The sequence below is a fragment of the Amblyraja radiata genome, chromosome 11 (genome assembly GCF_010909765.2).
Source record: "Amblyraja radiata isolate CabotCenter1 chromosome 11, sAmbRad1.1.pri, whole genome shotgun sequence".
Lineage (NCBI taxonomy): Eukaryota > Metazoa > Chordata > Chondrichthyes > Rajiformes > Rajidae > Amblyraja > Amblyraja radiata.
This window is the reverse complement of record NC_045966.1, coordinates 48,327,013-48,399,101: the sequence shown is the minus strand read 5'-3', so window position 1 is coordinate 48,399,101 and position 72,089 is coordinate 48,327,013. Positions and strand designations below refer to the sequence as shown.

The 72,089-nt window shown below is 42.5% G+C and overlaps 1 protein-coding gene across 1 annotated transcript; it reads right to left on the bottom strand.

The window, feature by feature from the left end:
* Window positions 1–39,935: 39,935 nt before the first annotated feature.
* On the bottom strand, window positions 39,936–70,533 carry LOC116978797 (exocyst complex component 1-like). The gene is made up of 3 exons (XM_033030086.1): window positions 70,212–70,533; window positions 69,960–70,090; window positions 39,936–40,576 (listed from the first exon to the last, which is right to left on the bottom strand). Exons 1-3 carry the CDS (start codon window positions 70,333–70,335, stop codon window positions 40,322–40,324), a joined length of 510 nt encoding a protein of 169 aa, XP_032885977.1. The 5' UTR covers window positions 70,336–70,533; the 3' UTR covers window positions 39,936–40,321.
* Window positions 70,534–72,089: the final 1,556 nt, after the last annotated feature.

The following is a 72,089-nucleotide window of genomic DNA, read 5'->3' as shown; positions in this document are numbered from 1 at the left end:
GGCTGGTTAGCCTATGGTTAGAATTTAGAATCCATTATTAAGAAGGGGGCTTCTGTATAATTAGAAGCACATGAAAATATGCCAAAGTCAGCATGGTTTTGCGTAGTGGATATGTTGCTTGACAAATTTGTTGGAATTCTTTCAGGAGGTAAATAACAGGAATTAGTGTATGGTGTTTAGTTGGATTTTCAGAAGCCCTTTGATAAAGTGCCACAGAATGGACAGAAGGCGTATAAAGTCACGAGGAGCATAGATATGGTTAATGCACACTTTCTTTTTCCCAGGTGTATGGGAATCATGAACTAGAGGGCGTAGGTTTATGGTGAGAACGGAAAGATTTAAAAGGATGCTGACATGCAACTTTTTCCACACAGAGGGAGGGAGGTGTGTATATGGAACAAGGTGCCAGAGGAAGGGGTTGAGGCAGACACCGGCAGGTATAGAAACATAGAAACATAGAAAATAGGTGCAGGAGTAGGCCATTCGGCCCTTCGAGCCTGCACCGCCATTCAATATGATCATGGCTGATCATCCAACTCAGTATCCCATACCTGCCTTCTCTCCATACCCCCTGATCCCTTTAGCCACAAGGGCCACATCTAACTCCCTCTTAAATATAGCCAATGAACTGGCCTCAACTACCTTCTGTGGCAGAGAGTTCCAGAGATTCACCATATGGATAGGAAAGGTTTAGAGTGAATTGGGTCAAACGTGGAAAAATGGGACTAATGTAGATGGGCATCTTGGTCGCCATGGATGAGATGAGAGGGCCTGGTTCCGTGCTAAAAATAAGCTTCTTCAGGCCTAAGAACATTCCCGCTGATGCAATAAAGCCCATGCAACCAAGTTCCTAGGCAGGTTTTAAGGTGTAAAACCTTAAGGTGTAAAGTAAGTAAAAAAACATCCACATTTCAGTGCAGGAAAAGCATATCTCCCAGAATTAAATCAACATTTCATCAGAAAAGAAAGCGAGCAATTTGACCAACATAAACCTATGCTTCCAGAATCAAATATTAGAAGAAAGAAAGCATTAAAATCCCATCCTTCCAGGTTTAAAAACCTACACTTAAAATCTTGGAATCAAGAGTTCACGCATTCTTTGTGAAACATCCCACGGCTGTAGGCTGGTTCACTATCTCTGTGGCATCATAAACACTACTTCCCAGATTTAAAAAAAAGGCATTATGAAACCATGCTTCCATGTTCTACAACTTTATAAATCATCCTTTCCAGGAGGATTTGCACTTACAGATTTTTAAAATGCACTTTATCAAATTCAGCGCCTCGATCCCTCAACAAACATGCACGACAAGGATGCCCAAGCACCAAAGATCTGCTCTTTCACAGTTTTACAACTTTCAGATGCTCTGGGCCTGTCTAACTTCCAAAGTACCATGCTCCTGGTTTTACAAAATCTCACCGTTCAGGTTTAATAGAATATATACCCTATCGTATTAAAAACTTCACTATCCATGTTTGAAAATCCACAAGGAACTGCAGATGCTGCAAACTTGCAAAACACCAAGTGCTGAAGGAGCTCAGCATGTCAGGCAGAAACTGTGGAAGGACGAGATATTGGATGTTTCGGGTCGGGATCCTTCAGGCTGAAGCAGGAAACTAACAATGTCCATTCCCTCCACATATGAAGAAGGTCTGAAGAAGGGTTGCCTATTTCGACCCGAAACGTTGCCTATTTCCTTCGCTCCATAGATGCTGCCTCACCCGCTGAGTTTCTCCAGCATTTCTGTCTACCCTCCACATATGCCGTCTGACCCACTAAAGATCCTGCAGCATGTTGTGTTTTGCCTAAAGAAAACCCATATCTTCGAAAATTAACACAATGTTCACAAACACATATTTTCCGTGCACAAAGACTGCGCTTTTCGTTCAGACAAGTTCGGCATGAGGTTATAAATCCACCATCCCAGGTTTAAAAACTAAATTATGTAAATAAATGAAGATGCTTTTTTTTTTTAAAAGCCGCACTTCCAGGTTTAAATACCTCATTGTTAACCATGAAAAAAATGTAAATTACTGATTTAAAAACTCAATAAATGATTTTATTCCTGAAAAATAAATCTGTAATGAAACTTTAAAAGTTTCCCCTTCCATGTTTTAAAACACACACTTTCCAACATTAAATGCATTTGTCTAGATTTTCAAACACCTTTTTCCTCATATATAAAAACAACTTTTAGGTATAAAATTATCTGGACTCGAGGGCATGTCTGAAGGCATTAAAACTCGTTTCCAGGTTTAAAACACTCACTTTCATGCAATGACGTGTTTTCGGGTTTAAAAATCAGCCTTTTTAAGGTATAAAAACCTACGCCTCCAACTTTTCAAATCCACGCCTTTAAGCATTAAAAGCTAGAGTATCGGGATTTAAAATCAGGGGAAACTCGGGAGAATTCTTGAATTAGCTCGTACAAGTGGGGCAGCCCCATTACGTTTTCAAACATTAAAACCCGATATGGCAACGTTTTTTTTAAACTGCACTTCCAGGCGTTAAAACGCCACTCTTCTAACGAAATGCACCAAAGCCCAAGCTTCTTGATTGGAGACATTAAAAGCACACTTTGGAGATTTAAATTCCCGCACGTTGAAATCGAAAACAACTACAGATGCAAGTTTAGAGACCTGAACATTCAGAAATTAAACCTCCACACCTGTTGATTTAAAAACACAATAAAAAACTGTGCAAAGATAGACAAAATGCTAGAGTAACTCAGCTGGGTCAGGCAGTATCTCTGGAGGAAAGGAATAGATGTATTTTCAGGCCCAGACCCTTCTTCAGACTGAGAGTCAGGGGTGAAGGAAAGTAGAGACATAAAAAGGTACAAAGACCAAATGAATGAAAGGTATGCAAAGGGACAAATCAAATCCAGCAACTATGATCAAGGAAAAGTGGAGTCCACAATGATTTATTGTTGGCTGTGGAGAATGTGATATCGAGTGGATGCAAGCAATGAAACTAAGCAGAACGACTATGAAACTAGTCAGATGGGGGACTAGAGTGGGGAGGTAAGGAGATAGAGAGAATCCGAAGGTTACAAAGTTAGAGTTGGGGGTGAGCTGCCAAGTGAAATATGAGGTGCTGTTACTCCAATTTACATTAAGCCTCACTCTGACAATGGAGCGATCTGTGTGGGAATGTGAAGAGCCGGGAGATGGCAAAGGCCAAGGCGGACTGAGCGAAGGTGTTCAACAAAATGATTGCCCAGTCTGTGCTTGGTCTCGCCAATCCTTCCCATTCCCATATTGACAAAGCATCTGCAGTTCCTTCCTGCACAAAAAAAACGTTCAGCCTTGTTTAAAAACACACAGCCTTAGATATTTAAAACCTATGCTTCCAGCTGTAACCCATATTGTCAAAGAGTAAATATCTGTATTTCCAGATTTTAAATCCCATGCCTTGAAGTTTTGAACCTAACATCAGTGGCGAGGAAGATACTGGGGAAAAGAAAACCTGTGAAAGAGAAGATTAATGATCACTTGGAAAGATAGTGACTGAGCAGAGACAGTCAACATGATTTTGTAATGAACAGAGGAATGGAGACACAAGGAACTGCACAAGCTGCAATTTTGGGCGAAATACCAAATGCTAGATTAACTCAGTGGGTCAGGCAGCATCTGTGAAGGGAACGGAAAGCTGGAGGGGTTTGAAGAGAATTGCTGGAGTGAGTTTGTTAGAAACGGTTGACTCCTTAAAAAGAGCAATCTGTGCACTTGAGCCCAGAGACAAAGAACAGCTTGTGAACACAAGGTTATAATCGATAAACACCCAGACAGAACTGTGTACAACAACCCCTTCTCCGGACAATGGTAAGGAGGTATTGCCAACCGTTCCCCTCGGATCAGGACCAATAAAGAAGGGACACAACATGGCTGATTGGGTTTGAACCAGCAAGTAGCATTGTAGAGATTGATAACCTGTAGAGTTTTAGCTGTATCCTGCAGGTTTTTTAGTTTAGTTTGTTGGCACACTCCAAGATATGAAACAACTGCAAGTTGAGAATAATGAAACCGGACTCTGAGCATTATTAAAAACTAATTTTAAGAGAATGCGGCAGTCCCTTCCATGATAAAACATAATAAAATCTCTGCACTTAAATATAAGTTAAATCAAATATATTCAGATCAACTCATAAAACTTTATTAACACACTAAACAACTACAATTTGATTTTGGTGATAAACCACAAAAATTATTAGCCCGTCAACTTCGTAAATTGGATGGGGAAAAAACAATTCATAAAATTAGATCAGATATGGGAGAAATACTCACATAGCCCAAGGATATCAATGACAGATTTTTACAATATAATCAAACACTTGATTCTGCCAAAACGACAGATTGTCCTGCGAGAATGGAAACATTCTTACAGAAATGTAATCTTACAGGCTTAGACCTGAAAGAGAGAGAATTATTGGGTGCTGAAATATCAGTAAAAGATATTGAAGAGTCCATTAGATCTTTGGAAAACGGAAAGGCAGCAGGCCCTGATGGTTTAAACTCTGAATTTTATAAAAAATGTAATGATCTGATTTCTCCACGTCTACAGACATTATATAATTATCCTTTCATTCAACAGAAACTGCCAGAAACTCTAAACTAATCAACAATAACACAAGGATCTTGAGGATCCAGGTTCATATAGAGCAATAGCTCTTTTAAACACTGATCAGAAGATATTAACTAAAATTTTAGTCCATAGATTAAGTTTAGTGATTCATAAATTAATACATCCTGATCAAACAGGTTTTATCCCAAAACTTTATTCATTTTATAATCTGAGACGATTATTTAATATTATATATTCAAATAGAATAGCTAATGTAGATTTAGCAGTCATCTGGTTAGATGCTGAAAAAGCATTTGATCAGGTGGAATGGCCCTATGTATTTTCGGTGATGGAAAAATTTCAACTGTGTGAGAAGTTTTGTACACTTCCCATCTCAATGCTTGGTAGAATTAATGCCATAAAAATGATTTCCCTTCAACAATTACTGTACTTAATTCAATCAGTTCCGATATTTCTCCCAAAATTTCTTTTTTAAACTTGATTCTATTGTTACAAGTTTTATTTGGGACTAGAAGAACTATCGAATATGTTAAAAAAATATTTATGTAAGTCCAAGGATTAGTCTTACCAACATTTTATTTTATTTTTGGGCAGTAAATATTAAAAATATGAACTTCTGGTTGGAAGATATGGATCAACAATAGTGTTGTAGACCAGAGGGATCTAGGAGTACAGGTGCATGGTTCCTTGAAGGTTGAGTAACAGGTATATCAGGTGGTCAAAAAGGCTTTTGGCACATTGGCCTTCATCAGTCAGTGTATTGAGTATAGAAGTTGGGAGGTCATGTTGGAGTTGTATAGGACGTTGGTGAGACTGCATTTGGAATATTGTGTTCAGTTCTGGGCACCATGTTATAGGAAAGATATTGTCAAGCTTGGAAAGGTTCAGAAAAGATTTACGAATGTTGTCAAGACTAGAGGGTGTGAGCTATAGGAAGAGGTTGAGTAGGCTGGGTCTCTATTCCTTGGAGCGCAGGAAGATGAGAGGTGATCTTATGGAGATGTACAATATCATGAGAGGAATAGATCAGGTAGATGCACACAGTCTCTTGCTCAGAGTAGGGGAATCGAGGATCAGAGGACATAGGTTCAAGGTGAAGGGGAAAGATTTAATAGGAATCCGAGGGGTAATTTTTTCACACAAAGGGTGGCGGGTGTATGGAATAAGCTGCCAGAGGAGGTAGTTGAGGCTGGGACTATCCCAACATTTAAGAAACAGTTGGACAGGTACATGGATAGGAAAAGTTTGTAGGGATATGGTCCAAGCGCAGTCAAGTGGGACTAGTGTAGCTGGGACATTGTTGGGCGGTGTGGGCAAGTTGGGCTGAAGGGCCTGTTTCCACACTGTATCACTCAATGCCTCTATGACTCTAATTAGTGAAAAAGAGAAAGAGAGGGAGAGCAAGAGACAGACAGAAGAATAAACCGAGAAAGAGCCATACATTAGTAGTAAGAAAGTTACTGGAAGGAATTCTGAGGGACAGCATTTACTAACATTTGGAAATGATTGGTAAGAAATGATTAGCAACAGACAGCATAGTTTTGTACATGTTTATGAATTGGATTGAGATTTTGAAAAGGTGTCTAAAAGGATTGATGAAGGCAGGGTGGTAGGAAGGTGGTAGGTGGCTTGATGCAGGTAATTGTTATCTTAATGGACCTCAGCAAGGCCTTTGACAAGGCCATGCATGGTATCCTAGTTTGAAAAGTTAGAGACATTGAATCCAGTGCGAGCTCGCTAATTGGATACAAAATTGGCTTGGTGGTGAACACCTTTCAGATTGGAGGCATGAGAACTTTGGTGTGCATTGGGATCGATGCTGGTTCCTCTGTTGCTTGACATATATTAATGATTTGCATAAGGCTGTAGGCGGCATGATAAGTAATTTTATGTGACGCAAAATTGTAGGTATAATGAAAAGTGCTGAAGGTTGTCTAAGGTTACAGCAGGCTACAGACCAACTGGGGAATTAGGCAAGGGAATGGTGGATGGCATTTAACTCAGGGAAGTGCAAACGGATACATTTTGGGAAAGACATGCACAGCAAATGGCAGTGCCTGTGAGTTGTTATGGAGCCATAAAGAGTCATATAGCATGGAAAGAGGCTCTTCGGCCCTAATTGCCCCTGCTGACCAAGATGCCCCATCTACACTAGTCCCAACCACCTGCATTTGGTCCATAACCCTCTAAACATTTCCTATCCGTGTACCTGTTCATGTGCCTTCTAAACGTTATAGTACCTCCCTCAACTATATCCTTTAGCAGCTCATTCATGTACCCACCTCCCTCTGTGTGAAAAACTTGCCTCTCTCACTATTGTTTTCCTATTAAATATTTTACCTCTTACCTTAAACCTGGTTCTTTATTCCCCTTATTTTCCCTATCTATTCCCCTCATGGTGTTATGCACCTGTATAAGATCACTCCTCATCCTCTTTTGCTCCAGTTTGTTTTTGAACAAAATGATCTTGGTGTGCAAGTACATCGTTCTCTGAAGGTGGCAACACAAATAGACAGATTGAAGATAAGTGGCATGCTTGCCTTCATTGACTGAGACAATGTGTACAAGAGTTGGGACGTCATGTTACAGTTGTATAAAATACTAGTTAGGCTGTACTTGAGTATTGTATACAGTTCTGGTTGCCAGACCACAGCAAGGATACATGCACATAAGCAGGGGAGGGTGCAAAAAATATTCACAAGGATGTTGCCTGGAATGGAGGGCTAGTTATCAGGAGAGATTGAACCGGCTGAGTCCATTATGCTTGGAATAAAGGTGGTTTAGAGGAGATGGTTTAAATGTGATCTGAAGGGTACATTTTTCACACATAGAGTAATTGGATCTGGAATGAGCTGTAGAGGCAGGAATAGTAACAACATGTAAGAGGCATCTAGACAAATATGTGAATGATCAAGGCATAGAGGAATATGATATTAACACATGCAAGTGGGATTAGTATAAAAAGACACGATTGTTAGCATAGATGTGTTTGGCCGAAGGGCCTGTTTCTATGCTGCACAACTCTTTGACTCCATAATGATTGATTGGTAGAGAATGGTTAAATCCCAGGTTTCTTTCTGCTGATTTAGCTGATCTCAGTCCTGATAACATTTTACTTCGAATCTCTGTTTGATGGGAAGGGAACGCAAGCCAGCTTTGTTATTCTCTCTCCGTGGTCATTATTTTTAAACTAAATATTCACAACAGTTTGAGTCACATGTATTGTGCAAAAAACAATAATTTTGATTATATTTTGAGTGGATGTTTCTGAATTAATTTATGGGAATTCAACATTAAATTCCTTCCATTTCGCCTATAAGTTCATGTCAGTGAGATTTAAAAATCATGTTATATTGTGAATTCTTGTGTGAATGTTATTTGGACACTTAGGCTATTTAAAAATGTTAACCTTTTCTTAAGAAATGGATAGATGTTTAGATCTAGTAATTGAATTTAGATGAAATTGATGATTACATTTATGATTAAAATGATTTGATGAAACTGATGTATATGAATTTCTTGTTGGGTATTTACTATTTTTTTTAGTGTTTAACTTTATCATTTCTACCTTTTATTCCTAAAACTGCAAATAATAACTTGTTTCTGTTAATGCTGTTCAGTGGTTTTTTTAAATTTACATTATAAACAGATGTCTCCGAAGAAGAAATGCAAAATTGTCAAACCTAAAGCCCAGCCAGGCACAGCTAGAGTTCAACTTGGTGAATTTCTCTGTCATGCCCGAGTCCAAGAGGGATCTTAAAAATGGGCACATCTTGTACTTGTATACCTCATTTGGAAAAAGTCTGTCCGAAACAGAGAAATCGCTGAGTTCACATTTGTCTTTGTCGGATGCAGAAGGCTATTCATTTGGTGCTGTTAAGTCAAGAGTGAAGGCTCTCGTTAACCGGACTTTGCTTAAGTTTAAAAACCCCAAGGAACTCAAGATTCAAGATTCAAGATTCAAGAGAGTTTATTGTCATGTGTCCCTGATAGGACAATGAAATTCTTGTTTTGCTTCAGCACAACAGAACACAGTAGGCATGACTACAGAACAGTTCAGTGTGTCCATATACCATTATATAAATATATACACACATGAATAAATAAACTGATAAAGTGCAAATAAACAGATAATGGGCTATTAACGTTCAGAGTTTTGTCCGAGCCAAGTTTAATAGCCTGATGGCTGTGGGGAAGTAGCTATTCCTGAAGCTGGTCATTGCAGTCTTCAGGCTCCTGTACCGTCTAGTGAAGGTAGAGGGGAGATGAGTGTGTGGCCAGAATGATCTGGGTCCTTGATGATACTGCCAGCCTTTTTGAGGCAGCGATTGCGATAAATCCCCTCGATGGAAGAGAGGTCAGAGACAATGAATACTTTTTGTAGTCTTTTCCGCTGCAAGTTGCCAAACCAAGCCACGATGCAACCGGTCAGCATGCTATCTACTGTGCACCTGTAGAAGTTAGAGAGAGTCCCCCTTGACAAACCGACTCTCCGTAATCTTCTCAGGAAGTAGAGGCGCTGATGAGCTTTCTTAATAATTGCATCAGTGTTCTCGGACCAGGAAAGATCTTCAGAGATATGCACGCCCAGGAGTTTGAAGCTCATGACCCTTTCAACCATCGACCCATTGACATAAACGGGACTGTGGGTCCCTATCCTACTCCTTCCAATGTCCCCAATCAGTTCCTTGGTTTTGCTGGTGTTGAGGGCCAGGTTATTGTGCTGGCACCATATGGACAGTCGCTCGATCTCTCTTCTATGCTCTGACTCATCCCCATCAGTGATACGTCCCATAACAGTGGTGTCGTCAGCGAACTTGATGATGGAGTTCGCACTATGACCGGCTACGCAGTCATGAGTATAGAGTGAGTACAGCAGGGGGCTGAGCACGCAGCCTTGATTTGCTCCCGTGCTGATTGTTATCGAGGCTGACACATTTCCACCAATACGAACAGACTGTGGTCTGTGAATGAGGAAGTCGAGGATCCAATTGCAGAGGGATGCGCCGAGACCCAGTTCTGCGAGTTTGGTAACCAGCTTGAAGGGGATGATTGTATTAAATGCAGAGCTGTAATCAATGAATAACAGCCTGACATATGAGTTTTTGTTGTCCAAGTGGTCCAGAGCGGAATGGAGAGCCAGTGAGATCACATCCACTGTTGATCTGTTGTGGCGGCAAGCGAACTGCAGTGGGTCCAGGTATTTGTCGAGGTAGGAGTTGATTTGGGCCATGATCAACCTCTCAAAGCACTTCATCACCACAGATGTTAGTGCCACTGGTCGATAGTCATTGAGGCACGTCACCTTGCTCTTCTTGGGCACCGGTATAATTGATGCCCTTTTAAAGCAGGTGGGAACCTCAGACCTCAGAAGTGAGAGGTTGAAAATGTCCGCAAAAACTCCAGCAGTTGGATCGCACAGGTTTTTAGAACATGATCGGCTATACCATCAGGTCCAGGCACTTTTCGAGGGTTCACCCCTCTGAAGGATTTCCTGACGTCGGCACTGTGACTGTGACTGAAATAGCGAATGGGGGCTTGGGAAGGCACATCAGTATTCTTCCTATCAAAGCATGCGTAAACCACATTGAGCTCGTCAGAGAGTGATGTTTCGCGGACATTCGAGCTGCCTCCTGATTTCGCCTTGTAGGAGGTGATTGCATTCAGGCCCCGCCATAGCTGCTGAACATCTGTCTCATCATCCAGTTTGGAGCAGAAGTCCCTTTTGGCCTTTTTGATGGCCTTACCAAGGTCGTATCAGGACTTCTTGTAGACCATTGTATCATCAGATGAATGCCCGGTGTCTGGTCTTCAGAAGAGTGCAGATCTCAAAATTCATCCAAGGTTTCTGATTGGGAAACACTCAGAAGATTTTTGTGGGGATGCAATCCTCCACACATTTCTTTATGAAGTCTGTAACAACTGTGGCGTATTTGTTCAAGTCCATTGCTGAGTCCTTGAACATTGCCCAGTTTTCAGACTCCAAACAGTCCTGGAGTTGTTCCTCTGCCCCCCCTCCCTGACCAGCTCTGTACTGTCCACACCTCTGGGGGTGCGCTCTTTAATTGCTGCCTGTAGGCAGGAAGAAGCAGCACCACGGTATGGTCGGATTTACCGAAGTGAGGGCAAGGGATAGAGCGGTAGGCATTCTTGATGGTGGTGTAGCAGTGGTCGAGGGTGTTTGGTCCTCTGGTGCAGCAGGAGACATGTTGGTGGAAGTTAGGGAGCGATTTCTTGAGGTTTGTCTTTATGAAGTCCCCGGCTATGGTGGTAAATGCCTTGGGGTAAGAAGTCTGGTGTTTGTTGACCACAGCGTGCAACTCCTCCAGTGCCAGACGGATGACTGCCTGGGGTGGGATGTAGACCGCGGTCAGGATGATGGACGTGAATTCCCTTGGGAGGTAGGGTAGCACTTCACTGCCAGATGTTCGAGGTGTGGAGAGCATGAGTTGGAGCATTTATGAAAATTTGTGTTGAATCTTTTAATCTTCCAGAGGGCAGTCCACACATTTCTTTAGATGACATTCCACCGCCTGGTGCTCAAGATCCTGAATCCTTGACATCAGCCAAAAGCCAAGTGCCCATATTTCAAGACACTGAGGACCTGGGCGATTACAGACACAGTCTGCATCCTCCACTAAATCTAGCAACGCCAACGACAGCTGCTGCCTCACCTGAACCAATACCATCGACATCTAGTGTTTCAACAAGATGTAGCAGAGAATTTCCAAGTCTTTCAACAAGGAAACAGAAATTGAAGAAAAGACTAAACTTTCTGTCCGAATTCAAGGCTGCTCTTACACAAAAGTATCACACAAAGATCAGTGAACTTAGGGTACAGTTAAAAATTCCCAAACGTGTAGTTAATCAAGCCTTAAAGAGAAAGCAAAACCAAATAGATTTAAAGGACAGAAAGATTCAGATTACGTGGGCGGAAACTTTTGCACGAGAGCTTGCTGAAACCAAGGCAGAATTTTTGAGACTTAAAAAAGCACACAGACGATTGCTGAAGTTTCATGGCAGTAAGAAAAAGTCGAAAACTGTTTCAATTCACCAGTACAGAAAAGTTCATGAAAAATTAAAGGATCGGGAATAGGATGTGAGACGCCTTGATTTTGGCAATCTTGTCCTCAAATAAACAATCGAAACTCTGCAGGCTGCCAGTATTGTCGTCAAAGGTGTTACTCCTCAACAACAAGGATGCATGTGTTTGACTGTGTTGTAAACAAAACTCCCACAGCAAACATTCCAATCCTGATAAACCAGTTCTACAAGCGGAGTGAACTTAATCTGGATCATGTTCCTCGACGCAGTGCAGTTGAAGTTATGGCCCGAGAATTGGGAGTTATGCTGAGTTGTAAACAGCAGAGATGATCCTAGCAAAAAAGGGTTTGACTGTGGGTTTTGATGCAACCACCCAGGAAGAGACCCACATTAACAGTGTACACTTCACCACCACAGACAAATGTCTTTCTGCAGCAGTCGATGAATTGGCTGGTGGGACTGTTGATGACTATGCACAACATATTTGCGAAACAGTTGACAATTTGTATAAAACTTACACTTATTTCAATGAGCAAACAGATTTTCAAGATACCAGGCAAAAGATAATCGACACCGTTTCAAACACAATGAGTGACTGGTGTGCAGCTAATCATGCTGCTATTAGGATTGTGAGTAGTGAGTGGGGTAAATCTTTGAATGAGCCCAACTGCCACTTGCATCCTCTTGACTCCATCGCTACATCAGTTCGCTCAGCCCTCAAAATGCAGAAACAATCCAGAGCAAAATTCTTGTTTAGGAAAGACAGTCCAGCAGTAAATGCCATACTGCAGATGAGCAAACTTCGGTACAAGAACGGAAAAGGGGACCCAAAAGGATTGTCGCATTTTTGGATGACATGAACATCCCCCGAGGTGTCCTCCCATGGTACCATGGCAACCGATTGCATATACTGTTTCATATTAGTAGCAAGTTCATACAACATTATGATGACTTTGTTGCCCTGCTGAATAGCGGAACATCCCATGGGGGTTGAAAAGCACCATCCTCCATGACTTCACCCAGGCTGAAGCAAAAGTAGAACTTCAGATATTGGGCTTACTTGGCAAATATCTGACTGGGCCTTGGATGAAATGCTTCTACACTTCTAGCCAGAATCAGATCAACCATGTTGATGGCATCAAAGTGGTTAAAGGGGTGATTGCTGCTTTAAAGGAAGCCACAGAAAATACAGACAACTTGATATTGGCAAAGGAAGATTTATTCGGTGAGGAGGTACATCTTGATGCCACTTCGGGAGCTACCAGTACATCCACAGTTCAGTTCAAAGATGAGGAGCCGTCTTCAAGCTGTCGTCACTGTGTTGGAGAGGCAGTATAGTAAATACTTTTAACTTGATGTAACTGAGAAACTGAAGGAGGAGACTGCATCAGCAAGATCACACAACATTGAAGCGGAGGAGATAATGGGGATGTTTAGCTCATCGTAACAGAAATCTCCCAATGCCACCATGTGTTATTTGTCATGTAGGATGCGGACCTGTAAGAATAGAACAGTCAATTACCTTAATAATCTCGAGGAGCAACGTAGGGAGGAGGTGCTCTGTAAGGCAGTGACATGGGGGAGAGTGCAGAGGAACAGATGGAAGAAAAAACAGAAGGAATTGAGGGCAGAAATCATCAAGGAGCTTGCTCGGGACACGAAAGAGAGGAAAAAACGAGGGAAAAATTGAAAGAGACTGATTTAAACAGCATTCACAGAGATTCTACAGGACATTCTTAATGGAAAAATAGTGGGTAGAAAGGCATGTCATGCGTGGTTTGAAGAGCAAAAACTTGTAGTTTACAATGCCAAAATTGAAAAGTTGAGGAAAAACAAGGTGTACAGAGTTGCTTATTGGTTGCAATCTGAGGAGTATGATGATGCTACTGATTATGATATGCCAATGTACTAGCTAGCAGCTGATCTTCTCCATAAAGACTTGGTCTTTTGCTAGAAATTGTAATTTCTTTACCTATCTGTTATGGACGCAGCATATAATACAGTAATATTAAAGTTCTGATCTGGAGAATATCACATTTTTGAATTTTCAAGGCAGTCTGGGTGTTTATTACTATTTCCGTCACAAAGGTCAATTTTGTAATTAGCTACAATTAGGTAATTAACTAATTATATGCTTTAATTTCCGGTCATCCAAGTATGATGTTTCGTATTTGTTTCAGAATGCTTCAATCTATAATAACTGAAATTTCATTCAGTTCTCTTAATTTTTAAGAAATTTATGAGCTTTTGAATGTCCTCGATCACAGCTTTTGAGTTAAGTCAATGAAAAAGCAATAGGGAACATGATGCTAATTTCCGAGTATGAAAATGGCCATACCTTTTTAAATACTGAAGATATGAGAGTGAGTTAGGTATCAAATTAAACTTCTTTTTATGCTTTATCTGATGGGATAAATTGCAGACTTTATTTTTAAAATCTCAAACTTTTGTCACATTGCTACCTGTACTTCACAGTACTTGTGCCTGTGATAATAAACTCAAAGTGACTGCTTCCTTCAGATATTCAAATGTCTGTAACCAGTGCTGCTTTCTTGAACATACAAAAACCACCAGCATCTTGCTATTTCCTGTGGTTTCAAATGTTAGCTGTGGCTTATTAACAGTCTCACTAAGTTGAGGGTGTAAGTCCAAAGCTTGAGATTTATGTGCAAAACTCTCAATACACCCCAGTGTGACACCCCAATACAGTGTGCAGAAATTAGTGTATTATCTGACTCCACCCTGGGCTGCACAGTGGCACAGCGGTAGTGTTGCTTCATTACAGAGCCAGAGATACGGTTCGTTGCTAACCATGGGTGCTGTTGGCGTGGACTTATAGTTTTATTAGTTTCTGTAAATTGTCTCTAGTTTATAGGATAAAACTAGTGTATGGGTGATTGTTGGTTGGCGTGGACTTGGTTGGCTGAATGGCCTGTTTCCATGCTATATCTCCAAACTAAACTAAACTAAACTAAACTAAACTAAACAGCTGGGCATTAGCTCAAGATCTGGGGAGTTATATCCAATATCGTGGTTAATATTTATTTTCAATCAATGTAACAGAAATAACATTTTTAACTGTTAACACATTGTTGACTGTGTGAGAGTCCTGTTCTGTCTTTCTTGCATCAAGATCGGCAACACACTTCAAAATGCACTTTATTTATTGTAAGACATTTTAAGATAAGTGTGCCTGGTGCTAATTAATATATAACTCCTTGTCAATATTTGGTTACAGCTGAAAAGAAAATCCTTTAAACATTATGATGGATTGTTCATGCAGGTTATGATCCAGTCTCAACTCTTCACAAGAAGAAGTTTCCGCAATCTGAATCATAGAATGGTTGGAGTCATAGAGTCATACTGCACGGAAACAGGCCCTTCAGACTGACTCGTTGCAGCAGAGGATGAAGTGAATTTGGCTAAGGTATTGTTCCACCCACATCACTTATCTGGGATTTATTTCACCATATAAAACATAGAATGGTACCGTACAAACACAGATCCTTCAGCCCTTCAGTCTGAGCCAAACTAATCTCCACTGTCTACACATGATCCATATCCCACTTTGCCCATCTCACTGCAATGCTCTGTTCTCTAGTATTTGATCAATGCTACTTTGTTGTCACCTGTCTCAGGGCGACACGGTGGTGCAGCAGTCGAGTTGCTGTCTTACAGAGACCCAAGTTCGATCCCGATTACGGGTGCTGTCTGTGTGGAGTTTGTATATTCTCCCCGTGACCATGTGGGTTTTCTCCGAGATCCGGTTTCCTCCCACACTCCAAAGACGTACAGGTTTGTAGGTTTGTAGGTTAATTGGCTTGGTATAAGTGTAAATTGTCCCTAGTGTGTGTAGGATAGTGTTAATGTGAAGGATTCACTGGTCAGTGCAGACTCAGTGGGCCAATGGGCCTGTTTCTGCATTTTATCTCTAAACTAAACTAAACTAAAATGTACCAGGTACAATGAAACATAGAAACATAGAAAATAGGTGCAGGAGTAGGCCATTCGGCCCTTCGAGCCTGCACCGCCATTCAATATGATCATGGCTGATCATCCAACTCAGTATCCTGTACCTGCCTTCTCTCCATACCCCCTGATCCCTTTAGCCACAAGGGCCACATTTAACTCCCTCTTAAATATAGCCAATGAACTGGCTTCAACTACCTTCTGTGGCAGAGAATTCCAGAGATTCACCACTCTCTGTGTAAAAAATGTTTTCCTCATCTCGGTCCTAAAAGATTTCCCCCTTATCCTTAAACTGTGACCCCTTGTTCTGGACTTCCCCAACATCGGGAACAATCTTCCTGCATCTAGCCTGTCCAACCCCTTAAGAATTTTGTAAGTTTCTATAAGATGAAATTCCTTGTTTGGTTACAGTTCAGTAAAAATCTTATTATATATAGTTATAATCATAGGTATTTTACTTCGGAGTCACGTGAGGGACTTCGTGAAGAACCCCGCCAGGACGCATGCGTGTCATTATCGCCTCACTCTATGCAACGAGTCAGGACGGGAGAGGACGTCTCCCTCAAGCGGCAGTATTTAAAAGCCGACAACAGCAGGTAAGGTACTCTGCGTTTTTCGACTTATTTTTAGGTGAAAGATGGACAGAGTAACGAGGAGAAAGGCTGCGAAGAAGCTGGAGGGGGAGAACCGCGGAGTTGCGGACAGCCAGAAGGAACAGCAGCAGCCGACGGCACGGGAATCTTCTGAATTGGAGTCAGCTGTGCCCGACTTCGCTCCCGCTACGGCAAAATCCACTTCTCGGCCGGGCGGGAAAGCGAATAGAAAGCCCCCACGAATGCCGGACTCAGATGAGTCGGACTTTGAGGAGCCGCGAGCGGCCAGTGCCCGTGAGCACCGGGGCCGGTTCAAGCGGTTGCTCCAGGAGATCCTCCAAAGTAGCAGACTCCGGGAGAGGGAGGCTAGCCACAGTGGGCACCCAATAAGCTCCACAGTGGTACCCCTTGCGGGGCTGCATAGTGCCTCCTCCTCGTCAGAGGAGAACACGGAGGATCTGTTCTGGGTAGACTCTGAACAGGTCACAGAACCACATACCCCCAGTAGCCCTGGGGTGAAAGAAGGCATGCTGGATATGGTGAACCAATTCTTCCAGCCAGACCTAACTGGGGAAGACCTGGAGCCCAAAATTGCAGCCAGTGTGGACTATTTGTCTAGTAACAAACTACAGACACAGGCTTTGTCTGCCGCCATTGCACGGCATTTAACCCAGGTAACTGCAAGGCATTGCAAGTGCCTAGTGTTAACCAGTGTATCTGGAGACATATGGGGACAGGTATCCGCAATACTGATCTCAAAATCCAAAACGTGCTCAAGGTATTGACGGCGGGAATCACAGCATTTGCCCAAACTTTAAAAGAATCAGACATGAACCAAGACCACAAGGATGCACTGGCTCTACTGTGCAATTCACAGTACAAATTCAATTATATTCGGAAAAGTGCTATACAACCTACATTGGACCCCAAATTTGCCGGCCTTTGCAAACCAGGCACCTCAAAACAGCCAATTCTATTGTTTGGAGGGGACTTGCCGAAACAAGTCAAACAACTCGATGAAGAGTCTAAAGCACTAGGGCTTATAAAAGCAGCCACCAAGACATACTTTGGGAAGAGATACCAACCCTACGGACATCCCAGAAGGGCAACATATAGCGCAGGGAGCTCTAAAACCAGGAGCACCCAACAGCGGTCTTTTTTAGGGCATGGCCCAGGACGACCGCCCGGGAAAAAACGCCAGTCTCCAACTCAACAGACCCAAACAACAACGCCTCAACATCCTCCGAGAACAACAAGGAAGTAACTCAACCACCACTGGTAACCATGGAGGTAGGTGGGTCTGGTTCCTCGAAAATAAATAGGAGCACTAAAGTTGGGGGAAGGTTACGGTATTATTTGCATGCATGGAATGAAATAACTCTAGACACTCACATTCTAAGCAGTATCCAGGGTTATACAATAGAGTTCATACTAAAACATAACCCTCCGGTACAACATGCACCGAACCGAACGTTCGTGCTTACAGGCATAGAAACATCTAAAGCACATACTGAACTACAACGACTACATAAAAAAGGAGTAATTGAACACACCAAACACGAACTACAGGAATTTGTGTCCAATATTTTCATAAAAAACAAGAAGGATGGTGGTTGCCGCATCATCATCGATTTGACTACATTAAACACATTTGTACAATATATTCATTTCAAAATGGAAACCTTTGTTACTGCCAAGGAATTAGTTTCAGCAGGCTACTATATGGCAAGCATAGATTTAAAAGATGCTTACTATACAGTACCCATCAGAGGTGACCACAGATGTTATTTGAAATTTAATTGGATGGGACAGCACTGCAAATACAGGGCATTACCAAATGGCCTAACTTCAGCACCCAGGTTATTCACAAAAATTTTGAAACCGGCATTGGCATTACTGCGAATACAAAAACATATGGTAATGGCATATCTGGATGATATATTTATTGTGGGGAAAACATTGGAATTAGCTAAAGAAGCAGTAACAGCCACGAAACAGCTGTTCGAACACCTGGGTTTCATTATCCATCCAATTAAATCCCAATTAACGCCTTCAACACAAATGGATTACCTAGGGTTCACCATTAATTCGATTCACATGTCAGTGACTTTGCCAATAGAAAAAGCTACAGCCCTACAAGAGGCTTGCAGCGATATCATTGACATCACCAAACCCTCCATTAGACTGGTAGCCAGGATAATTGGGAAAATAGTGGCCGCATTACCAGCCACACAATTTGGATCCTTACATTATCGAAATTTACAGAGAGCTAAAATTAGAGCACTCAAAATTAATAGGGGCCATTTTGTCAGGCCAATGGAACTACCTACAGAAGCCATTATAGAATTAAAATGGTGGATATACAATATCAAGGATTGTTCCAACCCACTAATCATTAGCAACCCGTCTATGGTGCTACAAACTGATGCAAGTGCACTGGGTTGGGGAGCCACCAATTCCATCTCCAGCTGTAGAGGGAGATGGAATGCACAGGAAGCGTCATTATTAGAAACGCGAGGTATAAATTACCTGGAAATGTTAAGTGCATTCCATGGCCTTAAGTCGTATTGTTTGGGATTAAATCACCAGCATGTTAGACTATAAATAGACAACACCACCGTGGTAGCATATATCAACCATATGGGTGGAAACAAATCGACATCTTGTGACAATCTGGCCAAAACAATTTGGGAATGGTGCATCCAGAGGAATATTTGGATATCAGCTACCTATTTACCAGGTAAACTAAATTTAGTGGCAGACACCAGGTCACGCAAATTTAAAGAAAACACTGAATGGATGTTGGATAAAACGTATTTGCTGAAATTACAGCACGATATGGAACACCGGATATCGATCTTTTCGCATCCAGGCTAAACCACCAGGTACCAAGTTATGTTTCATGGGAACCAGACCCTGGGGCAGCAGCTACAGATGCATTTTCGCTGCATTGGGGGAAATTGTTCTTTTATCCATTCCCTCCTTTCTGCCTCATCAGTCGGGTACTGAGGAAAATCCAACAGGACTCTGCATCTGGGATTCTCATAGTACCCGATTGGCCTACTCAACCATGGTTCCCAGTAATACTAGACATGGCACTAGAACCATGCATCATGGTTCAACATGGACCTAAATTGCTGGTAAATCCAGTAACACAGGAAAGTCACCCCTGTCATAAATATACTAACTTGTTAATTTGTAGAGTTTGAAGGCGCCTCTACAACACATGGGACTGACGGACCGAACAATGGACATGATTGCATCGGCCCACAGACAGTCCACCAAAAAACAGTACTTGGTGCACATCAAGAAATGGGGGAAGTACTGTCACAACAATAACCTCAACCCCAGATCCAACCATATTCCGTCTGTTCTGGAATTTTTGGCCAGTCTACATTTCGATGAGGGACTCAGCTACAGTGCTATCAACTGTGCCAGAAGTGCTCTGTCCAATTACTTGTGGCAAGGAACAGAGCGACATTCTGTAGGGACTCACCCCCTGGTGACCAAACTTATGAGGGGTTTTTTCAACACCAATCCCCCTAAAACCAGGTACACCCAAATTTGGGATGTGAGTATAGTTTTGACCATGTTAAGAAACTGGTCTCCACCTACAACTCTGTCCCTACAGAAACTCACTATGAAGATGGTCATGCTGATGGCGTTGGTCACGGCACAAAGGGTCCAGTCGCTACAAAAACCAAGGCTGGACAACTTGACCATTTCATCAGGCAACATGATTTTCATTATACATAACTTGATTAAACAGAACAGACCAGGAACAGCAGGGCAGAGAATAGAATTCAGGGCCTACCCGACGGATGACCGCCTCTGTGTAATAAATAATTTACAACTATACATAGAAAAAACCAGGATCATCAGAGGGAAAGAAATGGCACTGTTAATCAGCCACAAACAGCCACATAACAAAGTGACTACTCAGACCATCTCTCGCTGGCTGAAACAGGTTTTAATGAAGGCAGGAGTGGACACTAATATTTTTAAATCTCACTCCACCAGGGCTGCAGCTACATCGGCAGCAAAACGTTTGGATGTTCCTATGGACCAAATCCTCTGGACAGCAGGATGGTCAACGGAAAGTTGGTTCCAACAATTTTATCATAAACCGGTCATAGAACCTGGAAAATTTGCAGATACAATTTTAAGTTCTATAATATGATTTACCCACAAATAGGGGTTATGATTTGAATTTTAATAAATTTCGTTAAATCAAGATCTTATTGTTATCTATGATGTTAACATTATTCTCCCCACAATCAAGGCAGTAGTGAAGCATGGACTCGTTCCACGGCATGGAATCACAGGGCTTTAAAATCTTCACGAAGTCCCTCACGTGACTCCGAAGTAAAATAGTAAGATTAAACGAGAACTTACCAGTTTGAAGTTTGATCTTTATTTTATGAGGAGGAACGTTGAGGGAATACGTGCCCTCCGTTCCCACCCTTGATCATAGTCTGAACTGGTATCTGTTGTCTAATCTTACTATGTTTAGTCATTATAGTTATCTGTGATTCCACACCGCTGCTTTGAAGAATGACATGCATGCGTCCTGGCGGGGTTCTTCACGTATTCCCTCAACGTTCCTCCTCATAAAATAAAGATCAAACTTCAAACTGGTAAGTTCTTGTTTAATCTTACTATTTATAATCATACCTAAGTACAAGAGTGTAGGAATAATAGATTACACTGGGACAGTCCACAAGGGTTATCATGTTTCTGCCACAATTTTGTATGATTCAAGTCCAAATTTGTTATTCAGTAATTAAGTGAACAATTCAGTTGTTTTGTAAACTGCCACTTTCCACATTATTGTAGCCCATCTTAGTTTTAGGTTTAGAGACACAGCAAGGAAAGGTCTTTTTGTCCTTCAAATCCATGCCAATTATCCGTTTACACTAGTTCTATGTAATCCCACTTTCTCCTCCAATCCCTACATATTAGCGGCACTATTTGTAAAGGGCAATAAACCTATAAACCCGCATGTCTTTTATATATGAGATGAAACCGGAACACCTGGAAGAATCCTACCTGATCACAAGAAGAACGTGCAAACTCCACTTAGACAGCATCCAAGGTCATGGTTATACCCAGGTTTCTGGCGCTGTTGTGCAGCGACTCTACCAGCTATGCGCCCGTGCCACTCGCTCTTTGTTAGTTATCTACTCTACACATTCTCCACTGACCTATGGCACTCTCACTGCAGAGGCTATATTTTAACCAACTTCCTCAGAAAACCACCAGCTATAGAAAGTCGTTGTAAGCATTATTTTAGTAGCTAATAAATAGTGAAAGATTGGACTGTTTGAAGGTGGCATTTTTTAGACTGTTTGACACTAGGATGCTGCAGCTTTAGTGGCACATTAAACTCACCATTACAACAAATAAATATAAAATTAATTATCATTTACACTAGATAACCTGACCATAATAATGCAAGCTAAAGTACATACAGTAGCTAAACCCATAGCAGTTCAATGCTGAGATAAGGATATGTTTTGGGTTGTGCAGGGTGGTTGAAGAGCTGATGCTTGATGGAAAGAAGTTGTTCTTGAACGTGGAGGGAACGGTTATCGAACTCCTGTATTTTCTTCCTGATGGTAGCAGTGAGATGAGAACGTGGCCATGGTTTCTTAATAATTGCATCAGTGTTCTCGGACCAGGAAAGATCTTCAGAGATATGCATGCCCAGGAGTTTGAAGCTCATGACCCTTTCAACCATCGACCCATTGATATAAACGGGACTGTGGGTCCCCATCCTACTCCTTCCAATGTCCGCAATCAGTTCCTTGGTTCTGCTGGTGTTGAGGGCCAGGTTATTGTGCTGGCACCATATGGACAGTCGCTTGATCTCTCTTCTATACTCTGACTCATCCCCATCAGTGATACGTCCCATAACAGTGGTGTCGTCAGCGAACTTGATGATGGAGTTCGCACTATGACCGGCTACGCAGTCATGAGTATAGAGTGAGTACAGCAGGGGGCTGAGCACGCAGCCTTGATTTGCTCCCATGCTAATGGGCTCGCCCCGCCTTACCTCTCTGAGCTGCTCCACCTATATGCTCCTGCCTGGTGCCTCAGGTCAGCTGATCAGCTGCTCCTTGAGGTACCAAGGTCTAAGCGGAAGCTCAGAGGGGATAGTGCCTTTTTCTGTTGCTGCTCCAGCACTTAGGAACACCTTGCCGTTGCACATCAGACAGGCCCCCTCACTGTCCATCTTCAAATCCTCCCTAAAAACTCATTTTTATTCTCTGGCTTTCGACACTGGCTGAGACATTGCTCCTGTTCTTAGTGCTTTTAATGTCTTTTAATTTTTACTGGTTTTTAGTCCTTCGTTTTACGGTTTTTAATGGTTTGTAATAACTTTTTGTCCATGAGTTCTCATGTACAGCACTTTGTGGCAACTGCGGTTGTTTAAAGTGCTTTATAAATAAAGTTATTATTATTATTGTTATCGAGGCTGACACATTTCCATCAATATGAACAGACTGTGGTCTGTGAATGAGGAAGTCGAGGATCCAATTGCAGAGGGATGCGCCGAGACCCAGTTCTGCGACTTTGGTAACCAGCTTGAAGGGGATGATTGTATTAAATGCAGAGCTGTAATCAATAAATAACAGCCTGACATATGAGTTTTTGTTGTCCAAGTGGTCCAGAGCGGAGTGGAGAGCCAGTGAGATCGCATCCACCGTTGATCTGTTGTGGCGGTAAGCGAACTGCAGTGGGTCCAGATATTTGTCGAGGTAGGAGTTGATTTGCGCCATGATCAACCTCTCAAATCACTTCATCACCACAGATGTTAGTGCCACTGGTCGATAGTCATTGAGGCACGTCGCCTTGCTCTTCTTGGGCACCGGTATAATTGATGCCCTTTTAAAGCAGGTGGGAACCTCAGACCTCAGAAGTGAGAGGTTGAAAATGTCCGCACAAATTCCAGCAGTTGGATTGCACAGGTTTTTAGAACATGATCGGCTATACCATCAGGTCCAGGCGCTTTTCGAGGGTTCACCCCTCTGAAGGATTTCCTGACATCGGCCTCTGTGACTGTGACTGAAATACCATCACAGCGAATGGGGGCTTGGGAAGGCACATCAGTATTCTCCCTATCAAAGCATGCGTAAACCACATTGAGCTCGTCAGAAAGTGATGTTTCGCCGACATTCGAGCTGCCTCCTGATTTCGCCTTGTAGGAGGTGATTGCATTCAGACCCCGCCATAGCTGCCGAACATCTGTCTCATCATCCAGTTTGGAGCAGAAGTCCCTTTTGGCCTTTTTGATGGCCTTACCAAGGTCGTATCTGGACTTCTTGTAGACCACTGTATCATCAGACATGAATGCCCGGTGTCTGGTCTTCAGAAGAGTGCAGATCTCAAAGTTCATCCAAGGTTTCTGATTGGGAAACACTCTGAAGATTTTTGTGGGGATGCAGTCCTCCACACATTTCTTTATGAAGTCTGTAACAACTGTGGCGTATTCGTTCAAGTCCGTTGCTGAGTCCTTGAACATTGCCCAGTTTTCAGACACCAAACAGTCCTGGAGTTGTTCCACTGCCCCCCCTCCCCGACCAGCTCTGTACTGTCCTCACCTCTGGGGGTGCGCTCTTTAATTGCTGCCTGTAGGCAAGAAGAACCAGCACCACGATATGGTCGGATTTACCGAAGTGAGGGCGAGGGATAGAGCGGTAGGCATTCTTGATGGTGGTGTAGCAGTGGTCGAGGGTGTTTGGTCCTCTGGTGCAGCAGCAGCCATGTTGGTGGAAGTTAGGGAGCGATTTCTTGAGGTTTGTCTTTATGAAGTCCCCGGCTATGGTGGTAAATGCCTTGGTGTAAGAAGTCTGGTGTTTGTTGACCACAGCGTGCAACTCCTCCAGTGCCAGACGGATGACTGCCTGGGGTGGGATGTAGACCGCGGTCAGGATGATGGACGTGAATTCCCTTGGGAGGTAGAATGGCACTTCACTGCCAGATGTTCGAGGTGTGGAGAGCATGAGTTGGAGCATTTATGAAAATTTGTGTTGAATCTTTTAATCTTCCAGAGGGCAGTCAACACATTTCTTTAGATGACATTCCACCGCCTGGTGCTCAAGATCCTGAATCGTTGACATCAGCCAAAAGCCAAGTGCCCATATTTCAAGACACTGAGGACCTGGGCGATTACAGACACAGTCTGCATCCTCCACTAAATCTAGCAACGCCAACGACAGCTGCTGCCTCACCTGAACCAATACCATCGACATCTAGTGTTTCAACAAGATGTAGCAGAGAATTTCCAAGTCTTTCACCAAGGAAACAGAAATTGAAGAAAAGACTAAACTTTCTATCCGAATCCAAGGCTGCTCTTACACAAAAGTATCACACAAAGATCAGTGAACTTAGGGTACAGTTAAAAATTCCCAAACGTGTAGTTAATCAAGCCTTAAAGAGAAAGCAAAACCAAATAGATTTAAAGGACAGAAAGATTCAGATTACGTGGGCGGAAACTTTTGCACGAGAGCTTGCTGAAACCAAGGCAGAATTTTTGAGACTTAAAAAAGCACACAGACGATTGCTGAAGTTTCATGGCAGTAAGAAAAAGTGGAAAACTGTTTCAATTCACCAGTACAGAAAAGTTCATGAAAAATTAAAGGATCGTGAATAGGATGTGAGACGCCTTGATTTTGGCAATCTTGTCCTCAAATAAACAATCGAAACTCTGCAGGCTGCAAGTATTGTCGTCAAAGGTGTTACTCCTCAACAACAAGGATGCATGTGTTTGACTGTGTTGTAAACAAAACTCCCACAGCAAACATTCCAATCCTGATAAACCAGTTCTACAAGCGGAGTGAACTTAATCTGGATCATGTTCCTCGATGCAGTGCAGTTGAAGTTATGGCCCGAGAATTGGGAGTTATGCTGAGTTGTAAACAGCAGAGATGATCCTAGCAAAAAAGGGTTTGACTGTGGGTTTTGATGCAACCACCCAGGAAGAGACCCACATTAACAGTGTACACTTCACCACCACAGACTAATTTCTTTCTGCAGCAGTCGATGAATTGGCTGGTGGGACTGTTGATGACTATGCACAACATATTTGCGAAACAGTTGACAATTTGTATAAAACTTACACTTATTTCAATGAGCAAGCAGATTTTCAAGATACCAGGCAAAAGGTAATCGACACCGTTTCAAACACAATGAGTGACTGGTGTGCAGCTAATCATGCTGCTATTAGGATTGTGAGTAGTGAGTGGGGTAAATCTTTGAATGAGCCCAACTGCCACTTGCATCCTCTTGACTCCATCGCAACATCAGTTCGCTCAGCCCTCAAAATGCAGGAACAATCCAGAGGAAAATTCTTGTTTAGGAAAGACAGTCCAGCAGTAAATGCCATACTGCAGATGAGCAAACTTCGGTACAAGAACGGAAAAAGGGAAATTTTTGGATGACATGAACATCCCCCAAGGTGTCCTCCCATGGTACCATGGCAACCGATTGCATATACTGTTTCATATTAGCGGCAAGTTCATACAACATTATGATTACTTTGTTGCCCTGCTGAATAGCGGAACATCCCATGGGGGTTGAAAAGCACCATCCTCCATGACTTCACCCAGGCTGAAGCAAAAGTAGAACTTCAGATATTGGGCTTACTTGGCAAATATTTGACTGGTCCTTGGATGAAGCGCTTCTACACTTCAAGCCAGAATTCAATCAGGACGACAGATGGCGCTAGGACGACAGATGGCACAATGGGCTAAGTGTTCGGCTGGCGACCGGAAGGTAGCCGGTTCGAATCCCGCGGAGTGCATACTGTCGTTGTGTCCTTGGGCAAGACACTTCACCCACCTTTGCCTGTGTGTGAATGTGTGTGAGTGATTGGTGGTGGTCGGAGGGGCCGTAGGCACAGATTAGCAGCCACGCTTCCGTCAGTCTGCCCCAGGGCAGCTGTGGCTACAGAAGTAGCTTACCACCACCGAGTGTGACTGAGGAGTGTATGAATAATGCGATGTAAAGCGCCTTGAGAATTCTAGAAAGGCGCTATATAAATCCCATCCATTATTATTATTATTATTATTAGAATCAGATCAACCATGTTGATGGCATCAAAGTGGTTAAAGGGGTGATTGCTGCTTTAAAGGAAGCCACAGAAAATCCAGACAACTTGATATTGGCAAAGGAAGATTTATTCAGTGAGGAGGTACATCTTGATGCCACTTCGGGAGCTACCAGTACATCCACAGTTCAGTTCAAAGATGAGGAGCCGTCTTCAAGCTGTCATCACTGTGTTGGAGAGGCAGTATAGTAAATACTTTTAACTTGATGTAACTGAGAAACTGAAGGAGGAGACTGCATCAGCAAGTTCACACAACATTGATGCGGAGGAGATAATGGGGATGTTTAGCTCATCGTAACAGAAATCTCCCAATGCCACCATGTGTTATTTGTCATGTAGGATGCGGGCCTGCAAGAATAGAACAGTCAATTACCTTGATAATCTCGAGGAGCAACGTAGGGAGGAGGTGCTCTGTAAGGCAGTGACATGGAGGAGAGTGCAGAGGAACAGAGGGAAGAAAAAACAGAAGGAATTGAGGGCAGAAATCATCAAGGAGCATGTCGGGACACGAAAGAGAGGAAAAAACGAGGGAAAAATTGAAAGAGACAGATTTAAACAGCATTCACAGAGATTCTACAGGACATTCTTAATGGAAAAATAGTGGGTAGAAAGGCATGTCATGCGTGGTTTGAAGAGCAAAAACTTGTAGTTTAACGATGCCAAAATTGAAAAGTTGAGGAAAAACAAGGTGTACAGAGTTGCTTATTGGTTGCAATCTGAGGAGTATGATGATGCTACTGATTATGATATGCCAATGTACTAGCTAGCAGCTGATCTTCTCCATAAAGACTTGGTCTTTTGCTAGAAATTGTAATTTCTTTACCTATCTGTTATGGACGCAGCATATAATACAGTAATATTAAAGTTCTGATCTTGAGAATATCACATTTTTGAATTTTCAAGGCAGTCTGGGTGTTTATTACTATTTCCGTCACATCGGTCAATTTTGTAATTGGCTACAATTAGGTAATTAACTAATTATATGCTTTCATTTCAGGTCATCCAAGTATGATGTTTCATATTTGTTTCAGAATGCTTCAATCTATCATAACTGAAATTTCATTCAGTTCTCTTAATTTTTAAGAAATTTATGAGCTTTTGAATGTCCTCGATCACAGCTTTTGAGTTAAGTCAATGAAAAAGCAATAGGGAACATGATGCTAATTTCCGAGTATGAAAATGGCCATAACTTTTTAAATACTGAAGATATGAGAGTGAGTTAGGTATCAAATTAAACTTCTTTTTATGCTTTATCTGATGGGATAAATTGCAGACTTTATTTTTAAAATCTCAAACTTTTGTCACATTGCTACCTGTACTTCACAGTACTTGTGCCTGTGATAATAAACTCAAAGTGACTGCTTCCTTCAGATATTCAAATGTCTGTAACCAGTGCTGCTTTCTTGAACATACAAAAACCACCAGCATCTTGCTATTTCCTGTGGTTTCAAATGTTAGCTGTGGCTTATTAACAGTCTCACTAAGTTGAGGGTGTAAGTCCAAAGCTTGAGATTTATGTGCAAAACTCTCAATACACCCCAGTGTGACACCCCAATACAGTGTGCAGAAAATAGTGTATTATCTGACTCCACCCTGGGCTGCACAGTGGCACAGCGGTAGTGTTGCTTCATTACAGAGCCAGAGATACGGTTCGTTGCTAACCATGGGTGCTGTCTGTATGGAGTATGTATGTTCTACCTGTGACCATGAAGGTTTTCTTCAGATGCTCCGGTCATTCCCACATCCCAAAGACATACAACTTTATAGTTTTATTAGTTTCTGTAAATTGTCTCTAGTTTATAGGATAAAACTAGTGTATGTGTGATTGTTGGTTGGCGTGGACTTGGTTGGCTGAATGGCCTGTTTCCATGCTATATCTCCAAACTAAACTAAACTAAACTAAACTAAACTAAAGTGTTCCCTGGGCATTAGCTCAAGATCTGGGGAGTTATATCCAATATCGTGGTTAATATTTATTTTCAATCAATGTAACAGAAATAACATTTTTAACTGTTAACACATTGTTGACTGTGTGAGTGTCCTGTTCTGTCTATCTTGCATCAAGATTGGCAACACACTTCAAAATGCACTTTATTTATTGTAAGACATTTTAAGATAAGTGTGCCTGGTGCTAATTAATATATAACTCCTTGTCAATATTTGGTTACAGCTGAAAAGAAAATCCTTTAAACATTATGATGGATTGTTCATGCAGGTTATGATCCAGTCTCAACTCTTCACAAGAAGAAGTTTCCGCAATCTGAATCATAGAATGGTTGGAGTCATAGAGTCATACTGCACGGAAACAGGCCCTTCAGACTGACTCGTTGCAGCAGAGGAGGAAGTGAATTTGGCTAAGGTATTGTTCCACCCACATCACTTATCTGGGATTTATTTCACCATATAAAACATAGAATGGTACCGTACAAACACAGATCCTTCAGCCCTTCAGTCTGAGCCAAACATAATGCCAAACTAATCTCCACTGTCTACACATGATCCATATCCCTCCATTCCCATCATATCCATCTGCCTATCTAAAAGCCTCTTATCCACCATTATCTTATCTATCTCAACCACCACTCCTGACAGTACATCACAGTACACCCTCCGCTGTGTACAAAACACTTGCCCTGCACATCGCCTTTAAACTTTGCCCATCTCACTGCAATGCTCTGTTCTCTAGTATTTGATCAATGCTACTTTGTTGTCACCTGTCTCAGGGCGGCACGGTGGTGCAGCAGTCGAGTTGCTGTCTTACAGTGCTTACAGTGCCAGAGACCCAAGTTCGATCCCGATTACGGGTGCTGTCTGTGTGGAGTTTGTATATTCTCCCCGTGACCATGTGGGTTTTCTCCGAGATCCGGTTTCCTCCCACACTCCAAAGACGTACAGGTTTGTAGGTTAATTGGCTTGGTATAAGTGTAAATTGTCCCTAGTGTGTGTAGGATAGTGTTAATGTGCAGGAATCACTGGTCAGTGCAGACTCAGTGGGCCAATGGGCCTGTTTCTGCGCTTTATCTCTAAACTAAACTAAACTAAAATGTACCAGGTACAATGAAACATAGAAACATAGAACATAGGTGCAGGAGTAGGCCATTCGGCCCTTAGAGCCTGCACCGCCATTCAATATGATCATGGCTGATCATCCAACTCAGTATCCTGTACCTGCCTTCTCTCCATACCCCCTGATCCCTTTAGCCACAAGGGCCACATCTAACTCCCTCTTAAATATAGCCAATGAACTGGCCTCAACTACTTTCTGTGGCAGAGAATTCCAGAGATTCACCACACTCTGTGTGAAAAATGTTTTCCTCATCTCGGTCCTAAAAGATTTCCCCCTTATCCTTAAACTGTGACCCCTTGTTCTGGACTTCCCCAACATCGGGAACAATCTTCCTGCATCTAGCCTGTCCAACCCCTTAAGAATTTTGTAAGTTTCTATAAGATGAAATTCCTTGTTTGGTTACAGTTCAGTAAAAATCTTATTATATATAGTTATAATCATAGGTATTTATAATCATACCTAAGTACAAGAGTGTAGGAATAATAGATTACACTGGGACAGTCCACAAGGGTTATCATGTTTCTGCCACAATTTTGTATGATTCAAGTCCAAATTTGTTATTCAGTAATTAAGTGAACAATTCAGTTGTTTTGTAAACTGCTACTTTCCACATTATTGTAGCCCATCTTGGTTTTAGGTTTGGAGACACAGCAAGGAAAGGTCTTTTTGTCCTTCAAATCCATGCCAATTATCCGTTTACACTAGTTCTATGTTCTATGTAATCCCACTTTCTCCTCCAATCCCTACATATTAGCGGCGCTGTTTGTAAAGGGCAATAAACCTATAAACCCGCATGTCTTTTAGATATGAGATGAAACCGGAACACCTGGAAGAATCCTACCTGGTCACAAGAAGAACGTGCAAACTCCACTTAGACAGCATCCAAGGTCATGGTTATACCCATGATTTCTGGCGCTGTTGTGCAGCGACTCTACCAGCTATGCGCCCGTGCCACTCGCTCTTTGTTAGTTAACTACTCTACACATTCTCCACTGGCCTATGGCACTCTCACAGCAGAGGCTATATTTTAACCAACTTCCTCAAAAAACCACCAGCTATAGAAAGTCGTTGTAAGCATTATTTTAGTAGCTAATAAATAGTGAAATATTGGACTGTTTGAAGGTGGCATTTTTTAGACTGTTTGACACTAGGATGCTGCAGCTTTAGTGGCACATTAAACTCACCATTACAACAAATAAATATAAAATTAATTATCATTTACACTAGATAACCTGACCATAATAATGCAAGCTAAAGTACATACAGTAGCTAAACCCATAGCAGTTCAATGCTGAGATAAGGATATGTTTTGGGTTGTGCAGGGTGGTTGAAGAGCTGATGCTTGATGGAAAGAAGTTGTTCTTGAACTTGGAGGGAACGGTTCTCGAACTCCTGTATTTTCTTCCTGATGGTAGCAGTGAGATGAGAACGTGGCCATGGTGGTGTGGGTCTTTGATGATACTAGCAACCTTCTTGAGGTAACACATCCTGTAGATCCCTTCAATGGTGGGGAGGTCTATACCCGTGGTGGACCAGGGAATATCCATCATTTTGTGCAGGCTTCTTTGTTCTTAGGTGTTCAAGTTACCAAACCAGACTATGATGTGACCAGTCAGTATGCTCTCCACCACACACCTATAGAAAGGTACTCTGCAGAAGTCTGAATCTCATCAATTAAGGTACATTTATGCAAAATGTCATTTGGGCAGCAGCTGGAGTTCTATGTACAACATCACACAATAGGAAGTGGTTGAAATCTGTAACATACCACCTTAGGCAATGATGGCGGGAGATATTTATGAACATGTAAGTGTATTTAAATGAATACTTGGCATTGAAGGCTGGAGGTTGAGTTTGGGGTAAATGGAATTAATATAAACACTTGATGGAACTTGAGATGTCTCTTCAAAAAATTCAATTAGATAATCAGGATTTCCCACCAACAAATCTGTGATGCTTGTCACTGATCAATCTGTGCCAGAGAAAGAGGTTGATCTAGGTACAAAACAACATTTAAATGGCATTTGAACAGCTACATGGATAGGAAAGGTTTGGAAGAATATGGGCCAAATGCAAGAAAATGGGACTAATTTTGTATTAGAAAATCATAATGGAAAACAGGTCCTTCGGCCTACCGAATCCACACTGATCATCCATTACTCGCACACTAGTTCTATCCTATACATTAGGGACAATATACAGAGGTCAATTAAGCTACAAACCTGCACATCTTTGGAAGGTGAGAGGAAACCAGAGCACCCGGGAAAATCCACAAGGTCACAGGGAGAATGTACAAACTCCATGCAGACAGAACCCGTAATCAGGATGGAACCCGGGTCTCTGGTGAGCTAAGGTAGCAACTCTACCGCTGCGCCATTATGCCACCCTAATTTAAATTGGCAACTTCTTCGGCATGGATAAGTTGGGCCAAATGGACAAGTTTCCATGCTGTTTCTGTGACTCTATGACTGATGGATAATGGGCAAGTTTCCATGCTGTTTCTGTGACTCTATGACTAATGGATAATGCCGGGGAGAAATTAAACACTATCACCATCCTGTGAGAATTGGAATTAGGTAAACTAATGGGGCTATAGACCGATAAGTAACCTGGCTTGGATGGCTAGGTTCCTAAAAGAAGTGTGCACTGCGGTAGTGGATGCATTAATTACAACCTTCCAAATATCCTTGATTTTTGGAACAGTGCCAGAGGATGGAAAATTGCCAATGTGAGAGCACTTATTCAAAAAGGGTGTGAGACAAAGCCACAGGAGTTGTAAGCCAATTAGCCTAACAACTATTTTTGGAAAAGTGCTACAATCAATTATTAGGAGAGACATTTGGACTCTCAAGTCAAGTCAAATTGAATTTATCATCATATGCACAAGTTTGGTGAGGTACAGGTACAATGAAAATCATTTGTTCAGTAGCATCATAGACTCAGACACACAAAATTATAACTTATACATAACTTACACATATAATTCTGCAAGATAGTAAAAAAGAGGACCGTGTTAAAACAAAATGTTAGTACAAAACATATTTAGAGGAAAAAAACAAGTTGACGGTAGAGCAAGAGCTCCGTAGTGTTCCGTTGTCAAGCGAACATTAGTATTGTGTAGAACTGTTGAAGAATTGTTGTGTAGTGTTGTTGAAGAACGGTATAGTTGTAGGATAATAGCTACGTAGTTTAGTTGAGTTTAGTTTAGAGATACAGAGTGGAAACAGGCCCTTTGGTCCACCGGATCTGCGCCAACCAGCGATCCCTGCACATTAACACTATCCTACATCCACTAGGGACAATTTTTACATTTACCAAGCCAATTAACGTACAAACCTGTACGTCTTTGGAGTGTGGGAGGAAACCGAAGATCTCGGAGAAAGCCCACGCAGATCATGGGAAGAACGTGCAAACTCCACACACACTCCACCCTCAGTCAGGATCGATCCCGGGTCTCTGGCGCTGCATTCGCTGTGAAGGGCCCATCCCATTCACGCAACTTTTTAGCAAACCGTCTGCGACCTTCATGCTCGGGGGCACTCGCCCGAAAAAACCGCGAGCTGGAATGAGCATCAGCGCTGAAAAAAAAAAAAACACACACACACACACACACACACACACACACACACACACACACACACACACACACACACACACACACACACACACACACACACACACACACACACACACACACACACACACACACACACACACACACACACACACACACACACACACACACACATTGCAAAGGCAGGGCCCAGGGAAAGCGGAGTAGCGCTGTCTGAAATTCACACGGTGCAAAGCCAAGGTGATACCCACAATGAACAGGAAGATTAAAGACAGCTGGCACAGTGTACGGTAGGTCCTTTAAAAGAGCGGGGAGGGGAGAAGGGGAGAGAACGGGGGAGAAGGGGAGAGAAGGAGGGTGAGAAGGAGGGGAGACACTTTTAAGAAGCCAGACAACTTTTAATAAGCCAAGATACACAGCTGTGAAGTTTAGCGGGCATTTAACATTAGCGGTCGGTTTTCCTTGGTTCTGAAAACTCGTGCTTACGTTGCTTTCCCCCAATGAGCCAATTAAAATGCCTGGTCAGCAAAGGAGATTACCTACAGCTACCTCGACTACCTACAACGACATGGCGACCCCACTACCCCAACACTACGAGTTCAAAAGTATAGATTTTCTCCATGCCGACCAATTTTTGCTCGCAGAAAAATGTTTAGCTTGTTGAAAAATTTCCCTCGACCAAACTGAGGCCGCGAGTAGTAACCACTATGCGGGAACTCCTCTCGACCATGAAGGAGACTTACTTACCAGTGACCACCTACGACTACGTGTCGACCATGCTGTGAGCTTGTGGCGAGCGCAAACTCCCCTAAACTCACAAATAAGGTCGCCATGGTGGGACAGGCCCTTAAGGCAGTAACTCCACCGCTGCGCCACCGTGACCGCTGTAACCTGGTGGTGTGTGATTTAAGGATTGTTCCTTCCCAGTTGTAAAGAGTCTCTCATCAACTACAGTGCAATCCTGACCTCCCATCTACCTCTTGGAGACCTTTAAACTATCGTTAAACTGACTTTATCGGGCTTCAAACTTATATCTTTCACTAAATGTTGTACCTTTTCCCTTCATCTGTGCACTGTGGACAGCTTGATTATATTCATGTATGGTATTTTCTTTAGACTCAGATTCAGATTCAATCTTTATTGTCATTGTGCAGTGTACAGTACAGAGACAACGAATGCAGTTAGCATCTCACCCAGAAGAGCGAACATAGAATAATGGTACACTAAAATATATTTATCTTCAGAGCACACAAACAAAAGCTTTACACTGTCCCTCAGTACACATGACAATAATAAATGTAACTAAAAACAAACTACTTTCAGCCCGATGTTAGCAGTGAGTAGACGGCATGACCTGAATATTGGGGATCCTTAATGATAGATGCTGCCTTCTCATAAGGTCATAATGTCATAAGGGATAGGAGTAGAATTAGGCCATTTGGCCCATCAAGTCTACTCCACCACTCAATCATGGCTGATCTATCTTTCCCTCCTAACCCCATTCTCCTGTCTTCCCCCTTGAGGCAGTACCTCATGTAGAAGCTTTCCATGGTGGGGATAGTTGTGCCCATGGTGGACCATGCTGAGTCCAATGCTGAAATATTTTTTAACATCATTGAGTTTCATATACATACTAGCGTTTTGTCATAAAAGGCCCATGGGTGTATAAAAGACTTCAACATCTTGATCAGTTCAAGATTCATCCTTTTTAGTCACATGCTTGAAATGAACAATAGTGTTACTTCCATATATTATGCCACTTCCAAAGATCAGGGATGCTGAAATCAATAAAGGCAAGTTTAACAAGATCATAATCCACATATGTTGCTCATTAACCATAAGTAACTGAATTTTAACAAGTGTTTATTTGGGAATTATAGTAGTTTCATGATTGTATTATTGATGCTGACTCTATAATCAGATTTGGGGATGTTCACTGATGTTTAATTTCATCAGCATTTACCTGAAAAGTAAGTAATTCATGCTTGCATGCAGCAAGACTTCTATTACATTCGGATAAGTGGTGATGTGGAAGTAGATTTTCAATAGATAATAGGGATCTCCAACAAGTTATGGTTCATTCACAAACCCTTGACATTCAATAGTATTATTATCATTAGGTTTCCTACTGTCCATGGTGACCCACTTCATCTAGTGGGTCACCATTAACAAGCAACTTAACTGACTAAGTACATAAATATCTGAGAGACTGGGTATCTTGTGATAAGCAACTCATACCCTGACACCCTAGAGCCTTTCCACAACCTGCAATGCATGATTAGGAGTATGTTGGATGTACTTTCCACTTGCCTGGATAGCTACAGCTCATCACATTGTGCTCAACACCATCCAGGTCAAAGCAACTTCACTTGTTTGACACCACTTTAACTTTCACTCTCTCTCTTACAGAGTCTACAGAGTGCATCGTCCAAGAAAACCACACCAAGGTGTCAGCACTTTCCTAATCACCAAGAACGACAAGGCAGTTGATGGAAATATGTCCATGCAAGTTTACTTCAAGTTGAACACTGTGTTAAACTGTATCGCTGAACTTTTATTTTTGCTTGTCTAAATCTTCAGCTCTCATACCAAAGGTACCTTTGGACTATCAATACAGAACATGCTAGAAATACTCAGCAAAGAGAGCAGCATCTGTGGAAAGTAAAATAGTTATCATTTCCGGTCAAAACCTATTCATCAGAACTTGGAGCAAGAGAAAACAAGATTGTTTACAGTTGCAGAGAAAATGTGTGTGAGGGTTGAATTGGATTGGGGGAGCGGGTGGAGAAGGATGAAAGAGATGGTGGGCTGAAGTTTGGCAATAGAACACTTCGAACCCCCATTTCTTGCATGGCTTTGTTTTCCAATTGTGTACCTTTGCTCTAATACCTTTGTTTTCACTTGTTTAATCCCTGGTTGCTTGGCTTGTATGTGTGACTGTGATCCAAAACAATGTGTAAACATCTTCCCCATGGCAATTATCCAGAAATCTCTTTGAAAGAACAACAATGAAATCAAAAGCTGTAATGTTGACGTATGCACATATTTCAATACACGACACTTAGCAAAGATTGCATTCTTGATGACTAGTCTTCATATTGGGGATTTCCATGTCTCCTGATTGATTTCCATGGAGACTTATGAACAGATGTTGAGTCCTCTGAGCAATCATTAACTTACTCTTTATTATTGTATGTCTTTACCAAGCTGATATATTGGAAATCATGAAGCTGCAGGTTTTTACAGGAATATCCAGAATATGAGAAAGACACTGCATAGTTATTCCATAACTCAGACCCTCTGAGTAATTCCAGAACTTTGTGCCTATTTTTTGTAAACCAGATCCTGTAGTTCCTTGTTTCTACTATGCCAGAATTGTTGGATTTTAATCCTAATATAAAATAATATATTTTGAGGCATTAAAAAATATAGCTTTCAAATTTCAGTTCAATTAAAGACTATCAGTGGCTAACATTTTGGCTGTAAAAGCATGTTTTATTGAAATAATATTGTGTTAATGTGTAATGTGAGGTTATCCACTGGTAGCAAAAACAGGAAGGCAGATTACTATCTAAATGGCGTCAAGTTGGGAAAAGGGGAAGTACAACGGGATCTGGGGGTCCTTGTACATCAGTCTATGAAAGTAAGCATGCAGGTACAGCAGGCAGTGAAGAAAATGAATGGCATGTTGTCCTTTATAACAAGAAAAATCGAATATAGGAGCAAAGAGGTCCTTCTGCAGTTGTACAAAGCCCTAGTGAGACCATACCTGGAGTATTGTGTGCAGTTTTGGTCCCCTAATTGGAGGAAGGACATTCTTGCTATTGAGGGAGTGCAGCATAGGTTTACAAGGTTAATTCCTGGGATGGCAGAACTGTCATATGCTGAGAGAAAGGAGCAGCTGGGCTTATACACTCTGGAGTTTAGAAGGATGAGAGGATATCTCATTGAAACATATAAGATTGTTATGGGTTTGGACACGCTAGAGGCAGGAAACATGTTCCCGATGTTGAGGGAGTCCAGAACCTGGGGCCACTGTTTAAGAATAAGGAGTAAGCCATTTAGAACGGAGACGAGGAAACACTTTTTCTCACAGAGAGTGGTGAGTCTGTGGAATTCTCTGCCTCAGAGGGCGGTGGAGGCGGGTTCTCTGGATGCTTTCAAGAGAGAGCTAGATAGGGCTCTTAAAAATAGCGGAGTCAGGGGATACGGGGAGAAGGCAGGAACGGGGCACTGATTGGGGATGATCAGCCATGAAAACATTGAATGGCGGTGCTGGCTCGAAGGGCCAAATGGCCTACTCCTGCACCTATTGTCAATTGTCTATTGTGAATCTGGCAAAAATAATTTTTAATACTGTGCTAAATGGCAATGTTGGCAATTTCAGCCGTACCACTAACATTGTGTCTTCCGGTACACCAAAGAAATTAATTTCTTGGATAAAATCGCTGTCAGAAGTTCAGAAACTGAATATCCTTTTGCAGGTAGACTTTATTCACTTTTCCTAAGCTTCTTACAAAAGCATACTTGGCAGCAGTGCTACTAGCTTCCCAGCTGCAGATGGTTTGAAAATGTAGGTCGAGGTGTGGGTTATCCTGCAGAAGAGAAAACCAACAGGGCATTCGTTATAGAAGCTTTCAAAGCTTCATCTTTAGTACAGGTAATAGTGATCTCACATCTCACCAATCATTAGGTACGAATCTAATCTTGACATGTAGACAATGGCCACAAATTGCAATGGTACTAATATGATTCAATGCTCCATGCATTTTTCCAATCCGTCCCGACGCCGGAGTTTAGATCATCCTGGCGAGAGGGCTTGATCATCGGACCATCAGCAATGGCAATTGCAGAGGGTTCAAGGCCCCGACCACGAAAGGAAGATGACTGAACTTTATTGCCTTCCATCACAGTGACGAATGTTGATTTCACTATGGTGGATATTTATGTTAAATTTTATTTTATTTGTGTATTGGGTTCTTTTCACTTAGTATGGCTGTATGGTAACTCAAATATCACTGTACGCTCCATAGATGCTGCTGCACCCGCTGAGTTCCTCCAGCAATTTTGTGTACCTTCGATATTCCAGCATCTGCAGTTTCCTTTTGAACATCACTGTACCTTAATTGGTGCATGTGACAATAAATGTGAACTTGAACATTGTAACATTAAGTAAAAGTCTATCTAGTTTATATCTTTAAATTTAGGCCTCCAATCTGAGAAGCAACATTCCACCATAACCCTTGGCTTCATTACATGAAGCCAATTTTCTATCCATTCAGCTATCTCTCCTTGGATCCCATACAATATAAACTCCCATACGGAACCTTGTCAAATGCCTTGCTGAAATCCATATATATGTCTACAGCTCTGCCTTCAAATGTTTTGGTCTCATCTTCAATAACTCAATCAGATATGTGTGACATGACCTTTGCGGTTGCAGTCCCTAGACTGTGGAACAGCATCCCCTTTCCCATCAGAACTGCCCCCTCCATCGACTCTTTTAAGTCAAGACTAAAGACTTATCTATACTCCCAAGCCTTTCCTGACGTCCTCTGAGTGAGGGCTACATGTATATATGTATGTAGTTTGTTTTGTTGTGCTATTCTTATAACAAATGTAAAGCACTTTGGCCAACGAGAGTTGTTTTTTAAATGTGCTATATAAATAAATGTGACTTGACTTGACATACAAAACAATCTTGACTATCCCTAACCAGCCCTTGTCCATCTAAATGCATGAGGACATGAGGAACTATGTCTCTCCACAGACAATGAAATAGGGGTGCATGCCCTTTTATGTCTTCCCATGACAACATTTAAATCCAACTTCTTATCTGTCATATCTGTCTTTAGTTCTCCCTCTTCTTTATTTCAGCACATGGGTCCCAGCAAAAAGCAACATTTATCTCCAATCTTTAAAAACCTTTGAAAACATTGCATCTGAAATACAGCAGAATATCAACTTGTTCGCCCAGATCTTGTCATCATTTCATGGAATGAAATGTAAATCTACGATCTACAGATTAAAAAGTCACCACATCCTGGAGCAAAGATAGCGTGCATTAAGGATTCACTGATCTTTGGAGTTGAATACTCACTTAGTTGCATCAGCATAAATAAAGTACATAACGCACTAACATGTTTTTGATCCATGGCATTTGGTAAACATATTGCATTCTTGGTGTTTAGTCTGCATTCTAGGGGTTTTCCTTGTCTCTTGTTTGGTTTGGCACGACGGTTGAGGCGCGACGGTCCCGCGTCATCATGCGCCATCTGGAGCATGTGACGTCATTTGAAGATGGACACAAAATGCAGGAGTAACTCAGCAGGACCGGCAGCATCTCTGGAGAGAAGCAATGGATGATGTTTCGGGTCGAGACACTTCTTCAGTCTGAAAGAAGGGACTTGGCCCGAAATGTCGTCCATTCCTTCTCTCCAGAGATGCTGCCAGTCCCGCTGAGTTACTCCTGCATTTTGTGTCTATCTTCAATTTTCTTGGCCCTGCTCTGGGAGTAGAAGTGGGGGCGGACCGGATCCGCAATGGCCGTAAGCCCCAGGCTGAGTTCGACGATCGTTTGCCTGCTTCTGCTGCCGTTGGAGGTGAGATGTTGCGTCGCGCCAGGGTCTTGGGCCTGTCCCACTTTGGCCGTCAGTTACACGACAGGCCGTTGGCGCACGAAGATTTAGTGCAGGACGAAGTCCATACTCCTCCACACCACTCCATGCGCCCGTCCTGTACTACCCACATGCTATCCACACGCTACCCACACGCTAGCAGGTTGCGTAAATGGCGCGCGAAAGACAGCCAAGTGGGACAGGCCCTTTATTAACAGGAGTTGATTCCTTTGAGTAGTTAAGCACATGCACCTTTCGTTTTATGCGTGTTCGATTTATGCATTTTAAAATAACGCCCTTGATCCTTTAATTAGTAAAGTTTGATTTGCACGTTTGTATTTTTGGAATAACGCACTCAGATTCACTACTGGCAGCATAGGTTTAATTTACGCATTTTTAAATTACGAGCTGTTTTTCAAGCACATACCCCACATGTAAAAAGGCGAGGTGCTGTTACTCATTATTGTCATAGTATGTATCTACCAAGCTGATATATGGCAAATAATGTGGCTCTAGATTTAGCAAGAACAATGCCTGGATTGTTGGATTTTAATTCCAATATGAAAGGGTATATTTTGAGGCTTTAAAATAATATATCTTTCTGCTTTCAGTTCAGTTAAAGACTATCAATGGCTCACATTCTGACTGTAAGAAGCATGGTTTATTGAAATAATATTTTGTTAATCTGGCAAAATACTTTTTAATACTGTGCTAAATGGTAATGTTGGAAATTTCAGCCATAGAATATATACAACACCTCCCTACAAAGAACCCAGAAGGCAGATGCAGTTGAAGGCTTGTAAGCACAGTTGTATCACCAACAGTGTGTCCTCCGGTACACCAAAGAAATTCATTTCTTGGATAAAATCGCTGTCAAAGTTCAGAAACTGAATATCCTTTTGCAGGTAGACTTTATTCACTTTTCGTAAGCTTCTTACAAAAGCATACTTGGCAGCAGTGCTACTAGCTTCCCAGCTGCAGACGGTTTGAAAATGTAGGTCGAGGTGTGGGTTATCCTGCAGAAGAGAAAACCAACAGGGCATTCGTTATAGAAGCTTTCAAAGCTTCATCTTTAGTACAGGTAATTGTGATCTCACATCTCACCAATCATTAGGTACGAATCTAATCTTGACATGTAGACAATGGTCACAAATTGCAATGGTACTAATATGATTCAATGCTCACATTGTAACATGATGTAAAAGTCCATCTAGTTTCCATCTTTAAATTTAGGCATCCAGTCTGAGAAGCAACATTCCACCATCCCTGACCTCTACCTCCGCTACATTGACGACTGCCTTGGTGCCACCTCCTGCACCCACACACAACTGACTGACTTCATCCACTTCACCACCAACTTCCATCCGGCACTCCAATACACCTGGACGATTTCCGACACTTCCCTACCATTCCTTGACCTCACCATCTCCATCGCAGGGGACAGACTCCTGACCGACATACATTACAAACCCACTGACTCACATGGCTATCTGGACTACACGTCTTCCCACCCTGCCCCCTGTAAAGACTCCATCCCCTACTCCCAATTCCTCCGCCTACGCCGCATCTGTTCCCAGGATGAGACATTTCATACCAGGGCATCGGAAATGTCCTCGTTCTTCAGGGAACGGGGATTCCCCTCCGCCACCATAGATGAGGCTCACACCAGGGTCTCATCCATACCCCGTAACACTGCTCTCTCTCCCCATCCCCGCACACGCAACAAGGGCAGAGTCCCTCTGGTCCTCACCTTTCACCCCACCAGCCGGCAAATACAACACATAATCCTCCGCCATTTCCGCCACCTCCAACGTGACCCCACCACTCGCCACATCTTCCCATCTCCCCCCATGTCTGCCTTCCGCAAAGACCGCTCCCTCCGCAACTCCCTCGTCAATTCTTCCCTTCCCTCCCGCACCACCCCCTCCCCGGGCACTTTCCGTTGCAACCGCAAGAAATGCAACACCTGTCCCTTCACCTCCCCCCTCGACTCCATTCAAGGTCCCAAGCAGTCGTTCCAGGTGCGACAAAGGTTCACCTGTATCTCCTCCAACCTCATCTACTGCATCCGCTGCTCTAGATGTCAGCTGATTTACATCGGTGAGACCAAGCGTAGGTTGGGCGACCGTTTCGCCGAACACCTCCGCTCAGTCCGCAATAACCTACCTGACCTCCCGGTGGCTCAGCACTTCAACTCCCCCTCCCATTCCCAATCCGACCTCTCTGTCCTGGGTCTCCTCCATTGCCAGAGTGAGCAACAGCGGAAATTGGAGGAACAGCACCTCATATTCCGTCTGGGGTCATTGCGTCCTTATGGCATCAACATTGAATTCTCCCAATTTGGCTAGCCCGTGCTGTCTCCTCCCCTTCCTTCACCCTCTAGCTGTCTCCTCCCACCCTCCCATCCGCCCGCCCTCGGGCTCCTCCTCCTCCTCCCTTTTTCCTTCTTTCTTTCCCCACCCCCCATCAGTCTGAAGAAGGGTTTCGGCCCGAAACGTCGCCTATTTCCTTCGCTCCATAGTTGCTGCTGCACCCGCTGAGTTTCCCCAGCAATTTTGTGTACATTCCACCATCACCCTTGGCTTCCTTCCATGAAGCCAATTTTCTAACCATTCAGCTATCTCTCCTTGGATCCCATACAATCTAACCTTCCAGAACAGCCTACCATGTGGAACCTTGTCAAATGCCTTGCTGAAATCTATATATATGTCTACAGTTCTACCCTCATCACATTTTTTGTCTCATCTTCAAAAAACTCAATCAGATTCGTGAGCCACGACCTCCCACGTACAAAACAATCTTGACTATCATTAACTACCCCTTGTCCATCTAAATGCATGAGGACATAGGAAGTATTTCTCTCCACATCCGATGATATAGGGGTGCAGGCCCTTTTATGTCTTCCCATGAGAACATTTAGATCCTAGCTTCTTATTTGTCTTTAGTTCTCCCTCCTCTCTATTTCAGCTCATGGATCCCAGCAAAAAGCAATATTTATTTCCAATCTTTAAAAATCTTTGAAAAGAACTATCAACTAGCAAGAACTATGCCAAGATTGTTGGATTTTAATTCCAATATGAAAGGATGTATTTTGGAGCTTTAAAAGAATACTACACACAGACACACACAGACACACAAACACATACACACACACAAACACATATACACACTCACAAACACGTACAGACACTCACACAGGCACTCACCCACACAGACCGACACACACACACTCACACAAACACACACTCACAGACACAGACAGACACACTCACAGACACCCAAAGACACACTCACACACACACACCATACATATGGCGCGGCGTCTCCACCATGGGCCTTCCGCAGTCAGCAACACTTCAGCGTTCAGCACGACTCTGCACTCACCGGAAATGATGCAATCAGCGTGACCTGTCCACTATGCGGAAATCACGAAATGAGCGGGACTTATGCAGTAAACACGGTGAGACCTGATAAAGCGTTTATTCTTTTCAGGCAGTTGCAATAGCTACACAGTTGCAATAGCCACACATTTCAATAGACACATAGTTGCAAAAGGCACAGTTGCAAAAGGCACACATTTCAAATAGCCACGCATTTTCAAATAGCCACACACACACCATACATATGGCAGTAAACATTTTTGAATACGGAGAACCCGACCTTTTCTCTGTCGGGTCTCCGTTGTCGTTGGGGACTAGCACCGTGGAGCGGCCTCCAACCGGAACGACCTGGGGCTCCCGTCGCGGAGCTGCGGACTTACTTACCATCTGGCCGAATTCGGAGCGGGTGGAGCGGTGGTGGCGCGCTGCTGCAGCCCGACCCTGGAGATTCGGAGGCTCCAACCGCAGGTCTGGTGGACAGTGACACCGGGAGCCCGTGGGTCCCTGCTGGGAGACCGCTTTTCGGGGTTTCCGCAACGGCGACTTCTCCCGCCCGAGTTGCGGGGTTGAGGATGACCTGGAGCGGGGCCTTACATCGCCCGGCGCGGCTATAAATGGCCGCGGGGCCTGCTAGCGCACGCCGGGGGCTCCAACACCAAGACCCGGAGCAGGGCGTTGCATCACCCAGCTTTATAATTGCCGTGGGACATATTTACCATCGCCCGCCGGGGGCTTTGTCTCTGACATCGGGAGGAGCATGAGGAGTGCAGGGGAGAGATAAGACTTTGCCTTCCATCACAGTGAGGAGGAGATTCACTGTGATGGATGTTTGTGTAAATTGTGTTGTGTCTTGGTTCTTCTTCTTGTGTGTTTGACTGCAGAAACCAAATTTCGTTTGAACCTCTGGGTTCAAATGACAACAAATAAATTGTATATTGTATATTTCCAATAGCCGTACAGTTTAAAGGCACCGTTTAAAGGCACCATTTAAAGGCACCGTTTAAAGGCACAATTAAAAGGCACAATTAAAAGGCACAGTTAAAAGGCACATAAAAACATTATTCCTTCCGAGCACAGTTCCAAATAAACCACATAAAACCACACTCACAATTTAGTAGACATGTGTTCAGTGTTCAGTTGATTTACGGTTCAGACTGAGATTCATGGCCTCTCCCTCCCCCATCTTGCAGCGATGGAGGCACATCCACACTTCCGGGTTTAAAGTATCTCCCCCCTCCCACCTGAAGGGGCGTGGCCATGGCATGATTGACAGGAGAGAGAATCTCAACATTTTTTAAACATTAATAAGTTTTATTTTTCATCGATGTGAAAAATCCTATGCACCTGATGAGCGGAGGGGGACGCTGAGTAAGATGGCCAAAAATCACAGCCGCAAGTGGTATCGTTTTTTCTAAAATCAATATACAAACAGGAAGTGGTCAAGTTTAGACTTTTAATTATATAGATATCTTCTGCTTTCAGTTCAATTAAATACTATCAATGGCTAACATTGTAAGAAGCATGTTTTATTCAAATAATATTTTGGTAATCTGGCAAAGAATTTTCAATACTGAGCTAGATGAATTATCATCTTGGCAAATTGGTAATTTCAGTTATAAAATATGAGGTAATTTCAGTAATAAAACAATTCCCTACAAAAACCCAAAAGATAGGTGCAGTTGTAAGCACAGTTGTAGCACCAACATTGTGTCCTTGCCAAAGAAACTCTTTTATTGGATATCATCATTGCCAAATTTCAGAAACAGAATATCCTTTAGCAGGAGACTTCACTTTTCATATGCTTCTTACAAAAGCAAACTTGGCAGCAGCGAGCATTTAGGTTGAGGTGAGGGTTATATTGATGGAGAGAAAATCGGGAGGACATTTGGCTTGAAGCTTTGAAACCATCTTCTGATTCAGTCAATGATTTGGAGATGAGGAGAGGATTGTGAGGAGTTGAGAAGTGGGAAAGGGTGTTGCAGTTGAAGGGACGATTGAACGATGCAGCACATGGGGTAAACATGGCCAGGACATTGGGAACTACTTCCCTCCTCAGGTAATGAAATACGGGAGTTTTGCCATGAGAGAAAATAGATCCTCATTATTTTTCTGTCTTTTAGTTTATCCTCCTTCACATTTTAGCACGTGATTCCCAGTGAATGCATCATTTATTTCCAATCCTCAAATGCCTTTAAAAGCATCACTCTTGAAATACAGCACAACATCAACATCTTAGCCCAGATCTTGTCTTCATTTGGTGGAGTGAAACTTAAAGCAGGTGAGAGTTGTGAGCAGCATGGAAGAGTAGGGAGAGTGGTTAGATTGAAGGGAGAGTAGACAGATTATGGAGAGATGTTTAAGAAAGGCCAACCTTCAGCAAGGTCTGTGTTATTTGTACAGCACAAATTGTGGTGCAATTTTGCATCAGTGGTACTTGTAATTTCCATGTGTGTGCACAAAATACCAGTGTTATGGGCATGTCCCACTTAGACGATATTTCAGCGGACTGCCAGCGATTGTCAAGTTCCCGGCAGTCGCCTGAAAAACTGGGAACTGGAACGGCGACTGTCAGAGTGGAACACACACACACACATACACACACACACACACACACACACGCACGCACGCACGCACGCACGCACGCACGCACGCACGCACACACACACACACACACACACACACACACACACACACACATCGCAAAGGCGGGGGTCAGGGAAAGCGGGGGAGCGCTGCCTGAAATTCACACGGTGCAAAGCCAAGGTGATACAGACACACACCGCGATGAACAGGAAGGTTAAGATGGCTAGCACAGTGTACATGTCCTTTAAAAGAGGGGGGAGGGGGGAGGGGAGAAGGGGGAGAAAGGGGGGGGGGAAGGGGGAGAAGGAGTGGAGACACTTTTAAGAAGCCAGACAACGTTTAATAAGCCAGAGATAGACAGCTGTGAAGTTTGGCGGGCATTTAACATTATCCTTGGTTCTGAAAACTCGTGCTTATGTTTTTTTCCCCAATGAGCCAATGAAAATGCCCGGTCAGCAAAGGCGATTAACTAAAACTACCTACGATTACCTCGACTACCCATAACTACATGGCGACCCCACTACAACTGCACTTACGACTACATGATTATCGATTTTTTTTCCATGGCGACCAATATCCAACATATCGAAAAATTTGCGGCGACCATACTGAGGCTGCGACTAGTTCCCAGTATGCGGGAACTCCTCGCGACCATGAAGGAGACTCACTGGAGACCATCAGCGACCATGTGGCAACCATGTGGCGATCATGAGGTGAGCGCAGAGTCTCCTGCACTCGCCTAAAAAGTCGCCTAAGTGGGACAGGCCCTTTAGCTTTCTATAATGCACTATACATACAAACACATATATAGGGTCAGCATCAGGCTTTGGATGAAATTCACTTGCACAGCACACAAATACATTATACTATTTGGGAGGGCTTTCAGGCTTTTATACTTTGATATGCTTTGAGTAGACATTTTTTAGACATGAAGGGTCCAAGAAAAGGTATTGCCAGGACTTGATGGGTCAAGCTATAGGGAGAGGTTAGGCAGGCTAGGACTTGATCCCTTAGAGTACAGGATGAGAGATGATTTTATAAAGGGTGTATACGAATATGAGGGAACAGATACGGTTGATGCACAGAGCCTTTTACCCAGAGTTGTGGAATCAAGAATCAGGGGACTTAGGGTTAAGGTGAGAAGGGAAAGATTTAATAGCAACCTGAGAGGCAACCTTTACACACAGAGGATGTTGGGTATATGGAATGAGCTGCCAGATGGAATAGTTAAGGCAGATACTATAATATAGATAGAAAAAACATAGAAACTTAGAAAAATAGGTGCAGGTGTTGGCCATTCGGCCCTCTGAGCCAGCACCGCCATTCAATATGATCATGGCTGATCATCTAAAATCAATACCCCGTTCCTTCTTTTTCCTCATATCCCTTGATTCCTTTAGCATGAAGAGCTAAATCTAACATTAAATCTAAGTGTAACATCTAAGATAGGTACATGGATAGGAAATATTTAGAGGGATATGGACAAAATGAGGGCAGGTCAGACAGGTGTGGACGTGGCATCTTGATTGGCATGGGCAAGTTGGGCCAAAGGGCCTGTTTCCATTCTGTGTGACTATGATTATCAAATCTTAGTCATAAAGTACAGAAACAGGCCCTTCAGCCCAACTCATCCATGCTGACCATGTTTTATAATTGAACCACACCTTTTTGCCTGGATTTGACCCATATCGCTCTAAACCTTTCCTATCCACGTAACTGGCTAAATGTATTTTAAACATCACCATTGTACCTGCCTCTACAGCTTCCCCTGGCAGATCACTGCATATATGCACCAACCCCACAAAAAGTCCCAATTTATTTTATATAGCCACTACTAATCCAAAATCCTCAAGTCCTGGTACGATCCTGGTGAATGTTTGCTGCATCCTTTCCAGCTCAATGATATCCTTCCTGCAGCAGGGTGAGCAGATCTGCACATAATCCTCCAACCATAGCCTCACCAACGTGTTGTATAGCTATAACATGACATCCCAACCACTGTACTCAATACAATTATCAATATACTCATATTTTGCTTGGGTAGTTTACACCCCAGTGGTATGAACATTGACTTCTCTAATTTCAGGTAGTCCTTGCTTTCTCCTTCCTTCCCCTCCCCTTCCCAGTTCTCCCACAGCCTACTGTCTCTGCCTCTTCCTTTCATCATCTCCCCACCCACCCCACCCCGACATCAGTTTGAAGAAGGGTCTCAACCCGAAACGTTGCCTATTCTTTTGCTCCATAGATGCTGCCTCACCCGCTGAGTTTCTCCAGCTTTTTTGTCTACCTTCGCTTTTTCCAGCATTCTTTCTTAAACAATACACTTACCTATTTTTGCACAATTCTTAATGAGGGATGTATTTAGGTATGGCAATACTCTACTAGACCGTTTGTACGAAAAGAATTTCACTGTGCGTTTGTACTTCACACAAGTGACAATAAAAGCACAATTGAAGACAAGCATGACAAACCCCCTCTTCACAACCCTGTCTATCCATGTGACTGCTTTCAGGAATCTGCATATCTATACCCTTGGGACTCCTTGCTCTACAACACACTCCAGGGCCCTACCATTTATGTGTTCATCATGACTTTCACAAAGATTGCTTGGGTTGTTGATAAGGAATCCATGAGGCACATCATAACTGCACCAGAACACCACTGACCATTCGGAAGTTGGAGGTGGGAGACCATAAATTGAAGCAACTACGAATTTGCTTTCAGAAGAAGGGTCTTGATCTAAAAGGTCAAGACCTTCCCTCCACAGATGCTGCCTGACCGCAGATTCACACCAGTAGGTTGTTTTTTGCTCTAGAATTTGCGTTGAATCACTAATCTCAGCTGCCTTTTTCTCATCTAACTGGGGGCTGTGTAGCTGCTGCCAAAAGAAAAACAACTTTAGGAAATGTGAAAGTACAATGGGCCAAGCCAGTGACTTCCTGCTTTTGCAACACGCATGCTGAGCCAAGATCACATTAACCCTGTTTTTCAGGAGAAATACACTGGATGTTTTCAAGAGAAGGTTAGATTTAGCTCTTAGGGCTAAAGGAATCAAGGGATATGGGGAAGAAGCAGGAACGGGGTAGTGATTTTAGATGATCAGCCAAGATCATATTGAATGACGGTGCTGGCTCAAAGGACTGAATGGCCTACTCCTGCACATATTTTTCTAAGTTTCTGTTTCTATGAGACATGGGAGATTGCAGATGCTGAAACAAATTGCTGTAGGAACTCAGCAGGTTAAATACCAATCATGGAGGTGAAGGAATGGTCGATGTTTTGGGTTGAAATGTTTACTAGAATGCTGCCTGGATTAGGGGTTATTATCTCTGTAAGGAAAGGTTGGAGAAACTTGGATTGTTTTGCTCTGAGGCGTCGAAGAATTAAGGGGTGCCCTGGTGGAAGTGTATACAATTATGAGAGGCACAGGTAACGTTAACAGTCAGAATCGTTCCCCCATGTGGAAATGTCATAGACTAGAGAGCATAGTTTTAGGATGAGAGGGGTAAGCATACAGAGAATTGTGAGTGCTAGGAATGCCCAGTCTGGGTGGTGGTGGAGGTAATTACAATAGTGGTGTTTAAGAGGCACATGGATATGCAGGGAATGGATGGATATGGATCACGTGCAAGCAGGGGTGATTAGTTTAACTTCAAGATTCAAGATTCAAGAGGGTTTATTGTCATTACAGCTATATACACAGTACACAGTGCAATGAGATAGCGTTTCCCTAGAAACTCGGTGCTACATAGAACACTATTGGACAGCATGCTACATATATAGATATACTACGCTATACACATGGTGCAAAACCCTCCCTTCTAAAGTGCAACAAAGTAAATAGAAAATGTACAGGACAGTAGACAACAGTGCAACCGAGTGCACTTGGTATCATGTTCGGCACGGACATGATGGGCCAAAGGGCCTGTTCCTGTGCTGTTCTATGTTCTAACCCTGCATCAGAATTGAACCCTAATCCATCATGTAGAAAGTTCACAACGGAGCCAATCGAAATGAAGAGTGGAGAGATGGAGTATTTAGTTTGGTATAGAGATACAGTGCGGAAACAGGCCCTTCTGCCCACCAAGTCTGTGCTATCCCCATACACTAGGGATAATTTACAGTCTTTACTGAAGCCAATTAACCCAGAAACCTGCACTTATTTGGAGTGTGGGAGGGAACTGGAGCACCTGGGGAAAGCGCACGTGGTCACTGAGAGAACATACAAACTCCCATCAGACACCAGCCCTAGTCAGGATTGAATCTGGGCCTCTGGCAGCAACTCTACCACTGCGATACCATGCTGCCCTGAGGATGATAGGCAGTTCCCCTAATTCCACCTGTTATGTTATCCAGTCTTACCCATTCCCTCTCACCACTTTATACCATCTTCTCTTGGTATAAAGATGGAAAGAACACAGATGATCCAACAGCTAAGACATGAATGGGTTCTTCAGTTCATCCATCAATGGCCAAAATTAGCCCCATATATGGCTCATATTCATTGACCAATATACTGTAGATATATTCTGTTGCATAAATATGCTACCTTATAGACACAAGCTAGTAGAAGCAAGTGTATTCTTTAAATTCAACATATTTGCTGACTTAGAAAAAAATAAGTGGTTGTAAGCTTTTCCAATTTAAGGCACACAATGAGTTATCAGATTGATACATGTTTAAAGTAGAATTCAAAAATAGATAAAGATGACATTCAATGGTTGAGACAGGAGATTCTGTGAATGCAAACATGACTTCAGGATGGTGTGTTGCCTCCCCGTTGTCATGTATGTCAATGATTTGGATGTGAATATACAAAGCATGATTAGTAAGTTGTTCAAGAAGGAACTGCAGATGCTGGAAAATCGAAGGTAGACAAAAATGCTGGACAAACTCAGCGAGTGCAGCAGCATCCATGGAGCAAAGGAAATAGGCAACGTTTCGGGCCGAAACCCTTCTTCAGACATGAATATACATGACCATACAGTTTGCAGAATACACTAAATGGCTGATATTTTAGCAAAGATTGTTCCAAGGATTATAACGGGATAATGGCCATTTGGGCAAGTGGGCTGGGGAATGGTCAAAGAAATTAATTAATATAAGTGCGTGGTGTTGCATTTTGGGTAGTCAAACCAGGACAGTGAATGGTAGGGCCCTGGGGGGTATGGTAAAGCAGAGGGGATGAGGGGTACAAATGCAGAGTTCCCTGAAAGCAGCATCACAGGTAGATAAGGTGGTGAAGATGTGTTTTGGCATGCTGGCCTTCATCAGTCAGGGATTTGAGTATTGAAGTTGGGGAGTTTACTACAGTTGTACAAGACATTGAGAGGCTGCAACTCGTTTTGGTCACCCTGCTGCATAAAATATATTATTACGCTGGAAAGAGTGCAGAGAATATTTGCACGGATGTTATTAGGACATGAGGACCTGAGCTATGGGGAGGTTCGGCAGGCTAGGATTTTATTCCTTGGAGCACAGAAGACATGGACAATCTTATAGAAGTGTATAAGAACATGAGGGAAATAAATTGAATGCACAGAATCTTTTTTCCAATGGGAATCAAGAACTAGAGGATAAAGGTTTAAGGTGATAGGGGAGAAATTTAATCGGAACCTGAAGGGCAAATTTTTCACATAGTATATGATGAGTATATGGAACGAGCAGGTGCAATAACAACATTTAAAAGGCATTTGGACTAGCTTAGTTGGGGCATCTTGGTTGGCATGGCAACTTGAACTGAACAGCCTGTTTGATTCTATGACTCTATGAGGAGGAAATTGTGAATGGTTATTTCAGAAATGGAAGCAGGAAGCAATGATCTGACGTGGATTAGTCCAGACACAAGCAGAATAGGCTGAATGACTGTCTTCCACACTTGCATACACATTATTTTACAGCATTAATATAGTTTAGTTTAGAGATGCAACGCGGAAACAGGCCCTTCAGCCCATTGAGTCCACGCTGACGAGCGATCCACATATACTATCACTATCCCACACACTAGGGAAAACTTAAGAGCCTGTCCCACTTGGGCCTCATCTGCGTGTCACGCAGATGGCGCACGAAGATTTTGTACGTTCCAAAATCCTGGGGCGCAGCGCGACCGCGCGCTACTGTCTACGTCACCATGCACCATGCGCGCATTACGTGCAATGAGGCACAAATGACGTCCAAGTAGGACAGGCCCTTTACGAATTGACCAAAGCCAATTAACCTACAAACTTGTACGTCCTTGAAATGTGGGAGGAATTGGGAGCACCCAGAGAAAACACACATGGTCACAGGGAGAACATACAAACTCAGTACAGACAGCACCAGTAGTCATGATCAAGCCTGGGTCTCTGGCGCTGAAAGGCAGCAACTCTACCGCTGCACCACCGTGCCACCCCGTGGATTTTGATGATATTGTGAATATTGGTGATTTGGGTGATTTAACCTTTACTTTCCTCCAGCTATTTCCTTCTCTTGCCTTGCTGTGTGAAAGCTGTTTTCTGAAATTGAGACTTGAGTCACTGGTGCCTGCTGCTTATCTTTTAAAAATGTAAGAACTTTTGCAGTAGGAGCGGGCCTTGTGTACACTGGGGACATGTTGTGACTCATGAAAGATTGTACTTTGTTAGAGAATGGAAATAAATTATCTTCAGAATGCAGTAACAAAATTCCAATCTGGATTGAAATCAATTTACTGAAACATATGTCCTGCTAAAAAGCTCTGATTAAAACAGGCCTTTTTTGATGGATGACGATGACAGATTGCATAAGGCATTGTGCCAAATGACAGCAGAGTTCAAAGTTTTAGTCCAGAATATGTGTTGATCCTATATACCCTCTTTACAAAGGGTGGGGAAATAAAATCAGTGGTATCTCCAATCTTGATTTTATCTTGTGCTGCAGAGTGTGTTATATTGCAGTGCTTCTTAAACTGGTGAATGGTTCACCCAAGGGCGAATGAAAATTATTTTTGGGTGAATTAAACTAGAGGGGTGAGTGAAGGGTGAATTACTTAATTTATTCAGATAAAGTGGGTGTTATGTGGTGATTGGAGAGGGGTGGGTGGGAAAGGGTCCAGTCTTTACAGACTGGAGTCAGGCTTTAAGTAGGTGTGAAGTGTTGGTTGGGGAGATGGGGAGGGGGTACCAGGGTTAAGTTTCTGTTTATCGAACCTGCAGTAGAATTCATTTAGCTCATATAGACTCAAATATGCAAATTAAGCCACTACATGTCTATTGAAGTACCTAAAGAAACCAGCTCTAGAGGAAGAGTGTACAGAAGGAAGTAGTTCATTTCTGAAAGAAAGTGAAATGAACAGGACTCAACAGGACAGGAGACCGGGGTCCGGACCAGAGCTTCAGCAGCGGAGCAGCACTGGATTCACAACAGAGCGGGCGATGCCTTACCTGGTATCGCCGTTTGAAGCTCCGGAGTGTTGGGCCTGCAGCATCAACATCGCGGAGCTGTGGTTTGCGGAGCTCCCAGCGTGCGCGACGCTGACTTCAACGACGCGGAGTCCTGGGATCCCTTTGCCGAGGGCCGCCAGCGTGAATCTCCGCCCAGCTCGGCCTGTGGACTTCGGGAGCCGCAGACTCCGGTAGGAAGTGGCTGATTCGGAGGTCCAAGCCACTGAGGTTGTCCTCCCGTTCCGACGTCGGAGTTCCATCACCCCAGCGAGCGGGCCGCCCGTAGCGGTGACTGCGGAGGGCTCAGGAGGCCCCGACCACGGGTGAACATCAAGAGCATCAGAGGAAGTGGACTGATTTTGGGCCTTCCCTCACAGTGGGAAACTTTGATTCTGCTGTGAGGGGATGTTTTATGTTGGAGACTATCGTGTGTTGTGTTCTTTTTTTATTTGTATGGCTGTATGGTGACCACACATTTCACTGTACTGGTGCACGTGACAAATAAATGTATCTTGTATCTTGTGAAGGGTGACAAGGAAATTGTGAATAACAAATATAAAATGCAATTACGTATGTTACAGATGATACGGGCCAGGAAAAACTTAATCTCAAGAGGAAACACCAGGACAAAAATACCCTATCCTCAAACCTCAAGAAAAGAAAGTTGAATGAAAAATATATCGAGTATGGCTTTTTCCTTCCCAAAGATGAACTAACTAGCCCTACTCCCTCAGCTCAGTGCATGTTTTGCAGTGTAAAATATAGCAACCAGTGCCTGGCTCCTTCAAAATTACAGAATCATTTAGAACAAAGCATAGCAATCATCAAAACTAGTCCATGCAGTTTTTCAAAAACACTTGTGCGTATTTGTGGAAGCAGTAGAATTTCTTCCAGTCGATGGAAAAGAATGACACTGCGATTAAAAAAAGCTATTTTTCTTTCCTCTCTTCAAATAGCGCATGTGCTCATGAAGGAACAAAGCCATACACAGAGGCTGAGAAAGTTGTCAAACCGTGTTTGAAAATCGTTGCCAACTACTTCATGGTGGAAAGCAAGCAGTGGATAAGGTAGTGCAAATTTATTTGTCCAATGACACAATGAAACTTTGATCTACTATGATTGCTGAATATCTGAAGCAACAGCTGATGGCGAAACTGTTGGAAGCATCATTTTTTGCTCTGCATTTTGATGAAACTACGGACATTAAACACGATGCACAATTCATTTGGTGAATTTATTTTCTCCAAGCTCGGCAAATACATGGAAAATGAAAATGTATCTTGGAGTAAATGAGTTGCTGTGACTACGGACGGTGCTGCAGCCATGATGGGGGAACATAAAGGAGCCACTGCTCGCATCAAAGAAAAATACCAGAATTGCACCTTTTTACATTGTTGTTGACATCGGGAAGCACTGGCTGCCAACAAACTGAACACTTGTTCCAATGGCCAGAAAAATGAGCTGGAAGAATTGTTGCAAGATGTGGTGAAAATTGTCAATGCTATTCCCCCACAAAAAAAAAATGTCATCTGTTTTCAGAGCTATGCAAGAATATGTCTGCAGAGCACATGATTCTCCTCTTGCATTCCGATGGTTGTCACATGGAAGAGTCCTTAAAAGCGTACCGTTCCTGATGTATGAACTGTCCGTATTTTTTACTGAGCAAGGTGACGTGAAAGCAATGCATTTCGGCACGATGGCGCAGCGGTAGAGTTGTTGCCTTACAGCGCTTGCAGTGCCAGAGACCCGGGTTCGATCCCGACTACGGGTGCTGTCTGTATGGAGTTTGTACGTCCTCCCCGTGACCTGCGTGGGTTTTCTCAGATATCTTCGGTTTCCTCCCACACTCCAAAGACGTACAGGTATGTAGGTTAATTGGCTTGGTAAATGTAAAAATGGTGCCTAGTGGGTGTAGGATAGTGTTAATATTTGGGGGTCGCTGGTCGGCGCGGACCCGGTGGGCCGAAGGGCCTGTTTCTGCACTGTATCTATAAACTCAACTAAACAATGATTTTTGGCTGGCCAAATTGTGTTGTGTGACTTCTATTTTTGAACATTTGAATCGGCTCAACTTATTATTTCAAGGTAAAGGCAGCGACATCTTCGATGTCCTTGGGAAAATAGAAGCCATGAAAATGAAGGTCACCATGTGACATAGTAACATTCGTAAAGGCAATTTCTCCAATTTCCCACATTTGGAAAGCTTCCTCAAAGAGTGTGAGTGGGAAGAAAAGCAACCTGATCTGGAGAGAACACAGAAGGACATCATTTCCAATCACCTGCATTTGCTATCTAAACATTTTGACATATTTTCCTCAGAAGCATCTGCAGGACTTGAAAAATCAGATGTGGATAGTTAATCCTTTTATCACTAGCCACATCAAGCGAGCAGATTTTGCGGAAATGTCAGAAGTGCTGATAGAGCTTCATTATGACTTTACTCAAAAATCATCTTTTCTGATGTACTCCTACTATGGAAACTATTGGGTTGGATTACTTGCTTTCCCTGAACACAAATCAATTGCCCTGAAGGCCCTTCAACCACTAGTAATGATGACAACAATCTCCTGTCTAAACAAGGATTTTCCACCTTGGTCGAACTGAAATCCAAAAAACAGAATTCACTTCAGTATGTTGATTCGGTAATGCCAGTTGCTTCGGAGAAGGAAATTGAACCTCGGTTTGAGAAGCTTGCCACAGGAGTACAGGAACATCCTAGTCATTGATGATAAAAAAACATACATGTAAGTGTAGAAGTACACTGCTTGTCATTTATTTGTGGTAAACATACACAATAAGAAAACATTGTTTCTAAGAAGCTAATTCTAAGTTCTAACTTTACTTTATGTAAACTAGAAAAATTCTAATAATTTTTCTGTTCTTCATTTTTTTGTCACTCCCAGTTGGGAGGGTGGGAGGATGGGAGGATGGGAGGGCGCCAGATATTCAGAACTGAGGAATAGACAATGTTGTGAAGATGTTTTGAGTACACATGTGACATTTACATGTCAGTACACATGCACAACTTTAAAAATATACCTGGATTTGGAAGAGCCAGCTTGTGGAGAGAAGTATACCAAATATGGCAAGTTGATATTTGATGGTATTGTGAGCTTTCGTCAGGGAGAGTTATAGAAAATTATATATTAGTTGGATACTAATATATTAAATCACATACTCCATGATTTTTTTAGCTAGTTTTCCAAGAAAAAAACTGCAGCAATCAAAGCCCGGAAGAGGTTGGATGGGGCTGGAGCCCAGTGTTTACGTTGGAATGTTTTTTCAGCCAACACCAGTGGTAATTCAACTTTTGTTTTCACTTCTAATTTTCTTTACATATTTTTAGGATGTTCAAAAAGTTGAATAAAATAAACATTTAAGAAATTAGTTAATTTATGTTTTTTGCCCATGTGACAAAATAAATTATATATAAAATTATACACAAGGGAGAATAGGACGAAAATTATCAAAAAACATAAGAAAATGTAGTCGAGGGTGAACAAAATTTTGTGATAATGAAGCAAGGGTGAATGACACTCAAATAGTTTAAGAATCACTGTTATATTCGATTCTGATGCAAACCATTCTGATCAACCTAATACATTTCTTCCAAATTCCATCTTCTATGGAAATTCTCTTCCCTGTTCAAGCATCCAACTGATGCTCAAACTTCACACTTAAGCTCTGCTTATTCTGCTGGTGTAAAATGTGTTATAAGAAGTCAGCTATGGGAGTAAAAATGAGGCAAGGTTTTAAATAGATTGATCATGTTATAGCATTTGTTTTCCACAATCTTGAAATTTACATTTGAACAAAATATATTCAGTTGGTTTCCTCTGAGATTCAATGTTCAGGAATTACGGGTCATAGGTTTGTAAGACATCGGAGCAAAATTAGGCCATTCGCCCCATCGAGTCAGCTCTGCCATTCATACCTGCTCCATTTTTCCTCCTTAACTTGATTCTCCTGCCTACTCCCTGTAACCATAAATGTTTCCTCGCTCAACTTAAACCTATGTCTTCTGATTCTCGATCATTGTGCAGCTGCAGTATTAAAAATGCTTTGGAATCGAATATAGAGAAATGAGTTCAAAGGTCTCTGCTGTGTCAGTATAATTTTAAAAGAGCACAATACTGTGAGACCTTAAGTGACAGAAATGTTCTGCCTGCTCTCTCAGCTGGTGTTTAATAGACAATAGACAATAGACAATAGGTGCAGGAGTAGGCCATTCAGCCCTTCAAGCCAGCACCGCCATTCAATGTGATCATGGCTGATCAACCCCAATCGGTACCTCGTTCCTGCCTTCTCCCCATATCCCCTGACTCCGCTCTCTTTAAGTGCCCTATTTAGCTCTCTCTTGAAAGTATCCAGCAAAGCGGCCTCCACCGCCTTCTGAGCCAGAGAATTCCACACTCACAACTCTCTGTGTGAAGAATTGTTTCCTTGTCTCCATTCTAAATGGCTTACCCCTTATTCTTAAACTGTGGCCCCTGGTTCAGGACTCCCCCAACATCGGGAACATGTTTCCAGCCTCTAGCCTGTTCAAACATAAATAATCTTATATGTTTCAATAAGATCCGCTCTCATCCTTCTAAACTCAAGAGTGTACAAGCCCAGCCACTCCATTCTCTCAGCATAAGACAGTCTTGCCATCCCGGGAATTAACCTTGTAAACCTACGCTGCACTCCCTCAAAAGCAAGAATGTCCTTCCTCAAATTAGGTGACCAGAACTGCACAGAATACTCCAGGTGTGGTCTCACTAGGGCCCTATACAACTGCAGAAGGATCTCTTTGCTCCTATACTCGACTCCTCTTGTTATAAAGGGCAACATGCCATTCGCTTTCTTCACTGCCTGCTGTACCTGCATGCTTAGTTTCATTGAATGATGAAAAAGGACCCCCAGATTCCATTGTACTTCCGCCTTTTCCCAACTGGAGACCATTTAGATAATAATCAGCCTTCCTGTTTTTGCTACCAAAGTGAATAACCTCATATGTACCCACATTAAACTACATCTGCCATGCATCTGCCCACTCACCCAACCTGTCCAAGTCACCCTGGACAGTCATAGCAGCCTCCTCACAGTTCACACCACCACCCAGCTTTGTGTCATCTGCAAATTTGCTAATGTTATTGCAGGGAAGCTTTCCTCCGTAAATTAGCCAATATTTATTTCTCACTCGTCAACATAAAAACTAATTTTAGTTCATTTTGCTCATTCTGTTCATTATATGTTCCGTCAGACAGAAGATACAGAAGTTTGAAAGCATGCACCACCAGTCTCAGGAACATCTTCTTCTTCTTTGTTAATAGGCTTCTGAACACTTCTTCCATAAATTAGGGTACTAATAATCCTCTCCCCCATTGCTGACATTGGACTGTGTCTCTAGAATTGAAGTGCTACAAGCAGAGAAATATATTCTGCATTCTGTATCTTTCCCTTTCCTGAACCTATTGTATTTGAGTTTGGCTTGATTGTATTTATGCAGAGTATCATTTGATTTGATTGGATAGCATTCAAACTAAATCTCAAGTTCAAGTTCAAGTTCAAGTTAGTTTATTGTCATGTGTCCCTGTATAGGACAATGAAATTCTTGCTTTGCTTAAGCACACAGAAAATAGTAGGCATTTACTACAAAACAGATAAATGTGTCCATATACCATGATATAAATATATACACACATGAATAAATAAACTGATAGTGCAAATAACAGAAAGTGGTTGGTAATAATCAGAGTTTTGTCCGAGCCAGGTTTAATAGCCTGATGGCTGAGGGGAAGTAACTATTCCTGAACCTGGTTGTTGCATCTTTTCACTGTACTTCGGTACACAACTATAAATCAAAATCTAAACCTAAAGATCTCCTCCCATCCCCCTTTTCCCCCTTCCTCCACCCTAGTCGTTTAACCAGTTCCATAGTTCACCGCAATATATCCCTCTCTAGACCGCACCAACAATTGGCTTACCAAGGCACCACCCAGCCTGAAGTAATTTACTGCCAACCCGGATTTGTCCTGGTCTTTTCTTGCCTCCAGCAGTTCTTCCATCCCCCACCCCCTCCTTTCTGTCTGAATAGAATAGAATAGCCTTTTATTGTCATCCAGACCGAAGTCTGAACGAAATTTAAGCAGTCATACATATAATACAATACAATAAAAAACAACAATAAACACATATTAACATCCACCACAGTGAGTCCACCCAACATCTCCTCACTGTGATGGAGGCAAAAGTCTTAGGGCTGCAGTCTCTTCCCTCCTCTTCTCCTTCTGCGCTGAGGCGATACCCCCCGGGCGATGTTAAAACCTGTCCTCGCGGCTCAAACACCGCGGCCCGGGGTAGTCGAAGCTGCTGCTCACCAGACCTGCTGACGCAGCCGCTGGCCCGTGGCCGAACCCCCGGTCTCAGGCCACCGCCACCAGAACTGCCGTCCCAGCCCCCGGAGCATCGTTCCAGCCCCGAGCCGGATCGCCCTCACGTGAGTACTGCCACCGTCTCAGCCTCGCGCCAGGCCGCCGCTCCTCCATCGGGCTGGGCCGCCCCGACCGGGCGCCGCTCCTCCCTCGCGCCAGGCCGCCCCAACCGGGCACCGCTCCTCCCTCAGTCTGGGCCGCCCCGACTGGGCGCCGCTCCTCCCTCAGGCTGGGCCGCCCCGACCGGGCGCCGCTCCTCCCTCGGGCTGGGAACGCCGTACCTCCCCGAGCTCGGCTACTCCGACGGGAGCACCGTTCCTTCCTCGGGCCGGCCGTCACAGCCCCTCACGAAAGCCCTGTTCCAGCCCCGAGCCGGGCCGTCCTCACGGGAGCGAGCTCAGTGCGAGTCCTGGCGGGCTCTGCCTCCTGAGCCTCGAGGTCGCCAGCTCCGCCATTAGGCCTCAGCGCAGACGGAGGCAGAGAAGGGGAATACGACAAAAAAGTCGCATTCCCCCGCAGGGAGAGACAGCAAGCCCCGTTTCAACCCCCCCCCCCCAAAACACAAACTAAAAACCAAAACTAGACTAACCAAAACGAAAATAAACAACCCAAAAAACACAAAACAAACAGGACTGCCGGAGAGCCGCTGCAGCCAGAGCCGCGCCGCCACTAGGGTGCTTTATACATTGAGCCTTTTATAACCCAGTATGTTCCAAAATTCCAAAAGAAGGGTTCCGACCAGAATCATCACCTATCCTTTTTCTCCAGAGATGCTGCCTGACCCGTTGAGTTACTCCAGCACTCTAGCACTATCTTTGGTATAAACCAACACTGCAATTCTTTGTTTCTATAAAATTGTACCTCGCCATGTAAGGAGTCTCAATAAACAAACTGACTGTTGCATATGCTCATGTACAACACGTCATAAGCATTGCAGTTTAATGAATTTTGGAACATACTGGGTTATAAAAGGCTCAATGTATAAAGCACATATTTTTCTAAATAAATGAGAGCAGATTAACTTTGCAGTGATTTTTTGTTTGAGCCTGCTATGCAGGTTTGCTTCTGAACCAGTAACACTAGCTTCATTGTGGTAAAATTCTGTTATCCAAGCTCTAAATGTGTCTTGTGGTCAAGAAAACCATTATGTAAAGGAAAGTATTGACCGGAACTTGAGACTGCAAGTTTTTTTTCACATCTGATGTCCACTTAGAATTGCTTCCCACTCACTGGAACATAATTGCATCTTCTCCCTTTATAGTTGATGTTCCCTCATTCAAATGGGCATTGACAAACATCAATATTAAAGGCAACAGCTGTATCAATCAGCCTCGCTGTACTGGAGTAGACATTATGACTGTGGTTAACTTTTATTATAATTGCAAATCAATTTAATAAAACCCTTTCAAAAGATATTAAAACATTGACTGGCTGAAATCCATTTGATGTGATGGTTTGTTACAATTAGGTGCCATCTATTTGCTGCTAGAGGCATTGTACTAACATTCAGTCAAACTGCCACATGTACTGTCATGAAGTGACATGAAGAATATTTTCATTTGATTTTCATTTTGTGTAAAATTGTAAACCTATTCTGGGAAGAGGTGCACAATTTGACAAAATTATTTTGCAATGTTGCTACCTGGATTTCACTGCATCTTAACAATATATTGAGAGTAAAAATCAACAAGCAAAAAGAGAAAATACTGGAAACTCTCCGCAGGTGAGATGGCCTGTGTTTTAGAGACGGGGTAACAGTCAACATAATCTCTTTGAGTTTTATGAACATGGAGGTGTTTCTTCTCCGAGAGGACCATATATTCATGGAGACAGAGTCATAGAATTATAGTCGTACAGCATGGAAACAGCCCCTCCGGCCCAACTCATCCATGCCAACAAAATACCCCACCTGTTAGTCCCATTTGCCCATATTTGGCCCATTTCTCCCTAAGCCTTTTCTTTCCATGTACCCGTCCAAATGTCTTTTATATGCTTAGTACCTGGCTCAACTACCTCCTCTGGCATCTCGTTCCATATACCCACTGCTCACGGTGTGAAAAGGTTGCCCCTCTGATTCCTACTAAATCATTCTCTTCTCACCCCACCTTACCTCTATCACAGGGAGCTGTGGAGTCCATATGATTGAATGCGTTCACAATTTCAGGTCAACGGGATTGGGACAACAAGCAGGAGCAGATGGCAAAATTGGATCAGCCATGATCGACTTGAATGGAAAAGTTGTTGGAAGAATATAGGAAGCACCATATGGTATACTCACAGAATTGTAAAACACAGAAACAGGTACTTTGGTCCTATACCAACAATCAAGCACTAATCCCATTTTTATTCTTCCCACATTCCTATCAAATACTCCCATACTCTATTGCTCACGATACATTTGGGAGATTTACAAGGGCTAAATAACTTACATCTTTGAGCCGTAGAAGGAAACTGCAGCTTCTAGAGGAAGTAAACATGGACATAAGAAGAACATGCAAACTACACACAGATAAGTCCAGAGGTCAGGATTAAACATGTGTCACTGGAGGTACAAGACAGCAGATCAGCAACCAGCACCACCTTGGTGCCCCTACGCTTATTACCATTTCTGATGTTCTTCTGTGGGGTGAACTAGGTTATTATTAATTGTAAAACTGGCCTCCAACAATTATTTTAAAATTAATTATACCTCTCATGCCTTAGCATATTGCGCACATTTTATAGCACGGGAAAAAGTCATTGAGCCTAAAAGATCCCAGTAAGTTGTTTATCCCCTTAAGCCTTCTCTCTTCCTTTTTCATCTAACTCCACCATAGCCTTTAATTATGTTCTCTGTTTTATGTTTGTCTAGCATTCTCTTAAATTCATCCATACTATACACTTTAATCACTCCATGTGGCCACATGCTAACCACCATTGCAATAAAGAGGTTTGGCCTGAATTCCCGACTGGATTTATTCATGACTACTTTATACTTATGGCCTTCTTGTTGGTCTTGGCCACAAGTGGACACATTTCACCCATATCTGTACTACCAAAATGATTAATGATTTTAAAGATCATTAAGAGATTACCACAGATCATTCTCCATTCCCACATGTGTGGAATAGATGAGGGGGAAATGTGTCATTTCAGTGCAGCATTTTTATATACAGTATTCATAGAAATAGGCCCTTCTGCACACCATGTCAATGCACACCATCGAGTACTCATTCCATTTACCCGGCTTGGTCCGTAGCCTTCCATGCCTCAGCATTTCAAGTGCTCATCCAGATGCCTTTGGAAATGTAAACATATTGCTTGAAACAGCTTCAGATAAAAAGGTAATCATCAAAAGAAACTAAGACCAAGGAGTGGATATATTTATTAGTTCAAAGGATTTGGCTGTAACTAATATTTACTGACCATCCCTAAGTCAAGAGTTAAGAGCCAAGAGTCAAGAGTGTTTTATTGTCATTTGTCCCAGATAGAACAATGACATTTTTACTTGCTGCAGCACAACAGAATATGTAAACATAGTACACTGTAAACAATAGACAAAAGACACAAGGTGCAGGAGTAGGCCATTCGGCCCTTTGAGCCAGCACCGCCATTCAATGTGATCATGGCTGATCATCCACAATCAGTACCCCATTCGGCCTTTTCCCCATATCCCCTGACTCCGCTATCTTTAAGAGCCCTATCCAACTCTCTCTGAAAGCATCCAGAGAACCGCCCTCTGAGGCAGAGAATTCCACACACTCACAACTCTCTGTGAGAAAAGGTGTTTCCTCGTCTCCGTTCTAAATGGCTTACCCCTTATTCTTAAACTATATGAACTACTATATTTAATGATTTTCTGCTGTGCTGCTGGCAACATGTCAGTGTCCATGTAAAGAGGGGGCAGTTGAAGGACAATCTCATGGGGACAAATGTAGATTCATATCTCAGGCAGACTGGGAAAGGATGGTGGACTTCCTTCAAGGAAATCAATGAACTCGTTTTTTTTGTGATGTTCCAGTTGTTTTATGGTTAATGTTACAGGCACTGTTTTTAAACAAAAATACAGATTAATTTAATGAATTTTGAATTTCAATTCCTAACCCTCCATGCAGGGATTCACCCACATGTCCCTGGATCAACAGTACGGACTTAACATCAATTAACTCGTTGGCCACGGTATCGAACAATGATGGGAAATAAGAGCAGGTACTTCCAATTGCAGTTTCCTTCACTTCCTACTCTCCTCTCTGGGGATATCTGGCAAAGCTGAGAGCCTGACAAAATGACAGTCGTGGATTTAGTTTAATGTAGAAATACAATGTAGAAACAGGCCCTTCAGCCCACAAAGTCCACACCGACCATCGATCCTCCATACCTTGGTTCTATGTTATCCCACTTTCGCATCCTACACACAAGGGGTAAGTTATAGAAACCGATTAACCTACAAACCAGCATGTGTTTGGAATGTGAGAGGAAACCAAGAGTCCCTAGGGAAAACGCATGCGGTCACAGGGAGAATATACAAACTCCACACAGACAGCATCCAAGGTCAGGATTGAACCTGTCTCTGGTGCAGTGAGGCAGCAGGCCTACTGATGCACTACTGTGCCACGTGATCCCCTTATCCTTCCACTTGGTAGGAATTGCAAGTTTTGGAGGCACAATCAAGGACGCTTTGGTAAGCTATGGCAGTCGCAATCCACTACAACCATTGTGTATCATTGATGAAATATGTGAATGTTTAGGATAGTGGATGAGGTGCCAAACATATCTAATGCCTTGTCATGCACTGTTCTGATGTATGGTATGAACTGCCTAGATACCATGCAAAACAACATTTTTCACTGTATTTCGGTGCGCATGACAATAATAAAGCTATATCTATACCAATACGATTTGGGGGTGAGTGCATAGTTCAAAGGGCGGAAGTAGGGTTAAGGTGTTTTAACAATTGATTGATAGGGTGAGAAAGGTCATGGCACCACGGCCATTGATAGCAAGAAGGAAGGAAAGATTTGCTTCGAGAAGAAATGGGAGCCACCGAGGATCACACTTCGCCCATGACCCATACCCACTTTGCATTTGCGGTTTTGTGCTTGTGCAAAACCTGCTAATCCATCTGTTCATTGCACAATACACAAAACAGATTTAGTTTAGTTTAGTTTAGTTTAGAGATACAGATTGTGGCACTGTGACTGTTCCTGAATGGTTACCAGCTATCACTAAGCCATTGCCGGTGGCTTGGGTAAAGAGTGGCTTGGGGGCCAGAATTATCACAGTGAACAGTCGCTCATAGCCTTGCTTTATGAATCCAATTACAATGCAGAACTCGAGAGATATCTTTGAGTTTTCCTCTGTCAACTGTTTCTCGTAAAAAAAACAAATGCACTACAAAACTGATTATCACTTCCATTAAAATGTCACTTAAATGTAATACAAATGTATAACATTTCTTGTGCAATATTGAAAATGGTTAGCATTGTTTAGCTATGAATTAGGTCCAGTGATATAACTTAATAGGATGTAGAGACTGCTGCACAATTCTATGACCTCTCCATGGCCTCCACAAACTCACAATTGGTAATTATTTATTTTCATATGCAAGCATTCAGGTTCCTCTCTAAACCACATTGGGCAAAGTGTAGGAAGGTACTGCAGATACTGGTTTAAACTGAAGACAGACATAAAAATCTGGAGTAACTTATTGGGACAAGCAGCATCTCCGGAGAGAAGGAATGTCAAGTCAAGTTTATTCATCACATACACATACGAGATGTGCAGTGAAATGAAAAGTGGCAATGCTCGCGGACTTTGTGCAAAAAGACAAACAAACAAACAACCAAACAAACTACAAACAGAATCACATATTCTTTTAAATATTGTGGGCGGAAGGAAAAAGGTTCAGTAAAGTTAGTCCCTGGTGAGATAGGAGTTTACAGTCCGAATGGCCTCTGCGAAGAAACTCCTTCTCAACCTCTCCGTTCTCACAGCATGGCAACGGAGGCGTTTGCCTGACCGTAGCAGCTGGAACAGTCCGTTGCAGGGGTGGAAGGGGTCTCCCATGATTTTATTGGCTCTGGAGTTGCACCTCCTGATGTATAGTTCCTGCAGCGGGGCGAGTGAAGTTCCCATAGTGCGTTCGGCCGAACGCACTACTCTCTGCAGAGCCTTCTTGTCCTGGGCAGAGCAATTCCCAGGGTGATGTTTCGGGTCAAGACCCTTCTTCAGACTAGTCAGGGGAAAGGGAAACAAGAGATATAGATGATGATGTAGAGAGATAAAGAAAAATGAATGAAATATATGCAAAAAAGTAATGATGATAAAGGAAACTGGCCATTATTAGTTGTTTGTTGGGTGAAAATGAGAAGCTGGTGCAACTTGGGTGGGGGAGGGATGGCAAGAGACGGAATGCTGGGGTGACGAAGTTAGTGAAATCAATATTCATACCACTGGGCTGCAAGCTGCTCAAGCAAAATATGTGATACAGTTCCTCCAATATGCATTTAGCCTCACTCTCGCAATGGAGGAGACCTAGGTCAGTAAGATCAGTGTGGAAATGGGAAGGAGAATTAAAGTGTTTAGCCACCGGGTGATCAGGTAGGTCCAGGCGGACTGAGCAAAGGTGTTCATTGTTCTTTATCTCTCTACATCATCGTCTATTTATGTGGTTTCCTGACTAGTCTGAATAAGGGTCTTGACCCAAAACGTCACCCGTTCCTTCTCTCCAAAGATGCGGCCTGGCCCGCTAAGTTACTGCAACATTTTGTGTTTCACATTGGGCAAAGGAAGTGGAAACGGTGTACACCATCAGTGGGGGTGGGGAGGTTGGTATCCAATCCCAAATACTTCCAGTACATCTTAACCACAACATATAGAGTTCCTGCTTGAAAAACAAACTGGAGTGGTAGTCCAATGTAGGTTTGAACTTGCGAACAATTATTGATTCAGTAGAGTGCTGGATCGGTTAGCAAGAATTATATTTGCCAGCAGCAATATGATCAACTTAACAAGATTTAGTCCGGTCTCTACAGACCCGCTTCTTTAGTTTGCAAGGTACAACTTTGCAACTTTGTCAAGTTGGAAAGCTAAGAGAGAATTTTTACATGGATTCGAGGGTCTAAGCTATAGGGAGAGGTTGAGCAGGCTGCGACTCTGTTCCCTGGAGCACAGGAGGATGAAGGGTGATCTTATGGAGTTGTACAAAATCATGAGAAATAGATCTGTTAGATGCACAGTCTCTTGGCCCGAGTAGGGGAATCAAGAACCAGTGGGCATAGATTTAAGGTGAAGCGGGAAAGATTTTATAGGAATCTGAAGGGTAACCTTTTCACACAAAGGGTGGTGGGTGTATGGAAGAGGTTATAAGAGGTTGTAGTTGAGGCAGGACTTTTGGATTGTTTAAGAAACAATTAGACAGGTACATGGATAGGACAGGATGAGAGCATGCTGACTGGTTGCATCATGACGTGGTTCGGCAACTTGAGCGTCCAGGAGCGGAAAAGGCTGCAAAAAGTTGTAAACACTGCCCTGTCCATCATCGGCTCTGACCTCCCTACCATCGAGGGGATCTATCTCAGTCGCTGCCTCAAAAAGGCTGCCAACATCATCAAGGACCCACACCATCCTGGCCACACATTCATCTCTCTGCTGCCTTCAGGTAGAAGGTACAGGAGCCTGAAATCTGCAACATCCAGGGTCTGGAATAGCTTCTTCCCCACAGCCATCAGACGATTAAACACAACTTCAAACAAATTCGAACTATAACAGCATATTGCACTTTATCTGTTTATTTATGTGTGTGTATATTCTATGGTATATGGACACACAAATCTGTTGCCTATAATATTCTGTTGTGCTGCTGCCAATCTGGGACACATGACAACAAACTCTCTTGACTAGACTTGACTTGAGGTTTAGATTGGTATGGGCCAAATGCAGGCGAGTGGGACTAGTGTAGATGGGACTACATGTTGGTTGGTGTAGGCAAGTTGGGCTGAAGGGCCTGTTTCCACACTCTCTGAATCTATGATTTTATGACCTGTGTAAGTGTCAACCTGAACGAGAGAGAGGCTAGACATCCAGTTGAACGGGAAGAACTCGGGAAAGATAGCTAGCCTTACGAAGGTAACATTGAGCTGCCAATGAGAAAGCGAGTGGTAAAGGTGGAGGAGGGAGGGATGATTGTAATTTTCAAGTTTGTAAAGCTAGTCGATCAATTCAGTGATATAGATTGGGAGGATGGTTTTCAGTCCTGTTTGTGGTTCAAAGTTTAACCTCTGGGGCGGAAGTGTCTATATGGAAAGAGATGGTAAATGTAATTGAGGAGGTCCAATCTGCTATAAAAGGGCAAAGTAGGGATTGGAGCAATGGCTTCCACCTGGCACAAGCTGTGTTGTAAGCACAATACCATCCTCAGTTGAATTCTCTGCCACAGAGGAATTCTCTGCCAAAGAAGGCAGTGGAGGTCAATTCACTGGAGTTTTAGCTCTCAGATCTAAAGGAATCAAGTGATATGGGGAAAAAGCAGGAATGGGATACTGATTTTAGATGATCAGCCATGATCATATTGAATGGCTGTGCTGGCTCGAAAAGCCTAATGGCCTACTCCTGCACCTATTTCTCTATGTTTCTATGTTTCCTCTACCTCTAGTTCTTAGAAGCCTAACCTCCAGGATAAAACCTATGGAACAGGTTAATTCTTAGGCTGCTGGCTTCTTGTAGTATTTAAATGGAAAGCTTCCATCCTTGTTGCTCACCTCCCATCCACCATTCGTTAAATCCAGCCGCAAGTTAACTTCAACATAAATTATTTAAAATCTTCACATCTTTTCAGTCCTACCTCGCCCGTTAGAGGAGGCTAAGATTCACACCAACGATTTTTACCTGAGTCCCCTTTCACATTTGCTCAGAAAAATTAACTTGGTGATATTAATTAGATAATTAGAACATAGAACAGGAATAGGCCCATCGGCCCACGATATATGTGCCAATCATGATGCCACGTTAAACCACTTCTTACAGATCACTATCATAACTACATCCACAACCACACCAGATAAGTCCAGAGGTCAGAATTGAACCTGCATCATTGAGGATCTGCTTTAAACTTTCCCCCTTTCATCTTAAAGCTATGCCGCTTCGTATTTGATATTTCCACCCTGGGAAAGGGATCCTGACTGCCTATGCTCTCATAGTTTTGTAAACTTCTATCCGGTCTCCCCTCAGCCTCCAACCTCTCAGAGAAAACAAATCCAAGTTTGCCCCGTCTCTCCTTATGGCTAATACTCTCCAATAAAGGCAGAATCCTGGTAAACCTCTTTTGCACCTTGCATGAATAATTGATTCATCATGGAATGGAAAAATCTTACGGTCAGCGATAGAAAGAAGAGACATTGCGTTACACTTTGTCACCACCTCAGTATGTCTCAGCGGACTTTACAACACCTACGTGTGAGAAAAGAAACTATTGCTGGTGCATCTGGATACTCCTAGATACTTTCTGAAATCCCCCTGTGATATTAATAGCCACCAAAGACATATAGATTGCAATCTGAATTTAATGTTAAACTATTACATTACTGTAATATTACATTGATCGGTGCACATCTGATGATTTAATAACTAAATCAGTTTATTATTTCACTTTAAAATGCATGGGTTCATTTAACAAATCAGAATGAATACGTAACAATGTTTTGAAACATTTCTGCTTCAAAAGTGACTTCAAATGATTACAGATTTTTAAAGATAAAATTACTATTTAAGAATAAAAAAGCCATTTCACATGTATTTGCTCAATCTGCATCTCACTATGATGGAGTTATCATGTCCTCATGGTGCAGGCAGAATGAGGTTATAAAAGTGTCCTCATTGTAAGTAATATATTCCCTAGTCCAGCAACAATTCAATTTAAGAGCCTTGGCAATATGACCATTTTACTACAAATTACTTTGTTTGCCTAGGCTAGCTGTTGTTAATAATATACGACTGAATTGACTGAATGCTAACAACAATAAATTCTACCAGTACTTACATAAGTGATGTTATCTATCCATTCCCATGGTACCTGTAAAACACTTTGATATATTCATGACATATCCTCCAGCTTCCTAAACCTCTGTCTCTACCACCTGACGCTATTTACCGATGTAATTCTGCCTGATTTACGGGGGCATTTTCTCCATTTCCATTAATTCACCTGAGAAAACGGAATGCAAGAGCATTCTGCAGGTCGACTTCAACCACTGGTGTAAAAATCACTGCTATAAACTCACATCTCTGACAGAATAGTTATTCACAGTACATGCGATGTACATATTATCACAACACTGCTGTTTTATACTGAAAGCAAGGATCATTCAGAATGGTATGCCAGATTTGGATTCATACGTTAATTTTAATTATTATTTTTTTATGATGGACATTCAGAAAATTATTCCAGATTTGGATTGATACATTAATTAATATTTTTAAGATAGATCATTAAAAATATTAATTAATGTCTCAATTCAAATCTGGCAACCATTCTGAATGATCATTTTCTTACTTTTGAATTTCTCTTAATTCCTTTCCACAAGGACAATAACAATAACAACCCTTCGTTACAGGATAGGAAAATATAAGAACTATAAGCCTTACTGAGGTTGCATCTTTTCCATCTACCAGTGTTAGATCTTCCAGGTACCAGACATCCTGAATCATGTACATCTCTTTAAGGCCTTTATTCATGATTTTCATAAAAGTAATATATACCTCCTCGTCTCTGGTGACTAAAATTTAAAAAAAAGGAAAAGTTATTGCATCAAAACCTTACTATGTTTTAAAAGAGCTATAAGTCAGCGCACAATTAAAAGACAACGTAATTATTTATGAAGACTTTGCATTGACTACCTGTAATGCACAAGCAGTAATCTTCATTTTCTTCAGATACCTGAATTGGCAAAACGTGGACCAAGCGTTCTCCCTTTGGACCAAAGACATTGTCTTGAAGCATTGCCTTCCGTCCGGTTGTCATTTCTATTACACGTGAAATGATTTGGCACTCCCCTTATGCTTCGGCTTGCAAAGCTATATTTTACTATATTTAACCCATTCAAAGAATTTGTAGTTAGTGCACACTGACAGCTGTACAGAATATTGTATTGGCTTGGGAAAATAGAGGAGGCAAAACGTACTGCACATTTAAGTGATGAGACCCATTAACAATCCATTAAATTCTGGACAGAGAAATAATGAGTCTGTGGATGGTTTGAAATGTTTGGTCGGGAGGGCAGTCAGTAACCTGAGATTACACATCGATTGTGAAAACTGAGCAAGAGGCCAGTCCAGGCAGAGGCAGAAAGTGAAAGTGGATTGATGGATGGCCAGCAACCTTAACCAATTCCAGATGTGGTCAGTTGTCACCAACCCAAATTCAATTGAATAATTTTTTTTTTATTGCTGAGCATTTAATGCAGACTGACGGTGTCAATGATGCAGATGCAATTAGTTTCAGACAAGCTACACTTCCTGGAATGTATGCGATGGGCAACATTCAGTCCAGACGATTAACCCAGGTCTCAGAGGACAACTGTTGGAGAATATTGGGCTTTTCATGAAACAGAAAGACATTTTACTTCCGGTTACCATAGCAACTTTTCTCTTCCACTGCCAATCCATTAGTGCTAGATCACAGTTGCGCCATTAAAGACCAGTTACATCGGACAACTTACAAGCTGTTTGAAACATTGAGTCCAGTTCCTATCTCTCACAATAATAGATTCAAGACATTGATCCACTCGGTTACTATGACTCATAAACTCCACTGCCTCTTTTCTTAACACTTATTAGAAATTTGTTGAAGAATATTATTACAAATGTTAATTATATTTCTGGCCATGATTATTTGATATTCAAAAGACAATAACATAGACAGAAATTAATAAATTAGTCAAAAATGAGTCTAACATCCTTTTAGACATTGTCCCATCATCTCAAGAGTCAAGAGAGTCAATAATGTTTCATTGTCATATGTACCGAAATGGAACAATGAAATCCTTACTTCCAGAAGGACAACAGGTTTGTAAACACAATACTCTCCCATTTCATTCACTATTCTTTTCCATGAGTTGAGAATAGAGGCTTAAAGATTTATGGTTAAGAATTACTGCTCTCGGGGAAAATTCTATATTGCATTTAAATGAAGCATTAACTATAGAATGAAAAAAGAATTTAATCGCATTTGCCATTTTATAATTTGTAATTATACCAACACCACTTATGTAGTAAAATATCCTGACCTGGGGTAATTTCTCCATAGTTTTGTAATTTTAGAAATGTTGCAGGTCACCTTTTGTTTTTAATAAAAGTTGCATTAAGAGCAAAAACTTCATTTGCAAATTAAAACAGAAAATGTTTTGGAGCTGAAATGTAACTCTGTTTCTCTTTCCATAGAAGCTGTCTGACCGGTTGAATGTTTCCAGCATTATCTAGCAGAATAGCACTGAATTACTTCCACATGTTCCCGCACTTGATAGAATATAACCCATTAGGTGGAGCTGTGAAGCTAGCTCCTAAAAGAGACATTGCACAGTGTAATCAACACTCTTACAGCCACTTGGTAGTGTTGTTTTTTGTTTGCTTAGGTGAAGATTATGAACAGTGCAAGATTAGATGCCAGCTCGGAGAGCAAAGAAGCTGTTAAATCCTCAGGTAAAAGAAGCACAGAGAAGAGTTTTAGCATCAGATCCAACAGATAAGCAGCAAATGCAGCAAATTGACTGTAGGTCA

Bases quoted from the DNA above. Each gene is read 5' to 3' on its own strand.
- LOC116978797 (XM_033030086.1), bottom strand. From the start codon at position 70,335: ATGACAACCGGACGGAAGGCAATGCTTCAAGACAATGTCTTTGGTCCA. The intron at 70,091-70,211 runs GTAGTCAATGCA...TTTAAATTTTAG, and splicing joins TTACTGCTTGTGCATTACAG to TCACCAGAGACGAGGAGGTA. The intron at 40,577-69,959 runs GTAAGGCTTATA...TCTCTTCTGCAG, and splicing joins ATGGAAAAGATGCAACCTCA to GATAACCCACACCTCGACCT.